General features: G+C 37.3%; 2 protein-coding genes across 3 annotated transcripts; one reads left to right on the top strand and one right to left on the bottom strand.

Moving 5' to 3' along the window:
- The first annotated feature begins 11,615 nt into the window (after nucleotides 1-11,615).
- On the top strand, nucleotides 11,616-54,475 carry LOC110446575 (fibronectin-like). 2 transcript variants are annotated; one of them, XM_021491783.1, is made up of 26 exons: nucleotides 11,616-11,867; nucleotides 25,230-25,532; nucleotides 26,373-26,567; nucleotides 27,098-27,447; nucleotides 32,517-32,661; nucleotides 33,751-33,915; nucleotides 34,307-34,459; nucleotides 35,620-35,781; nucleotides 36,026-36,189; nucleotides 36,783-36,936; nucleotides 37,992-38,311; nucleotides 39,181-39,322; nucleotides 39,794-39,904; nucleotides 40,261-40,458; nucleotides 40,740-40,826; nucleotides 41,825-41,945; nucleotides 42,294-42,543; nucleotides 44,134-44,278; nucleotides 45,772-45,876; nucleotides 46,117-46,314; nucleotides 46,754-46,837; nucleotides 47,283-47,345; nucleotides 49,157-49,264; nucleotides 50,236-50,427; nucleotides 50,816-51,019; nucleotides 52,436-54,475. In XM_021491783.1, exons 1-26 carry the CDS (start codon nucleotides 11,816-11,818, stop codon nucleotides 52,525-52,527), a joined length of 4,263 nt encoding a protein of 1,420 aa, XP_021347458.1. In that variant the 5' UTR covers nucleotides 11,616-11,815; the 3' UTR covers nucleotides 52,528-54,475. The 2 variants fall into 2 exon arrangements, with proteins under 2 accessions (XP_021347458.1, XP_021347459.1); XM_021491784.1 differs by having other exon boundaries at nucleotides 41,837-41,945.
- A 6,963-nt stretch (nucleotides 54,476-61,438) lies between these two features.
- On the bottom strand, nucleotides 61,439-68,524 carry LOC110446573 (signal recognition particle 19 kDa protein-like). The gene is made up of 5 exons (XM_021491781.1): nucleotides 68,412-68,524; nucleotides 65,011-65,086; nucleotides 64,396-64,467; nucleotides 63,402-63,513; nucleotides 61,439-62,364 (listed from the first exon to the last, which is right to left on the bottom strand). Exons 1-5 carry the CDS (start codon nucleotides 68,486-68,488, stop codon nucleotides 62,225-62,227), a joined length of 477 nt encoding a protein of 158 aa, XP_021347456.1. The 5' UTR covers nucleotides 68,489-68,524; the 3' UTR covers nucleotides 61,439-62,224.
- Nucleotides 68,525-72,089: the final 3,565 nt, after the last annotated feature.

The following is a 72,089-nucleotide window of genomic DNA, read 5'->3' on the forward strand; positions in this document are numbered from 1 at the left end:
TGGAAACCGCTAGTGGAATTAGAAGGTGTTATTATTGATATCTTAATCTACAGTAATGGCATGTTATTTCAACACAGCTTTATGTTGTCAGCGATCGGACTAATTGTAACTATAGAAACGTGTCAAACTAAGGATTTTTAACGGTTATAAGGATTTTATATCAAAACAAAACAATTAATTTTAGGAATGGTATGTTGTTCCCATGGTACTTTGCGACTGCATGTGGTCGCCATGGGAACAAAAAGGACTGAGTCAAATGTTTTTAAACAATTTAATGTATATTTCCGAGTAACCAAGACACCTATTTTAATGATATTACGCATTTAGCCTATAGATATGTAGATTGATAAAGACTGTTTTTTGTATTGATCTCATAAGCGTACTTTGTGATTTCGTTGTCACTACCTCGGTTTGATCTCGTTATGAGGACGTGATATCATTTTAATTTGACCTAGAATTATAGATTTGATACCTTTATTTCTATTTTGATTTATAAATGCTATACCTTAATTTCTATTTTTGTATCGTGGATGAAACAAAAAATATTCCTACTTCCGGAACACCTGGTCTTATTCGCTTTGTAATTTCTCAAGGACCTCTTTGAAAGTATTTCGCTTTGTTTATATTTCAGTCTAGTTGTATCATTTATGAGTTAAAATTACGGTTTTTCTTGACACTACTCCTCTATTTGTATTCGTCACGATCGATCTACCGAATGACGTTGTTCACACGTTCAATCATTTTTTCCTGTTCAGATGGCACAGCATGGCGACCTTTCACAAAAATGACGTGGATGTAATATCAGAATCGGAACGATAATTTAACGGAATACGGAATAGTATATCTAGCTTAACTAGTATCTTTTTTTATCAAAACGAAACGAGTAATTTTAGTAATGGTACGTTGTTCCCATGGTACTTTGCGACTGTATTTGGTCGCCATGGGAACAAAAAGGACTGAGTCAAATGTTTTTAAACAATTTAATGTATATTTCCAAGTAGCCAAGACACCTATGTTAATGATATTACGCATTTAGCCTATAGATATGTAGGTTGATAAAGCCTATAAACAAGTTTTATCGTCGCCATCATCGTCTCATTTAAAACGGAGGTAGCATTATATAAAACATAACAAGCATGCAAATCTATGACATTGTTTAAACACACACTTTGTTAAACATATAAAAGATAGGTAGCGTGGTCCCAAAATTAAAATTTCAGGAGAATAACCTTTGCCACTTACATTCGGGATTTTTTTTTCAGGGAAACAGTCAAAACAAGGTGGCTACAGTGACCCATCCATACAATTTACACAAAATAAAAGCAAAGCAACACAAATAGCCCATAAAAAGTATATACACATACACATTTACAAGCATAATGACTAACTAAAAGCATCATTGAAGCAAAATGGATAAAACAGCAGAGGCAGCAAAGGGAGGGAACTCATCTGCACATCGCACAGTGGCAACTTTCATTATTTTTTATTATTTTCCTAAAATCATTAAAAGAAGTAGATAGTCTGACATGCTCTGGCAGTGAGATCCATGTAGAGGCAGCTAAAAAACTAAAACTATGTGTTCTATACTTAACTGTTCGGCTTCTTTTACTGTATCTGAAATTAAGATGATGTTTTTACATGAATAAAATCCTGTAAATAACAAGGGTTGTGTCCATTTAAAATTTTAAAATTTTCTATAGCTACTTGTCTGAGTCTAGTTAATTCTTTTTCTATAAGATCTTCGTAGGTGGAATTAAAATCTTGATATACAAATTTAGGGTTTCTATAGTGTACCCTTTCAAGTTTCTGGGTGTTTGCTTTGGAGCAAATGAGTGGACAGAAATTAAAACTTAACAATATAAAAACATGATAAATGGCCATGCGACCCCCCCCCNTCAAAGTATTGTCATCTGCCCGAGTATTGAGCCTTGTGGTACACCTTTAACAATGTCTAGAACTGAACTTGTAGTACCACCAATTATTACACATTGCTTTCTGTGGGAGAGATCACTCCTGATAAGCTCCACAGCGACATATCTCAACCCATACCATACAATTCCAGCTTCTCCAATAGGTGTTTAGACGGTGCACAGTCAAATGCCTTGGACGTATCCATCAGAAAGGCAGCAACAAATTTGTTACTGTCCAAGGCCATTCGCCAGTCCTCAGTGAGTGCTATCAGCGCTGACTGACAGCTGTATCCGCGTCTGAAAGCTGAAAGGAAGGGATGGAAAATAACGCTGCAGTAGCCCCGAAGTTGTTAACCATAGACCTTTCAAAAAATTTGGAAATAGTCGGTAAAATGCTCACTGGTCTATAGTTTTTTTTTACTTAAAGGGTTCTCCTTTTAAAAAAATAGGGGTAACCCTAGCAAGCTTAAGTTGGTCTGGAAAATAGCCTTTAGATAAGACCATGTTAACCAAGTTTGTTATAGGTCTGGCCATAGCATTACTGGTGAGATGAAGAACCTTAGGTGATATAAAATCTAAACCTGTAGTGTTTTTCTGGTCCGATTTTCTTTATATATTTTAGTACTTTTTCTTCACTTACCTCTTTAAAGGTAAAACTCCTTCCGGACTGATCAGTGTTTTCTCTTATTGCTAAAACACTAGGGTGATCTACTCCTTCAGGACAATTTGTATTTGCACCTATATCGGTGGCAACATTTACGAAAAAATCGTTTAAAATATCACAGACATCTGGTGGATGTGTAACTAGTTTGTCGTTTTCCTATAATTGAACATTTTCATCTGTTACTCCACCTTTGCTCGATATAAATGGACAAATAGTGGGCCAAAAGCCAGTCGACTTTGTTCCCCCAACACACCGTTCAACAAAATATAATTTAATAGCCTGTCTTTTTTATTTTGTTACATAATTTCTTTGTTTCCTGAACAGGTTCTAGTTTTTGTCTGATTTACAAAAGTAAAATTTACGAAATAAGCGTTTCTTGTGATATATTGTTTTCCGGAGTTTTCCATTCATAAAAGGAGCTCGTATTTGAGCACTTCAGCAAAAAGTCTTTCATGAGCCCAGTAAACATCATTTGGGTCATCAAAAATGTTGGCAACATGAAATGGTAACTTTTCAAGCTCTACACTTTTATTAACATCAAGTTCTTTAAAAGATCTGTTTGTAATTATTTAGCGAGTAAACTTGGGCATTGTGCCCTTTATTACAGTAAGAAGCATATGATGACAATCACTTCGCCCAGTATCTACAACATTTGTACAGAAAAATAAATTGTGCCTGTTGTAAAGTATCACATCTACTAATGATGGTAAACAGTTTTTCATAAAACATGTATCATTTTATATCAAATTTTTAAAATCGAAGATGTCACAAAGGTCTATAAGAATCTTACTTTTCTCCATATTTTTCATATCAAAGTTTCAATCCCCACGAATCAATATATTGTCAAATGAGGTGTAAGCTTTATTCATTTGTTTGTGGAAAGCTTCACTAAAAAAAGTTTCCATTATTTCTGGGTGGTCTGTATATAGATTGTACAAGCCATTTGGATTTGTTTATCATCAGTTTTATCCTCAGCTGTATCTAAGCATAGGTCATCGCGCCTACGGGATGGTATGTCTGCGCGAACATAGGTCACTATTCCACCATCATTTGCGTTTTTGTCTGCTCTATACAGCTTAAAGCCCGGTACGTGAAATTGCGAGTCTGGAAAGGACTGATCTAGTTTAGTTTCCTGTACAGTAATTATGTCTACTAGACCGTCATATAGGATTTCTTGCAGAGCAATATACTTGTACCGGAAACTGTTTATGTTCACATGAGCTAATATCACGTTTCTCTTATGTTTCATTCTGATGTCTCTCCCAATCATAACACTTGTTATAAAAATAGCCAATCAAAAGTCTCGTTACAAAAGGAACAGTCTGATGATAGTATGAAGGATTCTATACAAAAACATAATAATAAATGACGCCGACGCGAATCGAACCCGCGACCACACACCCGGTACGCTAACGTTCTAACCTCTGCGACCTGATCAGTTAAGAGCGGATATCGATCGATGATAGTGGTGTCACGTTCGACGACCGTGAAGTCATCTAAAGCTTCCCGTACGACTCTGACAAGCTTAGATATTGACGACACACTCTTCATCACCGAATCACAAGACAAGCTAAACAGTCTATCCAACTTCCCCCACCAACACCAATACAACAGCAAGCAGACATGTACAGGAAGGAACGACAAAACATATAAAACAACAAGGTGCGCATTAGGAAACAACATCGCCAAAGAACGTATAGACAACGACGTGCACACTACCCTGTAAGTATATTGTCCAAATAGAATCACTTACCTTACTCTTTTATTATTTCGTTAGCTAATGTATTATTGTGAACTGTCTACGTGCTAACTATTATTTTTAGTTCAAACAAGGAGGCAAAACCACCTGCTACAATACCTTCCAAAGCACCGACACACTCACTTCCTGTACGAAAAAATGGTCATCTCAATTGAATACCACACTCGAAAACATTGTAAATATGTCGTGAATTTTATATTGTAAATAACGTATGTTGTAACTATTTGTTGTTTTTAAATATGTTTTATGCATAGGATTATTAAGGAAAATGAAAACACATGATTAAAAAAAGAGCAGAAAAAGGGAAGAAAAGAAAAGAAAAGAGAAAAAACAACAACAACGAAACAGCGGCGAGAGAGAGAGAATACCTGAAATCAGAAGGTAAAAAGGTAAGAAACAGGGGGGAACTAATTCCGTCAGTAAATGCCAAATTGATGACGTCACACGCAATACACAAACCTTTTGAAAACAGGGGGAGATAATTCCGTCGGTAACACGAAAATTGATGACGTCACACGTAACACACACACATGATGAAGTGAAAGAGGGGGCCCCGTAGGTTTATGTGGTTGCTAAGGCGCCACCTAATTTTTTCACAGATTTCCTTAGCAACTACATGCCCCATCCTCGTCACTTCATCAAATAATGAAATGTTATCACGGTGAAGTTGTCACTTCCTAGTCCCCTAACTCGTTAAATTACATTTCCTGCTTCGTCTTGTAATTCGTTATCCCTGCAAATAATTCTGAATAAATTGTTCTCAAATCGGGTTTCTATTACCATTGCAAGCGATAACTATGTAAGTACATAAAGTCGCATCGCCCACCGTTTCAAGGTACGCAACTCTTGTCGTCGCGATCCTTGTCCACGTAAGTGTCCGTTGTTAAATGGTGTAACCCGTAGCCGAGGGAGCAGATAACTTGCCAAAAAAGATGATGGGATTTGACTTATTGTTTACAAGCATTTCACGTGTAAAAAGACGGACTCAACCCAAGACTTATCATCAACAGTGTTCTGAATGTACGAATGTTACGGGGGCCAGATCAATATTCGAACCCAGGATCTTACATCGATATACTGTCAGTCTGACCGACTGAGCTACCTTGTCTACAAAAGTATCCTGACCCGGTTACGCTTCAGTTATATCCAAAACGAAATTTAGAGAAGGTTACTGTTTGAACGAAAACTTAATGGAACTCTTTAGTGATTTTTTTTCTGCAGTAGGGCAATGGTCCTTAACGCGGTTATTGACGAAGTATTGCAGCTGAGTCGGAAAGTGTACACGTATATTTCGAACTTCAATGAATAATATAGGACAGATGTTGTTTATTATCACAGTTCCATATTTTCATACATTTACTTAAAATAATACATTGGAAGGATTCTAAGCATGTCAGGTGGGTATGGGACAGGCGTGTATTGTTCCACCCTTCGGTTCTCTTGTCAATCTATTTATTGATGCAAATAACTTTACTGGTTATTACTAGATAACTTTATTATTATAAGATTAACCTTTTAAATGGGTATACAATTTCAGACGACCCGTATAAGTTTACGTAGATGTTGGTGATACAATTGGGAACCGTCGGCACTTTCCGTAAACGAGAAATTCACACAGAAACGTGATATCCACGTGTTTGCTCATAGAGGCAGCCATCTTTGTTTACAAAAGGTCGCCCTCGCAATGTAAGTCCGGATATGATAATGAGATGACAAATATGGCGGCAACCGAGTTACTCCCGAAATATTTTCTCGTTTACGGAGATGGTTCCCGACTTTGGTTGGTGATTGTGGCACCAGCGAGACTAGTAAAATAATAGGTTTTCGGATTCCAGTCGATTGGAAAACCTAATATGGCTTTAAATTCCCTTATATAATATGATTTGTGCTCTAAGAGATATATTTATTTGAGTTTGATAGTAGACTGCTTAATTTGAACTCATTGAAGTTTTATTTATTTGTCAGCAATAATCCCGTTTATCTCTCGTTCATTTTGTAAATATGATGTATATATATGTCATCTTGTAATCTCTCATTGTTAAATTATATTTGGAAAGGGCTTTATATAAGTTAGAAAAATTGTATCCAATCCCAATGTATATTTTTATACAAATAAAATATGTTTAAATCAAATAATCCCGAAGAGTTCCACTCAAACTTTTTTGACTTGGAGTGCTCTCCCCTCTATATAGAAGATGAAGAAACCAAAAGGAGATGTTCTGGCCTAGAGTAATCTCCCCTATCAAGTTTTTGTACGGGCTTTGCGGCCCATAAATTGGACACTTTTTAACCGATTGCAGTTTCAATTCATATGTGGGAAAATTGATACAGTAAAGGCTTCGTAATATAAATGTCCCGCGTAAGACTCCTGTTGTTTTTATAATATAATATAATATGATATAATATGATATGATATAATATAATAAAATATAATATAATATATTATAATATGCTTTTTTCTTAGATGAACTTGTATACAGACAATTTCCGGTTTGGATAAAACTTAGCCAGATCATTTCCGTTGATATTGAGCTAGGTCTGTTAGAGCGATAGTATAACAATCTGAAGTATATGGTTCGCCTACCGGACTCATCCGTCAGAATTTTTAAAATTGATTACATTTTGTTTTTTGCGTCTTTATTACTTTTTCATAAATATCCCGAAAAGTATGGCTGTTTTCGTTGTAAAAACGATTCATTAACGCTATAGTCGTGCCGGAAAAGAGTTTCTAGAGTGACGTTCCAGCTCTTTGTCAGTGGAACGGGGTTCCTTAAGAACAAGGCAGTTGTTTTAGAGTTAATTAAATGGCACACGATGTAATAGGAGTCCTTTGAAATATTTAAGGGGTTTTGGTATTATTTTTCAGGTTTATCAAATTTATGGGATTGGATGGAAAATAGATATTGAGTTCATCAAAGGTTTTGTAACAGTGTCATGTTGTAATTAACGAGCGTGGCAGAACATCGATACGCTATTACCTGTACGTACAGGACGTACATGCTAACTTCACGTGTACACGTATGTGGGTCAAGGTTATGTAAGGACTTAGAATTTCTGAGCTTTACGAAAATATGGACAGAAATGAATTCAGAAACGTATCATATAAATGTCCTTGTCTAAAAGCGATTGAGTGTCATAAATCAAAATAAGACATGAAACACAGTTTATTGTTATACTGTTACATGTACGAAGAGAGGGACCGAGAATAGCGTATATTTTGAGGTAAGGAGGGACCGAGAATAGCGTATATTGTGAGGTAAGGAGGGACCGAGAATAGCGTATATTGTGAGGTAGGGAGGGACAGGGAATAGCGTATATTGTGAGGTAGGGAGGGACAGGGAATAGCGTATATTGTGAGGTAGGGAGGGACAGGGAATAGCGTATATTGTAACGTAGGGAGGGACAGGGAATAGCGTATATTGTGAGGTAGGGAGGGACAGGGAATAGCGTATATTGTGAGGTAGGGAGGGACAGGGAATAGCGTATATTGTGAGGTAGGGAGGGACAGGGAATAGCGTATATTGTAACGTAGGATAGCGTTTATTGTAAAGTAGGAAGGGGCATAGAATAGCGTTTATTGTAACGTAGGGAGGGGCATAGAATAGCGTTTTTAGTAACGTTGGAAGGGGCATAGCATGGCGTTTATTGTAACATGTGAAGGGGCATAGAATAGCGTTTATTGTAACGTAGGGATGAGCATAGAATATCGTTTATTGTAACGTAGGGAGGGACATAGAATAGCGTTTTTTGTAACGTTGGAAGGGGCATAGCATGGCGTTTATTGTAACATGTGAAGGGGCATAGAATAGCGTTTATTGTAACGTAGGGATGAGCATAGAATATCGTTTATTGTAACGTAGGGAGGGACATAGAATAGCGTTTATTGTAACGAAGGAAGGGGCATAGAATATCGTTTATTGTAACGTAGTGAGCTGCATAGAATATCGTTTATTGTAACGAAGGAAGGGGCATAGAATAGCGTTTATTGTAACGTAGTGAAGGGCATAGAATAGCGTTTATTGTAACGTAGTGAGGGGCATAGAATAGCGTTTATTGTAACGTAGTGAGGGGCATAAAATAGCGTTGATTGTAAAGTAGGAAGGGGCATAGAATAGCGTTTGTTGTAACGTAGAAAAGGGCATAGCATAGCGTTTATTGTAACGTAGGGAGGGACATAAAATAGCGTTTATTGTAACGTAGGGAGGGGCATAGAATATCGTTTATGGTAACGAAGGAAGGGGCATAGAATAGCGTTTATTGTAACGTAGAAAAGGGCATATCATAGCGTTTATTGTAACGTAGGGAGGGACATAAAATAGCGTTTATTGTAAAGTAGGAAGGGGCATAGAATAGCGTTTGTTGTAAAGTAGGAAGGGGCATAGAATAGCGTTTGTTGTAATATAAAGAGGGACAGAATAGTGTTATTGTAACGTAGGGATGGGCATAGAATAGCGTTTATTGTAACGTAGGGAGGGACACAGAATAGCATTTAATATTACGTAGGGAGGGACATAGAAAAGTGTATATTGTAATGTAGGGAGGGACATACAGTAGAACAGCGTTTATTATAACGTAATGAGGGACATAAAATAACGTTTATTATAACGTAGGGAGGGACATATAATAGCGTTCAATGTTATGTAGGGAGAGACCTAGAATAGCGTGTCATGTTATGTAGGGAGGGACATAGAATAACGTGTTTTGATCCATAGGGAGAGTCATAGAATAGCGTTTATTGTAAAGTAGAGAGAGTCATAGAATAGTGTTTATTGTAATGTAGGGAGGGACATAGAATAGCGTATATTGTTACATAAGGAGGTACGTAGAATAGCGTTTATTGTAAAGAAGGGAGGGACATAAAATAGCGTCTGTTGTAAGATAGGGAGGGGCATAGAAAAGCGTGTATTGTAAGATAGAGAGGGGCATAGAAAAGCGTGTATTGTAAGAAAGAGAGGGGCATAGAATAGCGTTTAATGTTACGTAGGAAGGGACATAGAATAGCATCATTGTGTGGTAGGGAGGAACATAGAATAGCGTTTATTATTACGTAGGGAGGGGCATAGAATAGTGTGTCATATTATGTATGGTAGGACATATAATAACGTCTGTTGTAAGATAGGGAGGGGCATAGAATAGCGTTTATTGTAAGATAGAGAGGGGCATAGAATAGTGTTTCATATTATGTAGAGAGGGACACAGAATAGCATGTTTTGTTCCATAGGGAGGGACATATACTAGCGTGTTTTGTTCCAAAGGGAGGGACATAGAATAGCGCTTATTGTAAAGTAGGGAGAAACATATAATAATGTTTATTGTAATGTAGGGAGGGACATAGAATAGCGTGTATTGTTAGAAAGAGAGGGGCATAGAATAGCGTATATTGTCACGTAGGGAGGGACATATAATAGCGTGTCATGTTATGTAGGGAGGGACATATAATAGCGTATATTGTCACGTAGGGAGGGGCATAGAACAGCGTATATTGTGACGTAGGGAGGGACAACGCACAGCGTATATTGTTACGCAGGGAGGGGGATTGATGATAAAATATTTTATAATTGCCAATTCGTTTTACATCTCGCGAAATTATACGTAGGTGTTCAGAAAAAACGGGAACACAAGTGTTTAAGCAATACACCAATTAACGTGTTCCGAGAAAACAGAAAAACAGAACCAAAAAGAACCACATGTGAAACGGCAAATAGAGTAAGCGTGTTCAGCTAAAAAGTGACTGCTGTGTTCAGACCAAAGAAAAAGCTGTGTTCAGACCAAAGAAAAGCACAAACGTTCTGACAAAACAGAGAAAAAATGCAAGAAAATAAGATTTCATAAAAAACACGTGCGTTTAGACAGAGGTGACACACGTATTCGATCATAAAGGAAACATGTTTATACGAAATTAAAGCTAATGTGTCGAGATAAAAAATATAACTCACGTTTTGAACGTGAAATACACGTTTTCAGGTGAAATCACTACCATTGCTTCACAAACCAAACACATGTAACCAGACACATAACACATGTATCCAGATACAAAGATAAACACATGTATCCAGACACATAACACAGTTATCCAGACACATAACACATGTATCCAGACACATAACACAGGTATCCAGACACATAACACATGTATCCAGACACATAACACATGTATCCAGACACATAACACATGTATCCAGACACATAACACATGTGTCCAGACACATAACACATGTATCCAGACACATAACACATGTATCCAGACACATAACACATGTATCCAGACACATAACACATGTATCCAGACACATAACACATGTATCCAGACACATAACACATGTATCCAGACACATAACACATGTATCCAGACACATAACACATGTATCCAGACACATAACACATGTATCCAGACACATAACACATGTATCCAGACACATAACACATGTATCCAGACACATAACACATGTATCCAGACACATAACACATGTATCCAGACACATAACACATGTATCCAGACACATAACACATGTATCCAGACACATAACACATGTATCCAGACACATAACACATGTATCCAGACACATAACACATGTATCCAGACACATAACACATGTATCCAGACACATAACACATGTATCCAGACACATAACACATGTATCCAGACACATAACACATGTATCCAGACACATAACACATGTATCCAGACACATAACACATGTATCCAGACACATAACACATGTATCCAGACACATAACACATGTATCCAGACACATAACACATGTATCCAGATACAAAGATAAACACATGTATCCAGACACATAACACATGTATCCAGACGCATAACACATGTATCCAGACACATAACACATGTATCCAGACACAAAGATAAAAACATGTAGCCAGACACATAACACATGTATCCAGACACATAACACATGTATCCAGACACATAACACATGTATCCAGATACATAACACATGTATCGAGACACAAAGATAAACACATGTATCCAGACACATAACACATGTATCCAGACACATAACAAATGTGTCCAGACACATAACACATGTATCCAGACACATAACAAATGTAACCAGACACATAACACATGTATCCAGACACAAAGATAAACTGATGAGTCAGTAAATCAAGCAGAAACACAAGTGATCAGACCAGAGACAAACGAACCGTTCAAACAAAAAGGAATTACGCATGTTGTATCAAAAAAGAAATTCATGTGTGAAACAGAGACGCTTAACCTAGCGTACACACGCAGGCCGTACTGTGCCCCGGAAGAGACAGCGGGCGTACTTGGGGCGCTATGATACTCTAGTGGGGATTATATTCTGTGGCGCTATACGTGGGGAGGTAGGATGTGATGTAACAATGTCGGTACGAGAGTATTACGGGGCCTGTCAATATTGTGTTTTTGTTGTCTACCTGTGAGGAACAGCTTGTGAGGGATACGTGAAAAAAATCCGGGATAACAACACTACCGTTATGGACTTACGTTTAACGTTTGTCTTTATCATCTCCTGGAAGTTCACACGGGGTAAGTATCATACAGTATTAAGCATTACTTTTGCCTTCTTGGCGATCTCTAATAGCCAATCAGATCAAGTCTCTCGATTGTGACGTCCTTTATAATCTATATGACCCAGGTGGGTCAAACCTACTAACCTGAATTACTTATTCAGACAATTTTTTTCTACCACATTATTTAGCCAATTTTAAAATATTTGATTAATAACCTATCATGATAGCATGGATGGTCGGGTGGCGCAGTGGATAGCGCAGTTTAATTTCCTGAACGGACGTGAAAATATAAATAAAGTTTACATTATTATTAATGGTCAAGCGGACTCGCGCAAATTTTACGTTCTAATGACTTAAGGCCTTTAACTGAGTATGATTTACTAACCAATCTGACCATTAGTTTAACTGTTTCGGCACAAGAAAAAGAAAAATGACAATGCTTATAGTATGGCAACCTTAAAATCGTCAAATCGCCAATTCGTTGTCCGAGGTTGCAAATACTGATTACCTTTCACGATCCCTATTTTAATTCAGAACATCTCATGCTTTATCAATTTAATTTGTCCTATAATCTAGAGAGCAGTTACACATTACTTACAAATATAAAATCATCCACTTCCGGTCTGGAAAAGACTGCATAGGACGTCGATTAGCGAATCCCGGGAAAATTTATGAGAAGCGGTGATAAAAAATATTACAAAATATAGCAAACGATGCACTGACACTAGCTAAACCCAAATAAAATCGATAACAGACATACGCTTGAAATGAACTAATTAACAAGATAACGAATCGTATTGTAAGATTCATGATACAGCTGTTCGTTATCGTCATGGCAACCAGCAGATTAGGATTACTGACCCGGCACCAAGGTCAAAGTTCAACTAAGATACGACTAGGGCTACCGATCCGGCATTCGGGGCAAAGGTCAATTTAGATACGATCAGGACTACCAACCCGGCTCTCGGGTTGAAGGTCCCGTTCAAACAGATACTAAATGTTTTAACGCAAGACATCTTTATGTCAATCTGGTAAATTACTTAACACTTAAGTTCCTACCGACTCTATCACATATGAGCGCCCCCTATCGGAGGTAGTGAAAACTAATTACACCTGTTTCACGTCAATCTACAGCACCAACACGCGAATGTTTTAGTTTAAACATATTGTATTGCCAAGCAAATGGATTGGGCACAATCTATTAAACTTATATTAAGCCCTTTCCCAGCAAATTACAAGCATATATTTACAATAGTACAATATGGCAGACTTAAGTAATATACATATATACACTATTTCATTTGTAAATGCTTTTAATTTAGTTAAATTCCTTAAACATATTCTGTTGACATCATAATCCATCACAATATCAATTTTTTTTCAAAACATGCTTGAACTTTGTGAAAATTTGTTAAGTAGAACGTGCCGTATGGAGATATGACCGCCACGATAAGTATAGTATCATAGCTGGCATTAATAAACACATAATAAACTTTATCGGATGAGGTCAAGCTTGGTTTGAAAAAGTTATGTTTAATATCATAATGTCATAATTTATACTAGAAAGTCCTATTTCATAATATGACAATGATTATCATAATGTCATATTTGATATTGTAATGACACTATTACAATGTTTTACTTAATATCATAATATGACTGATTATTACAATGTCATAAATATTGTTATAACATGACACTGATTATCATAATGTCATACAATAGAATGTAATACCCTAATTTTTACTACAAATTGCATTATGATTCCTTTTGTATACGTTACATTATAATACAATGCTTTACATAACAATACAATGAACTAATAGACACGTGTTTATAGGGTATATTAGTGATGTACACGTCCATGTGTTTTGCATTAAATGCTCTGCTGCATGAATTGAATTTAACGCACTGAGATAACTGTCTCAACTACACACAGGGAGACGACATTTTCCGTAAACATAGATTTAAAATATTATTGTAAACAAACGTATGGACCATCTTATAAAGGTGAGTTATTGAGGACGTTGATACGTTGAATTACACAGACTGTTGCCCTGCACAAGTAAATGTTTAATTCACATTTTAATTCAGTAACATCGTCCAGCTCTTCCGTTAACACAGTTCGTATAAGTTCAGCCTAATATCAATTACAAGTTAATTCCGCACAGTTCCAATTTTTTTTTTCGAAATAATTTGTTCACACCTGCGAGGCGTTACGAACACATAATTAGATTAGAGAGACGTGACAATCTGGTAGAGGAATATTTGAGTTCGTTACGGACACATAATTAGATTAGAGAGACGTGGCAATCTGGTAGAGGAATATTAGAGGCGTTACGAACACATAATTAGATTAGTGAGACGTGGCAATCTAACAGAGGAATATAGAGGCGTTACGAACACATAATTAGATTAGAGAGACGTGGCAATCTAACAGAGGAATATAGAGGCGTTACGAACACATAATTAGATTAGAGAGACGTGACAATCCGGTAGAGGAATATTAGAGGCGTTACGAACACATAATAATATTAGAGAGACGTGACAATCTGGTAGAGGAATATAGAGGCGTTACGAACACATAATTAGAGAGACGTGACAATCTACCATTTCGAACACAAGTGGAAAATAAGGAATTAGGGATTTGCATCTGTCCACACACAAAAAATCGAAATAATTTGTCTGCTCCTTTTGCAACAATAGATATCTTTATATTTTCTCTCTACTTCCGAACACATTTTTCTTTCCTGATGCCTTCCTTGGCAATGCCTCACTTTTGGCCACAGTGTTGAACGTTCGCCCAAGTGAAGAAGGTACCGGGTTCTGTTTCCAGGCTGGGACAATAAAAAGAGTTTTTATTTCCCGTTAAACGTGTAGTAATTAAAGGTTTTAAACAACAGCTTGTTTATCGGTTGTCAGGATACAATGTGATATTCAGTGCGTGTTGCCTTCGGCATAGTATTTCAGTCAGGTAGTACGATAAAGTCGGCATCAGATCCGCGCTATCACAAGGAGGCAAATACATCAACATACCCTGCCACCAACACACATGCACGCATACGTGACACAAAAATGGAGGCACGTCCTTAAATGACCTTATATTTACATTTGCATGGCATTGTCACTATATAGCCTCTTTGAAAGCTGTGTCGTTGATGGGACTTTAATTACCATGCATCACGAGACACAATTCTTAGCGTATTAATACAACACTGACCGGAACTACAATATTCAATATAATTAAACATGACGGCTGCTGAAATATCGCTGGGCATTGTGAGATTTGACAATGTCATTGTAAATTTATGTGCAAAATAAAAAATAAAATAAAAAACACTTTTATTACAACGAAAACAAGACCAAGGTCTGCAATATCGTACAAAATGCACATCGGTTGAAATCACCAATGCCGGCAATGGAAACAATTTTAACGCTCATGCAATTTATCAGAAATATCGTCTGTTACACTGCACTGATCAACAGGGGTTCGTTACAAATGTCTGAAATACACATATTCTATAGACCTACTGACACATATGTTACAGACCTACTGATATGAGTCACAGCACACATAAACATTTCAGACATTTGTAACGAACCTGTGCTCCGTCGCAAGATCACTCACTTCAAACGCTATCAGTTTCACGCGTCTCGCATCCACGGTTCCTCAGTTTCTGACGACATGTCAAATAACGAGGCTGTTATAGAATCTACCGACTGTTGTCAGGTTCCCATACAATCAACAAATAAATTCACGCCTGGATTCTTCACAAAATGAGCAAAGAGAAAAGTTCGAATTAACTTCCAAAAATAACTCCCTCGTGGAGGGCAAGGTCGGATTTACGGTGTTCACTGTATTTGTCCATGCGCGAAATTTGTTCCGGGGAAAAATCGAAACAATTTCAAATCTAACTTTCAGCTCAGAGTTCTATTGATAAACTTAAATCACCCTATAGACATATCATACGCAATTGTATTGATACTGAATTGTGGAATAAAATTGAATTGTTTGTTAAAATTTCAAAGTACTACTTTGTTTGCCAATCAGCACGCGACAATACGCTGTTCAAACTATTGAACGAAATTGTGTGGACTGTCGATAAGGCGGGCATTTTTAATTTTAAATATAAATTATAAATGAAAAAAGAACATGTATGGTATTTATGATCTATTTGAATGACACAGCTTTGCAAGCAAACAACATAATGCGCGCTAAATGCTTAAATAAATTAACTTAATTTTTTTCTAAACAGAATCATGTCTGCCTTTCTGCTATGATAGTGTGAAATGCCAGGGACGTATAGTGAAATATACTGTCCCTGGAAATGCCAAACAAAATTATTTCTAAATTTAACCAGGGACAGTACTATACGTCCCTGATTTAACGCAACATTCAAATTATTAAAATTTTGAACCAGAATACGTCTTTCGTTTGTAAAAAAAGGTGACATTCCAAAAATTAGTGAAAGACATTCTCACCACTCTGCTCCTTGATTTATCCAGGATATGATACACACAACATAACCAAAAACCAAACCAGAGCCTCCTTGTACTATAAACGGAAGCGAGCTTATATTGATTATCGATTTTGTTTATAAATAATTTCGTTTTGAATCTCTGATTATCTGTTATCTTCACCGGAGACAATAGGACACCTCAACTTAGAGGGCTTTTCTCGTTGATCAATATTTCTGCTCGATATGTAGCCAGAATCAGAAACATTTTCAAATATTGTTTGTCAAAGGTTATTTTTATTTTTAACTACATACCAATCCATTACCCCCTTCCCTATTCCCGGTGGGGGTGGGGTGGGGGTGGGGGAAGAAACCCCCCACCCTATGAATTTCGTTTAAAAATAATCCTAGGGTGGGGGGTTTCTTTAAGCCCCAAACAAACCCCTGGATCCGCCACTGTTAACGTATAGCCAAATATATGAATAAAACAAGGGTTAAACCAATATTTACATGTACAATAACATCGCCCTTTTACTTTTTAAAAATATAATCCAAGTTACTGTTTCTCTGTAGATAGTCGAATACATAGACCTCTCCAGCATCACTTTGTAGGGAGCATGTTCGCTCGGTGGTCGACTTGACTTTCGACCCCACTCGGCCGCTAATTAGATACAACCGGAAGTGGAATGTCGGTTGACGTCCTTTGAAGTTCAGAGCTAGTGCTCTCATGAACTTGACCCGTACTAGAACACATCGTATTAATACCTCGATAGTCTAATTATAGTAAACAAACCAGATTTGGACCTAACATATTAAACTTTTTATACCATGGTAAAACCTTCTCATATATATATATATATAGTCTCACATTGAATATATACAAATTCAACGTTGATTATTGTTTATTCAGGATATATATATGTATTTGTATTGTTTGAACTTCAAAAAACTATCACGGATTAATTCTGCCTTAAGGATATATGATATCTAACATATTTTATCTCATTTTTATCCATAACATATCTCCTAGCTGAAAGAAAACCTCTTCAATGCATAACAACTACTCATTTTTTAGAATTGGAAACTCTACAACACTATTTACAAAAAGATAAAAAACGTGATTTTCTGGGACTGAGGGGCAGGGTCAAATAAAAATGACAAACAGACGTTGATCATTAATGATAAAAAACCACTGACTTAAAATGGATGGACACATTTTAATTTGATTAGTTATGAGTAATGTCTGAGGCAAGGTCATTCATTTTGTAAGCATGAAAGTAAACTTAAAGAATTGAAGTACAAATTGCAGAAGCATCAGTAAAAATTTACAGTCACTAAAATTAATAAGTAGTTAGCAGAAACCCCCAATATTTCTGACACCGTCATTGGGTGGACTACAGTTATGTGGAGGTCAGTGAAATTGACTCGATGCACCTTATTTTAGATATAGATCAATATTATATCAAATGACGCACTTTTTACCTCCATTCTCCATTATACAATTATGGACTTTTGTGCTGGTGAATATGATGTGATATGAACCTGAAAGAGTGATATTAACTGGGGCGAAGCCGAGGTCAATATCACTCTTTTAGGTTAATATCACATCATATTTACCAGCACAAAAGCCCATAACTGTTTTATTATATGCTTCAACAATAAAATAAAACAAAAAAACTAAAGGTTCTGATTTTTGTACGCGAGCATTCCTGTACAATTTAGCCAGGTTTGAATACAAAAGTTCATCATTGTAGCTTTCGAAGGCATCGTCTAGATTATTTTTCTTAAGGTAGGCATGGAGGCTATGCACTGCTTGTTCAATGGCCTTTTTTACGTTAAAAGCATCTTTATCCTCGAATAGTTTTGGTAATTTTCCTAACGGAGGAGAAACGTTCGCCAGCAGCCATCTTCTAATGTCGTCTGACAGATCGCGCTCCAGTCTAATTGCGCATGCGCTACGACAGTTTCCGGGGAATTTCCATAAGGCTATATTAAGAAATCGATATTCACCGGATAACCAGTCTACATGAGTTTTTGAGGACTGATCAAGTGTATAGGATCCGACGAATGTGATTGCGAGAAATGTTCATGCATATAATAAATCATTGTCACGTGGATTTCGGTTATTTGTGATATTAACTTGATGTTACTATTTTTAGAATCAGAAGGTCATTGTTCACTTCATGTCATCATTACAATTGTAACGTCACAATGCGTTCTGCCAAATGCAGCAGTTTCCTCAAAATAAATTTCATACGTTCCATCGTGTTTAATTATTAAACAATATTCAACATTTTAGATGTTAATTAAGGAATTTTATTTCGTCTCGGTTAATATTTCTTTCTCATCTTCGTATAACCACATACGCACCTCAACAAATCAATAATTAATAAATGACGTCACTTCAATTATAACGTCACATTGCTCTCAGGCAAGTCCGGTAGATTTCTCCTGACGGTTTTCTTTCATTTACCGCCATTCTCATTGGTTGTATAATAATCACGTGGGGGTTGGTTATTCGTGATACTGACTCGATGTTACTATTTTTAGAATCAGAAGGTCATTATTTACTTTATGTCGTCATTTCCATTGATACGTCACAATACGTTCCGCCAAATGTAGTACTTCCCTCAGTACAAATTTCATCCGTTGCATCTTGTTTAATGATACAAATTATTCATTTTTTTTCATAATAATTAAGGAATTTTATTTCCTCTGAGTCAGTGTTTCTTTTTTATGCTCATATTATACAATCATGGACTTTTGTGCTGGTGAATATGATGTGATATGAACCTGAAAGAGTTATATTAACTGAGGCGAAGCCGAGGTCAATATCACTCTTTTAGGTTCATATCACATCATATTTACCAGCACAAAAGCCCATAACTGTTTTATTATATGCTTCAACAATAAAATAAAACAAAAAAAACCTAAAGGTTCTGATTTTTGTACGCGAGCATTCCTGTACAATTTAGCCAGGTTTGAATACAAAAGTTCATCATTGTAGCTTTCGAAGGCATCGTCTAGATTCTTTTTCTTAAGGTAAGCATGGAGGATATGCACTGTGTGTTCAATGCCTTTTTTTACGTTAAAAGCATCTTTATCCTCGAATAGTTTTGGTAATTTTCCTAACGGAGGAGAAACGTTCGCCAGCAGCCATCTTCTAATGTCGTCTGACAGATCGCGCTCCAGTCTAACTGCGCATGCGCTACGACAGTTTCCGGGGAATTTCCATAAGGCTATATTTAGAAATCGATATTCACCGGATAACCAGTCTACATGAGTTTTTGAGGACTGATCAAGTGTATAGGATCCGACGAATGTGATTGCGAGAAATGTTCATGCATATAATAAATCATTATCACGTGGATTTCGGTTATTTGTGATATTAACTTGATGTTACTATTTTTAGAATCAGAAGGTCATTATTCACTTCATGTCATCATTACAATTGTAACGTCACAATGCGTTCTGCCAAATGCAGCAGTTTCCTCAAAATAAATTTCATACGTTCCATCGTGTTTAATTATTAAACAATATTCAACATTTTAGATGTTAATTAAGGAATTTTATTTCGTCTCGGTTAATATTTCTTTCTCATCTTCGTATAACCACATACGCACCTCAACAAATCAATAATTAATAAATGACGTCACTTCAATTATAACGTCACATTGCTCTTAGGCAAATCCGGTAGATTTCTCCTGACGGTTTTCTTTCATTTACCGCCATTCTCATTGGTTGTATAATAATCACGTGGGGGTTGGTTATTCGTGATACTGACTCGATGTTACGATTTTTAGAATCAGAAGGTCATTATTTACTTTATGTCGTCATTTCCATTGATACGTCACAATACGTTCCGCCAAATGTAGTACTTCCCTCAGTACAAATTTCATCCGTTGCATCTTGTTTAATGATACAAATTATTCATTTTTTTTCATAATAATTAAGGAATTTTATTTCCTCTGAGTCAGTGTTTCTTTTTCATGCTCATATTATACAATTATGGACTTTTGTGCTGGTGAATATGATGTGATATGAACCTGAAAGAGTGATATTGACTGAGGCGAAGCCGAGGTCAATATTACTCTTTCAGGTTCATATCACATCATATTTACCAGCATAAAAGCCCATAACTGTTTTATTATATGCTTCAACAATAAAATAAAACTAAACAAAAGGTTCTGATTTTTGTGCGCAAGCCTCCGTGTAAAATTTAGCCAGGTTTGAATACAACAGTTCATCATTGTAGCTTTCGAAGGCATCGTCTAGGTTCTTTTTCTTAAGGTAAGCATGGAGGATATGCACTGTGTGTTCAATGTCTTTTTTACGCTAACAGCACCTTTATCCTCGAATAGTTTTGGTAATTTTCCTAACGGAGGAGAAACGTTCGCCAGCAGCCATCTTCTAATGCCGTCAAAATACTTAGTAGAAAATACTAATTACCGCGGACGTACATTTTTTAAAAGTGATGCGCCCAAATGCGGGAAATAGATAGTGCTACCATGTCGTCTAGCGATAGTGACTAGCCTAGGCCCGGTGGAAGTTGAATGTGCAGTTATTGAAATTGCTGTTTGTAAGCAAACCAGAGGTTTGTACGGATGACATGTACACTGTATGATGTGTATAAATCGTTTGTCGAGCGAGTGACTGTTGATGTAACATTTGGGAGACGAGAAATTTGACCTACATTTCTAGGAACGATAGCCATCGTTTCTGTGCTGACACTCATAGATGAGAGAGTGGAGCTGGTGGAGCGTTTTTGTATCGACGAACAATCACGGCTATAGCTTCTGACACTAGCTTCATTTTTATGACCGGTCATGAACATGATCTGTCTTGTCTCGAACCCGACATCATTTGGTGTTCGATCTGCAAATGTATCAACTGCTTATAAAGAGGGTCAAAAATTTCATCCAGAAAACTACAGACCCATATCTCTGACCTGTATCTGTAGCAAAATTATGGAACACATTGTGGTCTCAACTATCATGACCCATGCCGATACCCATAACATATTGTATCCGTTTCAACATGGTTTTTACGCAAATCGCGATCATGCGAAACCCAACTTCTTGAATTTGTGGATGACATCTCAAAGAATCTTGATGAGGGACGCCAAACAGATATCCTCATAATGGACTTTGCTAAGGCTTTCGACAAAGTCAGTCATTCTCTCCTAAACCATAAACTAAAACGTTATGGTATACGTGGAAATGTCGCAAACTGGATCGAGAGTTTCCTGACCGGTTGAACTCAGACAGTAGTAGTTGAAGGGGAGAAGTCTGATTTTGTCGATGTCCATTCCGGGGCACCCCAGGGGTCAGTTTTGGGACCCAGTTTATTTCTTTACTTTTTAAACGATATCCATGTGGGTCTAAATGCTCCAATCCGTTTATTTGCAGAGAACGCTATTACATATCTTGCTATCAAGTCAAACAGTGATGCTGAAACACTTCAAACAGATCATGACAAACTAGCGCTCTGGGAAAATACATGGAAAATGATATTCCACCCAAACAAATGCAAAGTGTTGTCGGTGACTAAAAACAAAACTCCAATAGTCCATAATTATACTTTACATGGACACATACTGGAACATCTTAGTCAGGCCAAGTATCTGGGTGTAACACTATCATCTGACCTTAAATGGGATTCACATATAAATACTATCTGCCCAAAAGCAAATTCTACGCTAGGCTTTTTAAGACGAAATCTTAAAATTGGCTCAACATCAGCCAAAGTACAGGCATACAAATCATTAGTTCGACCATCACTTGAGTATGCCTGTACAGTATGGGACCCTCACACCCAAACAAAAATTGACAAATTGGAAATGGTCCAGCGAAGGGCAGCACGCTATGTGCTCAATAAACACAGGAACAACTATCGTACCTCCAGTGTGTCAGAAATGTTGGACCACCTAAAGCTGCACCCTCTAGTAGATAGACGTAGAGATGCTCGTCTGACCATGCTTTATAACATTGTAAACCAGAAAGTCGCTATCGTAAAATCAGACAGATTAATCCCTACAGTTAGAAAATCCTGAACAAACCACCAGTTTTCGTATCAAATTCCCCACTCAAAAACCCAGACCAGAAAGGCATCATTCTTCCCTCGAACTATACCCGAGTGGAATAAACTCCCACCTGACATTATTTCAAGCCCCACAACGGAATTATTCAAATCAGCCCTCTACCGTCACTTTTCAAACGCAAATTAGACCATCTCGTATCTTTTAAAAACAATCTCTTTCCATGTTTCACTCCTCGTCTGACATTTTATCTTCAAATTGTTGAAGTTGGTCAGTACCATTTAGAAGTAGAAGTCTAAATACTAGCGTTTGCTTGTAAACCTTGACATGGAGTTTGCAGAAAGAAGTCTGCCAATATTTACATATATTCATACGCGGTGAGAACTGGATCACGTTCTATACTCAAGTTATTGAGAAATAAACAGATTTGCCTACTCTTACGTTATCGATTCAGAAACAGTGGCAATTATAAATATTACGTATTAACCCATGTAATATGACCTATCAGCCCTGAGATTGGTTGTAAGTGTCAATTGTTTCAATTCTGACGTCACGCCTAGGACATTAACATGACGTCACAGACTTGCGCACTGGAGTCAAAATGGCGTCTTTTTACATTTCAAGGTTGCATGAAAATTGTCGTTTTACAAGAATAAATGCTGCGGCCTCGGGAAACAGTTCATCTGGTGGGTCCCAATTGCAACTCCTCGGGAAAATAGTTTTGACTGTTGACTGATAAGGCATGCAACAACTGTAAATTGTAATTTGTACCCTTTGTTGGTGAACATAGCCACAGAGTGTAACAGTACAGGTCGACGTACTGTTACAGAGCAACTGATACCAAGACACAGGTTTTACCGATACTTCAGGGTTTACCGAAACTTCAGGGTTAACCGAGACTTCAGGGTTTACCGAGACTTCAGGGTTTACCGAGACTTCAGGGTTAACCGAGACTTCAGGGTTTACCGATACTTCAGGGTTAACCGAGACTTCAGGGTTTACCGAAACTTCAGGGTTAACCGAGACTTCAGGGTTAACCGAGACTTCAGGGTTAACCGAGACTTCAGGGTTAACCGAGACTTCAGGGTTTACCGATACTTCAGGGTTAACCGAGACTTCAGGGTTTACCGAAACTTCAGGGTTAACCGAGACTTCAGGGTTAACCGAGACTTCAGGGTTAACCGAGACTTCAGGGTTAACCGAGACTTCAGGGTTAACCGAGACTTCAGGGTTAACCGAGACTTCAGGGTTAACCGAGACTTCAGGGTTTACCGAGACTTCAGGGTTTACCGAGACTTCAGGGTTTACCGAGACTTCAGGGTTAACCGATACTTCAGGGTTAACCGAGACTTCAGAGTTAACCGATACTTCAGGGTTAACCGATACTTCAGGGTTTACCGATACTTCAGGGTTAACTGATACTTCAGGGTTAACCGAGACTTCAGGGTTAACCGAGACTTCAGGGCTTACCGATACTTCAGGGTTTACCGAGACTTCAGGGTTTACCGAGACTTCAGAGTTAACCGATACTTCAGGGTTAACCGAGACTTCAGGGTTTACCGATACTTCAGGGTTAACCGATACTTCAGGGTTTACCGATACTTCAGGGTTAACCGAGACTTCAGGGTTAACCGAGACTTCAGGGTTAACCGAGACTTCAGGGTTTACTGAGACTTCAGGGTTTACCGAGACTTCAGGGTTTACCGAGACTTCAGGGTTAACCGAGACTTCAGGGTTAACCGAGACTTCAGGGTTTACCGAGACTTCAGGGTTTACCGAGACTTCAGGGTTTACCGAGACTTCAGGGTTAACCGAGACTTCAGGGTTAACCGAGACTTCAGGGTTAACCGAGACTTCAGGGTTTACCGAGACTTCAGGGTTTACCGAGACTTCAGGGTTTACCGAGACTTCAGGGTTAACCGATACTTCAGGGTTAACCGAGACTTCAGAGTTAACCGATACTTCAGGGTTAACCGATACTTCAGGGTTTACCGATACTTCAGGGTTAACTGATACTTCAGGGTTAACCGAGACTTCAGGGTTAACCGAGACTTCAGGGCTTACCGATACTTCAGGGTTTACCGAGACTTCAGGGTTTACCGAGACTTCAGAGTTAACCGAGACTTCAGGGTTAACCGAGACTTCAGGGTTTACCGATACTTCAGGGTTAACCGATACTTCAGGGTTTACCGAGACTTCAGGGTTTACCGAGACTTCAGGGTTAACCGAGACTTCAGGGTTAACCGAGACTTCAGGGTTTACCGATACTTCAGGGTTAACCGATACTTCAGGGTTTACCGAGACTTCAGGGTTTACCGAGACTTCAGGGTTAACCGAGACTTCAGGGTTAACCGAGACTTCAGGGTTTACCGATACTTCAGGGTTAACCGATACTTCAGGGTTTACCGATACTTCAGGGTTAACCGAGACTTCAGGGTTAACCGAGACTTCAGGGTTAACCGAGACTTCAGGGTTTACCGAGACTTCAGGGTTTACCGAGACTTCAGGGTTTACCCAGACATAGGTTCCATAGTATCTGGGGTGACCCGGTGAAAAGGTGTGTCGCGGTAAAGGGTGATTTACTGCTGGCTCATGACGACGGGTATATTGTGATCTGTTGTTTAGGTTGGTATCTTTTCTTTATTAGTGTTATTGTAATAAATAAAAATGGTCTACCGAGACTAGTTTAAGTATAAGTTATTTGAGTAAGACGACTAGTGTTATTGTCGGCATCATTTCTTATTTCAGTAACTGGTAATAAAGTGTAGACACGCATCCGTTATAATTTTTGATATATTGGGGTCTTAATATTGGGTTGTTCCCTAATGATGTCACTATTTTGTGTCGCTCTGTTACTGATTTTCAACCTTCATTCTAATTTCAGATGTCAATGCATTCAAAGCACCATCTAGTTTACAGGCAAACGTAATCTCGTCGCACGAGATCTTCGTCACGTGGGATGAACACAAGCGCCAACGTGATAAAAACGATACATTCTACACTCTACGACACCGGCCCAGGAATGGCGGACAGACACCGTATGAATACGCACGCGTGGTCAAGCCGGAATATCTATTTACCAGCGCCGAGCCAAACACTACATACGCCTTCGCCGTGAAGTTTACTAAAGGCAAGAAGCGGAGTCGATGGTCATTTACTGTCAAAAACACTACCTCACTTTACGATGGTAAGTTACCGTCAAAAACACTACCCATCTTACCGATGGTAAGTTATTATAAAAAACACTACCCCACTTACCGGTAAGTGACGACCATTGGCAGATTTACACGTTACACATTGGACTTGTGCTAATCTAACTTCTCTCATTAAAACTTTCTTAACCCCTGAAGACTCGAGAAAAGAATTGGCCTGCTGTATCCAACTGCCTGATAGCATAAAACGCGACTAATGCGGGGCCTTCATGCAGAATCGGGGGTTTCATCTGTGTCTTCTGCTTAGGGAACATTGGAGGAACCAGAATTAAGCTGCTGTCCCCATTTGAACACTTGGGATCTATGTCATTTTGTCACTTTGCTACACTTATTTTCGGTGGTGTCACTCACCTTCAATGATCTCAGCAGTTTCTCTCATATTCCCATAGCCTGTTATTTGGGACAATTTAGGGTAGACTTCATTGTCGAAAACCGGTTATGACGTCAAATCGAGCTTTATGTTCTATTTTTAAATAGATATTGATTATAAAAAAAAATCTTCTCGAAAATGTACCTCAATGGATAGTCTTTGTCAAAAAAACAAGAAACATTCATATCTGTGATGTAGAATTATAACTATCAGAGGAAAAAACCCTGTGAAAGTCGTACTAAGTTCGGTTGCATCTCAAATATGCACCGTAATAAACTTATTATATGTTTAAATGATTTTACTCAAAACCGATGCAAGTAGGATTTGTTGAATAATTCCATGTAGATCTGAAAGTGTACAAGATCATCACTAAAATGTGAATCTATTGTGGACATTCACAAAAACAATATACAGAAAAGAAATTAGTTATTGTGTAATATTTCAGACTCTTTGGTCCCGAGCAGTCAGGGTGATGATGCTGTGTTCCCGGGGCCCTGGGGAGAGTGGAGCACGTGGTCGGAGTGCTCCGTCTCATGTGGGTCTGGGACAACGGTGCGGACGCGGTCCCGACTTTACGAAAATGGCACGACTTTCAACACCACTTCCTCATCAGACGTATGTCTCGCCGACTCGTGTCCATGTGAGTTGTCTCCCCCTCTCTACAAGAAATTAGAAAATGAAAAACTTAACAATAAAAAAGAGTTTAAATTCATGATTTATCTTTTTCGGGACATGATTGGGTGGATGGTGAGGGGCCGTAAGATAGGTGGGGTAGTTCTCATACATATTGTATGTGAAAGGGTTGTCAATCAAGTCAAAAGTTCAAAAAAATATGGATTAGTGCTGGTTGGACTTTGCAATCGTCACGCATCACGAAAAATCAATGAAATAAAACAAAATTGTTCATATGCCCATTGATATTTCACTATATCTTAACAATTGCTCTCCAATGTCACTATGTTAAAGAAGGAAATGGCATCTCGGAACATAAATCTGTAACTAGTTTGAATTTAAAAATGCAGTTTGAAATGCTATTAATTCTTATTACAACAATGAATGACGTTTTTAATTTTGATTGCATAAGGTAATAGCACGTCAATAATCAACGATAGTTTAAATAATCAAATGTCGTTACATTGCTTTGATACAGAACAAAATTATGTGTTACAGTAATACCAGACGAGAGCAATATACCCAAACCAAGGACGTTACAAGTAAAATCGCTGACGTCATCAATAGTCAAGGTAAAATGGCGTCGTCCTAAAATTAAGAAATCGGACATTAGTGTTTACCGCGTTTTATGGACGAACGTACGCCAAGGTCAAGAACGGACAGTAAACATCAGTAAGCGGTTTTACATCATAGACGCTCTCCGTCCGAACTCTACGTACACCGTCCGTGTACAGACGATCGGCACGAACGGACGGACGTCCGAATTTTCCAAAGTGAATTTCACGACTGAGTCCGAACTTGTGAACCATTCTCCCAGCAACATCACGGCCAAGGCTATCGGAACCACGGTACGTATCTCCTTATATCACATTTAGAGTTGGAATGAGGACACGCGGCAGTGACGTCATATTCAATGGTGGAGCAACAGAACATGCTGGAATTTTCCACGCACTGTTAACCTGAATGCTTATGCCACGATATACCGTCTGTAAATTTCTTATCTGCATATGAAACACGGATGGCGATTTTTAATGATGTTAATAACACTGAGTGACCCGGTCACGTCATAAAATTATTAATTAATGACGTCACGAACAATTGCATGATCCGAAATGTCAGTGAAATTTTACCTCCCTTTGAATATTCCTGACGTCACCAGCCCGGAAACGCTGAAAATATCTAAGAATTGTAGTTTATTTCGGTTATTTTAGCTGTTATGCATACGAATTGGGATAATCCTACTGTATTTCGAGACTTGCTGCGGTATATCACGATTATATTGTCGTAAACATCCGTTTTACTACCGCCAGTTAAACTCAATTTGCGACAGTATAATCACGATACACCGCCGCAGGCACACCAACATACCAACATACCCTGTCTCCTGCATACACACAGCACGTATACACTACACACATGGAGGCACGTCCTTCAATGACCTTAGCTGTTAATAGGACGTTAAACAAAATCAAACCAAACCAAAAATCTCAAAATTCATTAGCATTATTCCCTTAATAATTGTTTATTGTAGCCAAAGGTTGTAAATTTTACTTTATAAAGTGTCTCAAAGACACATTTCCTATTTCCAACACATGTTTAGAACCGCTTGGGTTTGCGTTCTTGGACCTTTAGTACAATTGAGTCATGGGTGTAGTAAATTGTTGGCTTTGTTTGACTTTCTGTATTAATTCACTGTTGTTATCTAACATCTCTAGATAACGGTACATCGGCTACACATCATTACCTGCAGGCTTGAGGGAACTAAAATACCCTACGGAGCTATTGTGTGGAAGTAAAACAGACTGCTAATCGGATGGCTTTATCTTCCATATCACGCCAACTGTAGTGACAAACGGTCATAACAGTCTGCTCTCCAGCTTACATCAGACACTTACCACAATGCCTACCAACAAAACATCCTAATTACGCGAATGGTTTTGATAGAAATCACATCAGTTAAATCAGACATAGGATAATCACATGCAATATAAAGTAATGGAAACTATATATACAGATTTACTTGTCGATGTAGAAAGCCAAGCAAAGTTAAAACTTTATTGCATCAAATGATCTGTTTGTCCATTTTGGATTTAGCATTTGTACTTAATGTCAATTAAATGTCCATGTCTGAAGTATTCGGAACATGTGTAGTAATGCAGTGTAGATGCTTATCGAAGTCTTATGAAAAATCACAAGTCTTGGCTACCACAGATATTTTACTTTTAAACAAGTACTGCCAAATACAAGGTCAAGGTCAAGGTCGATCTCGTGGACTGGAATTATTGGAAACTTGAGATAAACATCTTTCTAGCAATTATTTATAGGAAACCAAAGCAAACCCTGTTTTCCTCAATAGACAATTAACACTCCTAATGTGGAACTATGATTAACAAACATTTTCCCCCAAGATGTATTTATTTGTAGAGTACAAACCGCAGGGTTCTTCTTTTACCATAATGCATACTGATAGATCCAGATATGGGAGGAAGGTCGAAGCCGCTTGTATTGTTGCTGACACAGAATTTCACCTTGTCGGCCTGTTGGTGGCGAATCTATTGGTTACTGTGTAATATCAGCAATAAGACTGACCGCTTGTGATGTTGAAAAATAAATAACCAGACTAGAAAAGAAATTATCATGTTAGAAAATCAAGAATCAGATTACCTGTAATCAAAGAACAGAAATCTCGCAAGGTCGTGACAGTAAATATCAACCTTACGATAAGATATAGTTAAAGACCCTAATCAAACCATCGCCACTTGTACTTTTTAAGTTTCCGTTTGTCTTTTACCTTTCCGTTTGTTTAGTGTCTTTTCCTTTAACATGTTCAATTTACATTGTATTAGCCCTAATACCCTCTTTCGTGTCCATGGGCTGTTAGGATTCCAATAACTAACTTACTCTCATGAAACATCAGTATTAAGAACTGTTGATGATTGCGTTCCGTTAGATTATCATTCCTAGTATTACATGTACCGACTGTTTGTGAAACCTCGTTTTGAGAAATACAGCTATGATGGCAGTCCTCAGTGTAGACCATGCTTGCTATTGTCTGTAAGAACCCGAACCTATCTGTAAGAACTCAAATGTATCAACAAGAACTATAATGTAGAGATATTAAACTTTAACTTAACAGTCTCAAGTGATTCACGGCGAATTTAACATGGTCTATAATAAGAATTTAACATATATATTATAATAATGCATTAAAGGCTGACCCTTCGTAAAAATTCTTGAAATATATAAACATTGCAATCTCCTTTGTAATCAAACTGAACGCTACGAAGTTAATCCCATCTACAGTCCTTTGAAATACTGTGATTATGCACAACTTAATTTCTCTATTATTGGCATTTGAGAGGCTTATCGTCCATATATCAAAATGTCTATTCGAACCACAAACATCACAATTAAATGCTCTGGTTCCGTATTTTTACAGTTTATAAAGGTGAAACCGAGGGCTTTGTGACCTAGATACATAAATATTTATTATGTAAGATTTTCTTTCTTAAATTAACATTCAGTGTTGTGATAAACAAGTTTGACAAGTTATTAACACTATGGTATTTTTATTTGAATTGCTCATGCCAAGCTCATTTATATCAATTATGAATGTGATGAAATGACTCATTATCTAAAACATGTTTTTTAATCTAGGTTACATGACTCTTGGAATTAAGATTAACATACTGTTAAATATGTTACCGGGACTTTTATAATGGATTTAACATGCATCAGCCATCTTTATTCGATGCTGTTATACCTTCATATTGTATAGCAAGCAAATCTGCAACAAGATCTGCATAAACGAAATATAGTGGCATTTTGTAGGATTCAGTTTAGTTAGAAGGGCTCACACAACTAAATCTACTAATATATATATATTTTTCTAAAGTTCAATATCTGTAGATTTCATTCAATGTAAAATATGTCAACAATTACTTATTTAAAATACTCGTATGAACCCGGACTGTATTTAGATAGGGGTTACAATCGTAGGAAACACTTGCTGATTGGCTGATTTAGTTGTGCGAGTCCTCGAGACTGATTGGCATGTTAAAATGTCAATTTACTATTTGTATAAAGACATCAACAGTAACGCTTATTTTAGACTAAACTAAAATTGCTATGTATTATTTTAATAAGTTTCGTATCTCGTGCAATTACATACCTCAATACTGATGTTTAGGTAGGGCTTACAATCTAACTAATCAATCGATTGATACTTACAGTGGCTCACGAACTCCGCGGTAGGGAAGCGGATGTAAAACCGCCACTCATTGTCATCTCTATGATAATCATGTTTCAGACACAGATCGTTGCAGATGTGGGCAGGTGGAAACTCCCCATTATTCGATGCAATGTACGGTCTTCAACCAAGCTAGAATGAAAACTATAGGAACTTAAAATATTAATTTTTGGTGACCCAAATCTGTGTCTAGATGATAGCATACTTGTTAGATAAGGTATAGAGGTACATGTTAGAGTCGGGTAGATTATAGGTGCCAGTTTGGATCTGTTCATGCTCTCTCCGTTACTGTTTCCTTTCTTTTATCATACGTACCTTTGATTTTGTTAGTCTATCACATACAATGGTCAGTGTTATCACACACTGTTAACTCAAACAATTGATGTGTATTAACTAACTGTATGTTGAAGTGCTTCTCTCACGTAATTACATTTCGAGGGAGATGGCTTTATATAAGATGTAAAGTTTTGTTGCCAGATCCTATTCCCCTATCAAAATATTTATATATGTATATATATCTCTACTTGAAGCAGTATATGTATATACATATTTATGAAAAAATGGCTGGGGGAATAAAATATTTGTTAAAAAAAAATAAAAAAAATCCTATTCCTATTTATTTGTGTAATTGTTATGTATGACGAATTAAATAAAATTATTATTTAAACCAAACCACCACTCAAACAAACAAACTTCTGGTCAAGTAATAACGGTTATGTTGTCAGTATATGTGGTCCGTGTATCATCCTAGATATCCAGGGGTTACGCTCTCTGTACCCCTGGAATATCTCATAGCAAAATTGAAGGCTCGGTGTGCGCCACCTTGAGATGAGACAAGAAGACTAGTTCGATCCTTTGGTGAACATCAAAATAATCTCGCAGTCACGTAACGGTAAACATTGACAGGCTTTGAAGTCGGGCGTCTCTCCTTTGTAATCTTCAAAGGACATGTATCAGCCTAGCGATTGGTCAGGTTTTTTTTGCCTGAGACCAATTAAACAGCTATCTTCTTGCCTTCAATTTTGCTATGACATATTCCAGGGGTGTAGAGAGCGAAGATGAGCGTAACCCCTGGCTATCGAGGATGTCCGTGTATTTACTCTCGAATTATTATACATTTACTTGTATTAAAGAGTTATATGTAGTTCACGATCCTAATTCCCTTGGTTCCTTACCTCCCAAGTTTCCGTTTTATACTTTGTATTTATTTGAGTTTTTCCTTGTGTATTGACGAGGTATTCAATGCATTTTTGTGAAAGCTAATGTTTCAAATTGTTACACCTCAAGTGAATTTCTAGCTATTTGATTGGTTGGGAGAAAATTAAACAAAAGTCTCTGTCACCCTCCGAAAATACATTGGTTTTAAGGCGCCGGTGCGATAGCGATTGTAAACAGCAGACTATCAACAAACAAGATGTCATTATCGAGGTTTGCTGCCGTTTCTGAGCTACATTGGCTTTTGGTGTAACAAAATAGATATTACATTCATTAGCAGGGGACAGGGAATATTGTCAACCCTCAAAAACCCATTGTCACCCTCGGCTTCGCCTCGGGTGACAATGGTTTTCTCGGGTTGACAATATTCTCTGTCACCTGCTAATGAATGTAATATTTATATACTGTTGTTGGTTTTGGAAATTTCACAGATTAGTTTCCTTTTCTTTGCAGAAGATTCTTGTTAAATGGCTGCCGCCGGTAGATGGCCGAGATCACGTGACTGGGTACAAGCTTCAATATCGACGAAAGGGGCTCCGGAGGGGGGATATGTGTTCTGTGTTCACGGAGGGAGACCGGCTCAGATACGTCATAACGGGTAAGTCTTCGTTTCACAATTTCTTGCATAATCACTAGACATACAGATGATCATAATAGCACCTTTGAAATTTGCTAACATGTACAGTATGCCAAAAATAACTTCTGGTGGTGTGTAAACAGTAACGTCATTTTGGAAATCACGTTGAATTACACTGCAACATACAGCTGTTTCATCCTTCTAGGACCCATCAGTGATAGGTTATACTGTATAACATGAAATGTTCGTGGGTACTTTCCTTCGTGGTCTGAAGCCATTTAGATAGTTTCGTGGTACAAACTTTCGTGGATATCCTATATTTACAAACAGTAGACAAATTCGTTTTATTTTTTACGTGGTTCAATAGCAACCACGAAAACCACGAATGTTTATACACAACGAACATTTCATGTTATACGGTACTAGTTGTCACAATGATCTGAAATGCTGTTGAAACTGAGGGACAGGGGAAATAAACCCGTTAATTTATCAATTCAAAATTTAGAGAAGTATTGGTTTACTGTAGATTAAAACATGATTAAAGTTTGTATATTATGGACCGTGCCAAGGCGTCTGCCGTCTGGATCACTAGCCCTCCACCAAATGGTCGCGGGAAGGTACTGGCCGCAGGTCGGTGGTTTTTCTCCGGGACATCCGGCTTTCCTCCACCGTCAACACTAGGCTAAGTGACCAAAGCTATAAAAGAACGTAAATCACAAATAAACAAAATCATTCGTCTGATTATGTTAAAAAAAGAGAACTTTATAACCAAAGTGGTTTGAAGAATATGTAGAAAAAGAGCAAAACGGGAAGTACACATGTAGGTGTTAGGTCATTTAGGTAAAATAAGTATCGGCAGTAGCTCTGATTTCTCCTTCAAACATTACAAAGAGCTAAAGGAGAAGGTATGTAAGGCTCAGTGATGTAGAACGCACATATTTAACCCGTACCAACAAGTACAGATTTATTACAAAACGTGCCGTAAATGTACATTTGTTCCGGGTTGTATTGCGGATTGCATTTCCAGTTTTTATGCTTGTTATTGTATATCTGTGAAAGGGTTATGTTGTGAGTTACATTTCTAGCTCCTGTGTTACGTTTTGTTAACAGACCTTTTCAAAGATGAGACGTATAAGATAAGGGTTGGGGCTCGGATCAATGAGAAGACTGGCCCGTACACATCATGGATTATAGTAGACCTCAACAATTACAAACGCAACCAGAAGGGAACTGCAGACCCAGCGGCAAGTGCAAACACATCACTCCCGGAACCTGGTAAATATTTCATCGATTATATATAGCAGTCTCAAAGAAGAGAATATCAGTCGTTTTACCACATGGAATGAGTTCTATTTAAAGTATTTTACTGCTGACAGCATGCACTAACATATAGGTCTTCAAATAATTCATTTGATACTCTCAAATCTTTAGTTGGTGCATCTGTATCAGGACATGTCGCTTCTCTCCCACCTTCTTCTTCCTGGTTCCCAAACGCTCATCAAACTCGACTTGTTTTTAAAATTGTTTTACCTATAACACAGTGATGTTTGTTAAAATGTCGTATTTATTACAAAGTCATGTTTTTACACATTCCTGACTATCAATCGATCTGCCGAGTGCAAACATTACTAGCATTCGATTTTGAGAATACATTTTTCGTTAACAGATGAAGATGTTGGGTTTGACTTTGAGGACTTCGTACCCCTGGTAGACTTCGCGTCGTTCATGCCCAGAATCACGCCGTTGGTCAATGCGGTCAACCTATCCTGGCCTGCACCAAACAATACCAGGGTTACCTACGAGTTCGTGGTCACACTCGGTACGTATCTTTAGATTCTCTACACATGCGTGTCATCTTTTGACTTTAAACATATTTTATTAACCAGAATTGGAAAATAGGATTTGGCACAAGTTATTACAACTTATGAAGCCATCTCCTTACAACAATAATTCAAAACAACAGATGGTGATATAGACTGTCAATTACAATTTATAGTAGTATGAAGCGATTTTTAAAGTAACACATACACATACAAACAAACAAAAACAAAAACATATTTTGAAGTCAGGTTCATAATCGAAACATGTTAAAATCTTCCACTGGATCTAATAAAAGTTTGCACTTGTCTGAATACATCACAATTTGTATCCAAAGCCAGATTTTCATTTCCAAACAGTGATAATCTCAACGTTAAATGTACATTTAAATGATTTATATGATCAAAAAGTACAGTACGAGCATTTTTGTAAGGTTGACATTCAAAGAAGTGTCATCTCCTTCGTCGGTACATAAAAACGGAAGTTAAGTATATGTAAAAAGAATCGGTTACTGTGCAATATCGTTAATAATGGTATTCGAGCGACTGATAGGTCATCATCTGTTGGTAGGGGGACATTGAAATTATGGATCACTCAATTACAATTTAGATTTGTTCATTTCCCCAACTTGTTTCGCCTGAATTGTCTCTCGTTTTTACCTGTTCGAGATGTATTTGTCACCCCCATAGGGTATTGCACGAAGAAAGACAATGCTATGACGTCACGGGGAAATTAGATATAATGCCATAATCATCTCTTGACGGGAGAGGTGCTCTGCAAATCAGGATAGCAAAAACCTTACAAATGCTAAAACATTTCTTGTTAAAAAGCATTAAATGATGGGAAAACATAATCATCCACTGCCTTGGGGATGTAACAGAGAAATCTCCAATCCTCTAAATAAAAATGTTGTATTTGGGTGTCTTATCCAATGAAGGGGAAGATCCTACTGGTTATTTACTGATTCTTAAAACTCAGAAAAAACAAAAAATGCTATTACATGTCTATTCAAAATAATTTCAAATATTTTCTTCGAATAGAAAATATCATATTCGATACTTTTCATAAAAAATATATATTTAAAACTTAACATTGTATTAAAGATGACGTGTATGAGGAAATTGTATTAAAGATGACGTGTATGAGGAAATTGTATTAAAGATGACGTGTATGAGGAAGTTCTGGAGGTGACGGACGAGGCCCAGGATTATCACGTGATCAGGGGTCTGGAGCCAAACACAGAGTATAACGTCACATTTCAGATAACTGTCATGGCGGCACAGAGAGTCGTGCTGCAGCAACTGAAACAGTTTACCACGCTCGGTAAGAAGATGTTCACAACTATCAGTAAATGTAGATTTTGTATTTATAGATCGACAGTATAGGGCCTCATTATTTATGTTGTTTCATATAAAAATTGATATTTCACACTCAGTATTTTATTCGCACATGTATTGTGTAAGGTATGCTATACACCTAGATGCTTGCTAACGTTACTAACAGGCCGTCACCTGGTCAGTTACATCGATCTTTGCTAGGTAACAGTTTTTATGGCCATTGGTTGCAGTGCCACTCAATGTCCGACTGGTGGATATATCCGGGGAAGATGGTTCAAGCCTCCAACTGGAATGCGAGGCGACTGGCATCACATTACCCACAATTCAGTGGAAGAAAGGAGGTCGCGTTCTTTACCGGAACTCGAGTGACGTCAGCAATAGTACTCCAGTTAAAGTATGTTTGAAAGTTCTGTTGTGAATAACACTATCTTTTTGTTTGTTGGGTATTGAATAACAGTTTATTCTGTTGTTTCCTCCGAATATTTTAGTAGGAAACTAATATTCTTATTTTGACTTGCATCTCAAAACAAAGAAGAGTACATACAAATTGTACTAAGGAACGTGGAAATTGTGATATAAACGTCATTATGTATCAAGCCGATCTAAGGATCCACATGATATTCACGTTGTATCGAGCATGTATATTTTCTCTGAACTAAATTTATATAATTCCTATCTTATCTTTCCTCTCTACTCAATCATTTCGGAGGTGTTTCTGTAAACATCCATCTGTATATGGCCCGGGCGTTAGCGAAGACGTGAAACGCCGAGAAAAAATATAATATAGGAGTATGGATATTACATGTGGATAAACGCATTAATAAAACGTCAAACTCCTTTACATTAGCGCTTGACCTCACCTGTTTTATAATAAGTGTATGCCATACGCTTCGAGGCTGGTTTGTTTCAAACTGACAGTTCTTGAGAAGAAGTATTGCCGAAAGTAACAATGATGTGTGCATTATCCATTATTTTTACGCATCACAGAGTGACCAGTACGTGTTCACGTTCGAAAGATATCCACCCAATCGAATCGTGTCTGTAATGACTGTTGTGAATGTCAGCGCGACCGACCAGGGTCGCTACAGGTGTATTGCCGCGGACGGTCTGGACAGACAGTCAGATTCTCATCAGTTCATAGGTAAGTACGACAGGACAGACACACATTGTTTCTACACCCTCATTGGTTGGATCTTAACCACGGTGATTGATAATATTGATGCGCTTTTAATAGCTTAAGAAAGAGCGGGTCAATGTTCACTTATGAAGTCAGTTTAATAGTAACGTCGCAATGTGCCCTGCCAAATGTAGTACATACCTCCGTACAATTTTTATAAGCTATTTTCTTGTTTAATGGTTGATTTAGCATATAATATGATAATAAAGGACTTTTTTATGAATATGTGATTTTAGGAACCTACGAAAGTGATGTTAACCGAGACGAAGTCGATGTTAAGATCATTTTGTCAGGTCTATATAATCACATATTCACCTCAACAAAAGTTCGTAATCAATAGATATCACATGACTCGGACGGTCAGGAATGGCTGACACAATCTCACCTGTGCACCTGTAGGTTAATAATACCAATCGGGTGGTTATTAAGGATCGTATATGATAAATGGCTGGAAGGGTCATAAATGGTAGATTCAATCTCGCCAGATCACTTATTTTTTAAATACTACTACTCGTAGATACAGAACACACAGAAAGCCACAATCGCAGTTTACGCGTACTTTGTAGGTAAAAATACTGTACTCGGAAGGTCAGGACTGATAGGCACAAACACATATACACTAAGGCCAAAGAAAAAAATATGTATGTTTCAGGTACCAAAACCGACTGTAGTTTTTACCTCCGACCCTTATAATTTTATCTCACTCGAACTTGTTCACCGGATGCAAACAGTTTGATAAACATACAAACAAATTGCAACTATATTTATAATCTCTACTTCATAGGCAGGTACCAAAACCAAATTTCAATCCCATATTTTAACTTAAAATACCTAAAAAAACATGTTTGGTAATTTTTCAATGTCATAATTTAGCCCCCACCTCTCGAAAAACCCCAATGATCTACCTTTTTCCGGTCATGTTTCCTGAAACGTATACATAATTATTTTTGGACTTATATCTACAATACGTTCGCAAAGTATTTGATGTAATGAACGACGATCTTTATTATTTGTTGCAGACCTTGTTGATCCAATCAAAAAAGTGGGCGTGTCCTCCATCACAGAGTTTGGCGCCATAGTCAGCATAACTCCCATCAGACGTTTCCGCCGCATGTCTATGACGTACATCCTGTATAAAGACCTTGACCCGCCTCGTTATCATATGGACCAAGGAAGAACACATTATGACCTTGACAACTTAGATCCGGGGACGTCATACACAGTACATGTTCAGGCTGAAGAGTTTCCGGGTGCCAGCAATCATTCGGAAATCTTCACCACTTTGGCGGTTTCCCTGCTGGACAAAGAGAAAGTATCTGTCCATGCAGTCAATTCTACGGTAAGTATACGGTTTATTTTTTTAGAATTATTCAAACATGATAGATCCGTAATGACGTAAAATGATGATAAAAATCCAACAAATGAACCTTAACTTCCTAGCTACATAAATTTGCAAAATCAATCCACTCAATACATTCAAATTTTGGTACAAGCTTCCAACGTAAAAAATCATTTACCAACTCTTCACGTGCATACATTAATAGCCAGTTATAATCCTCACAGAAATGTACCAACTCTTCACCTGCAAAAACAACCCAGTCCCCAACCTCACAGAAATGAACCAATCCTTCAAAAAACAACCCAGTCCCCAAACTCACAGAAATGTATAAATCCTTCAAAAAACAACCCAGTCCCCGAACTCACAGAAATGTATAAATCCTTGAAAAAACAACCCAGTCCCAAAACTCACAGAAATGTATAAATCCTTCAAAAAACAACCCAGTCCCCAAACTCACAGAAATGTATAAATCCTTCAAAAAACAACCCAGTCCCCAAACTCACAGAAATGTACCAACTCTTCACCTGCAAAAACAACCCAGTCCCCAACCTCACAGAAATGTATAAATCCTTCAAAAAACAACCCAGTCCCCAAACTCACAGAAACAACCCAGTTCCCAACCTCACAGAAATGTACAAATCCTTCACCTGCAAAAACAACCCATCCCCAACCTCACAGAAATGTTCTAGCTCTTTAACTGCAAAACATATCCAGTCCCTTACCTCACATAAATGTACCAAATTTGATTTGCACCTACATAGCAACATACACTTTCACACGAACAGTACTAAGACAAATGCACTGACCTACCAGCTTCAAATAATTGTACAATTCTGTACGACGATTTAATTTCTTATCCTTCATTACAGACATTGGTGATCACTTGGAAGTGCCCAACGCAGTACCGCAGTCACGTCACCTACCGGATAGTATATACAGTCAAGGGCAACAACTCTTCCAATGGTCACGTGATGGACGTAACAGATCACGAAGAAACTGCTACCATCACAGGTTAGTCGTTATCGATAGATATAAAGTAGATAAAAACAATGAATGTATCAGAGTGTTCCACATTTATATATTGTTATATTTAAAGGAAACAAAATGGACTATAAATAAGCTTTTCCTGACATAGATGCTTTGTACGTTTGACAGGACCATCCCACGCGATTTCAAATGTAAATGTTTTCTTTCATGTTCGATCTGTAGTGTATCTAATTGCTTACAGGTGATCATTCAAACGTAGCTTTAATCGTTCAAAGTCCATATTATTTGAAGCCCTAGACGGGACACTTTTATATCTCTCGAATGTCAAAATATCATATTTATTTAGATCTGAAAAATAAATAAAAATTAAATGTAACTGCGCGCGACCGAGTATTTTTTTTTTTTTATTTGGGCGATACGATTCTGTACCATTATTCCACCATAGACGCATTCCAACATACGAATATATCATTATAAGTGACCTCTCCTTCTCAGGTCTCCTTGCCAACCAGCGGTACAATATTTGTGTTGAAATGCGCAGAAAAGAAAGCACGGTCAGTAAAGTGTTTGTAGAGGGCTCGACCTACCCAGAGGCTTATCTCAACGGTAAGGGCAAAACACCTTCACAAACTGTTATATACATATCGTCAGGATAACTGTCGAGCTGACCATTTGATCGACGGGAAAAATTGAAAATAAGTAGATGCTCATATTTAGGTGCAGGTGAAATCTGAAAAGTTATATTTGGAAGTCTATCTTAAAACCCGCGTTGAAGTGTATGCTTCATATAAGATTTCTATATAAAATTCCCCCTTTGCAACCTGTTGAAATACATACATATTGACTGAAAATCTCTCTTTATAAATTTTAATTTGGAGCCTTTGTAAAATCACGTTTGAGTCCAAGAAAACGTGCCCGATGACCTGTATTGGCCTATGTATACCCTCATCCCTTCGTTACAGCTGACATCCCTCCCACTCCTCCGGCTGACGTGTTCATCGATAACCGGGACAATACGCTGGTCATATCATGGTTAGAGCCACATTCAGAATACCACACACTAGTAGAGTGGTACGAAGTAGAGGTGTTCCGAGAGGCGGAGGTCCTGGAGCGGCGACGGGTCACCGCTGACGTCACATCTATCACAATCACTCCAGCACGTACGTGAAATATTTTAGGCCTTTACTGTCCAATGAAAAAAGACATATGTGATGTTTAATTCATTTTGATTGAATGAATTAACAAATGACTCACTCTGTGCTATCTATTATCAAAAAAGATCAAAAACACTTAATGGCAAAACTACGATCATTACAAGGAATTATTTTCTTATATTCATGAATACAAAATATGATACATGATTGCTTTTCCAAGCTACCAATAACAATCGACTTTTTCACTTAATTTCAAAATTCATCAATATAGCATTTTGTTATTCTAGATAGATCTACAGAGTATACGGCCATCGTTCGGGCCTCCAATAGAGCAGGGATAAGTGACGAGGTGTCCCGGGTGTATAGACATGTCGGTGAGTACTTTCGATTACCTACTGTTGATTAGTTGCTTACTTATGACTTGTCAATCTCTTCCAAGAGTTGTCGGTTCTTACATTCACTTTGACCTCTATAAGAGGCTAAACCCACAAAAACTTAATTTCGTTGCCAAAGGTGACAAACCTATCTGCACCTTATCAAACCGCATCAACAATAAAAGCAGGACAGGAAAATCAGACACGAATATTGAATTAACGCTCCGTCAGAGTGATACATTCGAAGAAAATATCTTTATTTTATTTGAAGGTTCTGGTAAAATTACACTTTCAGCATGAACATGTTGGAAGGAAAACCCATTCTATCTAAATCATTATGATATTTGCCATACACTGTCCTAAAAATATTTACCACAATTTGCAAACTTACCAAAGGATAGAACATCTGTTAAAAGTAGCTTCAGCGGATAACCTACCAATGCTAAACGTAGTGACCTTTTTGGATATTTATTAAGATGTATAAGGATTTGTTAGGAATCATGATCTGACTAAGGCTTTAAATGATAATGTTAACATTGGTTCATGTAAATATAGGAAGCACGGTAGTCAAGTGGTAGGACGCCGTGCTCTTGACCGAAGGGTTGCGGGTTCGAGTCACGTCACAGCGCTGTGTTGTCTCTTTGAGCGAGATACTTGACTCCGCTTGTTCCAGTCTACTCAGCTGTAAATGAATACCTGGTTGGACAGTGCTAGAATGCTAGCTGCGAGCGCCGAAATGGCAGCACCGGCTGTATGCTCCACAGGGAGTATAGAAAGATATTAGCTGGTTGCAAAGGCCCTATAACCACGGATAATAATGTGTGAACCGTTTTAAGACCTACGAACTACATATAGATTGTGATAATATTATTATTTTCCCTATTAGAACGTTACAACATTTGTTCTTAATTTTAAAGGCAATTAGTGCAAACTTAAGGGTGTGCAGAAGTACACAGTGCAGCTAAACAAAAGACCAATACATTAAATGGAATTATCAGTTATTCTTCCAGATTCTCATGAGCTGTCCGATTATTCAGTGACGTCATTAAAAGCGAGTGCTATCGGTTCGACCCGGATTCTGGTGGAGTGGTCTCCTCCTAACACCGGAGAACTTACCAGGTAGTAATTTTGCGTTCTTCGCTATTGCGTATTGGCATATTGGAGCTCAAAAATGTACATCAAGTATTCTGTGGGAGTCACTGACGCACTTCCTGTTTGGTTGGCAACTCAGTAATATTTTTATATAGAGTTTGAGTTCGAAAAAACCCTAACTTGATAACGCTGTGCTAGAAACTGTTCTACTTTGCTTTACATGATTATCACTAAAAAATTGGAATATTAGCATGACACTGGGACCAGTGAGTCTTGAAATGTAGCGACACTACTAATACTTCATTGTATGTGTATAAAGCAAAACTTTGATATTATAAACAGGAAGCTTTTACTGTTGTTGTGTGTGTCTCACAGATATTTGGTCCGTTACCGTCCAAATGTCAAGGTCGGCCTAAACTCTTCTGATATTATCGACCAGTGGGTGACACGTGCAGATCACCGTTACATCATAGCCAACCTAACACCTAACGAGGAGTATGCAATATCTGTCATCCCCTACCTCAATGACGTCAACGGAAACACATCTACTGTCTATGTCAGCACATTCGGCGACATACCTGGCGAGCCACCTGTAAATGTGACGTCGACACTCGTCAACATGACGGTAGGTAGTAATGGAAATTAAAATATGGGTAGCAATCTCTATTTACTGTTAATGACAGGGATTCATCTTTAACTATGATGAAATCCTACTATGTCCGCGATATTACGACACTTTCATTTTTTAATAATAAGCAGATGTTGTTTGGCAAGAACCCATGAGCATGTAACATTTCCTTTTTGCAAATATAACCAATTAAGCATCTGCTAGGAATCTTATTACAAATTTGTCGTGCTGAAAAAGCCTAACTTTTAAAAAATGGGATAAAGTCATGTTGTCTTAAAAGCTCTGAATGAGATGCGTACCTACGATTAGTATTATTTGTAAAAGTACTAGAATATACATAATATACAAATATTTGTATATTTTAATGAAGCCTCAAAATTTGAAAAAAATGGAAACATGTTGAAAAAAGTTCTGGTGAAAAGATAATTGCTTAAACCGGGTGTTCAATCTCAATTATTTATGCCACACCACACATGTTGATTTTTTGTGTCGCCTGCGAAAAGCTGGTGACACATAGGTATTGCTTTGTCGGCGGCGTCGTCCGAACAGAGGTTTTCGTGCAATAACTTAAATTTCCTTTGGCCGATCAAACTCAAACATCATGCAGTGCTTCCTTACCAAAAGTGCTTGCTTTGGATTGCTTTTCAGGTCCGAAGGTCAAATGTCAAGGTCACTGTATCTATAAATAGAAACTTCACTAAAACTGTATACTTGACGGCTTCGATCTACCACTTGACCCACCGTGTATACCTCTGAAATGCCGTCTTACTCCAAATGTTATTGACAACACTAGCTGTTTAACATCATAACCCACAAGTTTATTCATTTATTTATGGGAAACCATCCGACAAATCATACAAATTAAACTTGGAATTGAGACAATGAGTATCCATAGCAAGTTCCTAAAAACAAAATGATGCCATCCAAAAACATAATCTATGATTATTGCTTACTTTTAACATTATTTCTTGAAATGAAAAGTGTATCTATTTCTTCGTAATCTCCCAGCTTCCTGCGCAGGCGACACATCCACTTCCGTGGAATTCTTGGTTTAAGCAAATGGTTACATATTTTGTTATTTAGCCGGAAATTAGTGGATATTTTCAAGTTACATTTGACTGTTGGTTTGTTTGCGAAAAGTTCCCCGAAATATATCAGTAATTAAGCGAAATGATGCACATCCCTTTTCGTAAAGTAGCTGTTCTATGGCTTTCTCACCCGGTATCATATAACAATTTTCTAGAGAAACATCAACTGGACTGAACAAAATGTCGTCAACATTTATTTTTTTCTGATATAAAATCCGAAAAGTATGAAATGTTTCCACTTGCATTTGTTTTCCCCTTTCCTTCGGTTCTCCATCAATAAATTACATTTTTACCTTGTTGTCCTTTATTGATATAAAAGCCGACCTTGTGTATTTGTTTTCTTCTGTATTGCTAAGCAATTAGTAAGGTTAAATAGGGCAAACGTTCTAATACACATATCATGTCAAAATATAAATAAATAAAAATGTTGCACGAAAACAATTGTGCAAAACAAATGTTAACCTAATTAAGTTGATAACATGAGCATATTTTTAATCAGTCGATCGAGGTCATGTGGCAAGCCCCGCCCGCTGTCACTTGGCATGGCGCTCTGACAGGTTACATGGTATTATACAGACAGGTCGGACACAAGATCACTAACAAAAACGTCACAGCCAGCACCCAAAGGTCCTACGTCATCAACGGTAAAGTATAAAGGAATGTCTTTATTGTATGTTGATGTGTGTTACGTCATCAAAGATGTTATACTATAAAATAAAGAAGAGTGTCTGTTTATCGTGTACTACGTCATCTTAGGTAGATAAATGTAGCTTTGACACCATAGTATTTGTATCTCTATTTCTACACGATTAAACTTTAGGTAATGTTAGGCTGTTCTAGGAATGTAGCTTTGACACCATAGTATTTGTATCTCTATGTCTACACGATTAAACTGTAGGTAATGTTAGGCTGTTCTAGGAATGTCGCTTGCACTGACGATACCGACACTTCAATATACATTCGTACAAAGACATTCTTGTTAAGAAATTGTATGTTTTTATGAACACAAATCGGCTACATCCATATTAGGCAAGAAATCCTTGCGGTTCAGGTTGGGTGCATGTTATGTAGATGTGCCGATTTACTTTTTTAATGATAAAAACCTTCCGTTCAGTTCAGCAAACACACGATCACTGCGTAGTATGTCCAAAGAAAATAGATTTTAAATCTGCAAATAATATTTAAGCCACAATTTATCCTTGTTTCGCAGCAAAACCAAAAGCTCAGCATACAATCAATGGCGAAATATGAAACAGCCATGATGTGCAAAATCAAGCACAGGGCAAAACTAATGTAGAGCTAGCATGTGAACAGCAATACGAAACTAAGAGACATAGCAAATTGAAACTAATAAAATTATATTTATAGGTAATTTACGCTATAAATGTCGGTAGTGTATTTTACCGTTGATATTTTACACACATCTTTGACAATTGTTCCCGTTGAGGCACTAAAAAGGAGTAAAGGGAGATAGCAAATCATGAAATAATCATAACAAATACGAACAAAGAAAGTACCCATTCAACGCTTTCAACACCGTAGACCATAATGGACTCATCCATATCAATGCATGGTAGAGTCTACTAAAGTTGCATAGGGGTGAAAAGGCTAATATTATTGTTCGAAGATGCCGAAAGTCAAACAAAGTACTCATCTTACTGCACCATATGGCCTTTTTCGTCCAATGGGACACATCATTGGTACATGAACTATTGTTCATACTTTGTAGATTGGATACAGTAATACTATGTTCTTACTTAAGACTATAAGACCATATAGATATGTGCATTAATGACCTTTTAAATTTTAAATACAAAAATGAAAATGAAAAAAAATAAAATAAAAAAAAACTTCTGGCTTTAATCGAATATTTTTGAGTAAGCGATAATTTTTACGATCTTTACATCTAAATAAAATGTAAATCTCGTTGTATTTGGAGACACCAATATTCTTGTAAATCAACATGAGCAAAAGTGTGTAAGATCTAGACCGTTATCAACCTGTAGACCTGATTCAGTAAACCATGGGAATTTATCTATTGGTATAATTTACCGACATCACTCGATATCAAATTGGAGTCATTGTATATCTGAGTTAGTACAAATATCGTTTATCTGAGTCAGTTAAACTCTTGTAGGTCTACATCAGGGTACCTTGTATGAGGTTGCCATGGCAGCCATAAATCTGAACGGAACAGGACGTGCCTCGGATTGGATAGAAGTTTTGACGGAAATAGACCCCGGTAAGTAACGTGCAACTTAGTATAGCAACTAAGTAACCAAATTGATCAGCCGGGAAAACAATTAAATTCATCAACTTGTATTATATAAAACTTCACCCATTAATATACAATATATGTAATTTTATTCAATATTTTATAATATATCGATTTTATCTTAGATAGTCATGTATACAATTTAAGTCATGAAGTTACCAGTGACGTTATTGAATCGTTAATCTAATAGTTTTTATTTTACATCAGCGACTCTAATAGTACCGTACCCTCCCGTTAATGTGTCTGTGGCGTCGCATAGTATGGGACTACATATCACCTGGTCCCGACCACTTGACGTCAATGTTCCGGTGACCGGATATGTTGTGGGATATGGGCGTTTTATACCGGAAGTGTACCGACATAGTCTGGACAATACGCAGACGGAATATACCATCACAGGATTACGTATGTAAATTGGTTTTGTCATAAAAGTGTGAGCTTTTTTGTATTTATTTATGATATGATGAGGTTATGACGTACGATTTGAATATATATGTATAAACATATTTCGATTTGTTTTTCTTCATTATTTCTGTAGTTTAAAAATAAGTAAATTATCAAAACATATAGAGACGGGTCTACATAGACATTTGTTTTGAAAATACTTAATTAATTCAAGCTTCTTTTTGTTTCCTGTTGATTATTTGACTTTAAACTATTAAATCTGTTAAAGGCACCAGATGAAACAAAACGCAGGAAAAAGACAACAATAAAACAAAGCAAAAACAAAACTTCGAGCAGGTAACTGTGGCCTTACACAGCCAGAGCGATAATATAATTGCCGAACAAGTACATACTGTGACCATGTTGCACCACGTTAATATAATCCCGACACTGTTTACAGGACAAAACACGCAGTACATCGTCAGCGTACGGGCGTTCAACAAGATCGGAGAAAGCCGTCCAGTTTTTAAAATGGGCAGAGCGGGTAGGTTGTTGTCTTAATTTGTTGTATGTATCTGTACAATCACAATTGAATAAAAACAAACAGAAGCGTAATATAAGACAAAAATATAAAAAATGAGGGGGAAATTTGAAAATAAAAAAGGGTTCCTTCCCTTGTTAAATGCTGTCACTCTTGCAGCCCTCCTGACCGCTTGACCGGATTAAGGATTCCCAATATCGCTAAGGAAGTACATATAAAGCTTTATATGATTATAAAGAAAGACACACCTGTGCATTGATAAATAACGATATTTTTAGGATGGCCATTGCAATCAAGTAAGATATAGGCCATTTGTCTTTTTGTCCAATCGTCATGCGTAATTGTTATTGTAATGTTGTGTGTATACAACGAGCTTAAACACAAACCTACGTACAATAAGAAGGTACAACATTACTCACGATATCACGTGTAAATCTGGTTGGTTTAGGTAGGCAGTCCTCCATCATCACGAGAACCACGGTCGGTCCTGCTGAAGTCACAGAAGTTATTGGTAAGTCTTTAAAATGCCAAGCCCCCTAGTACATTTTGTACTGTAGTGATATTTCACCCCTCTCTCCTCCTACCGACTTCAATGCCAAACCCGCTAGTACACTTTGTACTGTAGTGATATTTCACCCCTTTCTCGTCCTGCCGAGTTCAATGCCAAGCCCCCTAGTACATTTTGTACTGTAGTGATATTTCACCCCTTTCTCGTCCAGCCGAGTTCAATGCCAAGCCCCCTAGTACATTTTTTACTGTAGTGATATTTCACCCCTCTCTCGTCCTGCCGACTTCAATTTGTCCCTCGACTGTTGCAGTTTTAAATGAATATTGCTTATAATATGAAATTCATGTTCATAAATAGGTAATCTTCGAATGTTCAGTTGAATGTTTATGAAGCATTTTATTAGAATGTGCGTCCATAGCTTATTCGCTGATCACAATAACCCGATATACTAGTAATTTAGTATTCACAACTAAATGCTCAATTTTTTTACCAGACGTACAAAAAGACAGAATTGTTACAAATGAAGATTAGCTTGCCCATGCTATTGTAACTCGACACATGCTAGTTCACATTGATTGCTGGCTTTACTCCTTCAAAGTTAATTCAATTATTTAAATGTTACATAATATCACGAGATTACAGAATGTATTTAAATATCAAGAAAATTATTGATCACGAAGATCGTATAAACCCCTTCAAACACTGCAGACTTTTCTGCATCAGCATCAATTGCATCATAGACAACAGGAAGCATACGAGGGCGCATTTCAGTTTTCCTATACTGAAACATTTCTCTTTATATCAAAGTATCTGCTTCGCCACTAACGGGCTTGATATGATTTGGTATTCATGGGTTTGCTATAAATATCACCATTTCCGTGCAAGTAATCGAATGTGAACGGACAAACTTACAAAACAGTGTTTCAAACAACGTATGTTTATTAATTCTATATAATATTAATTGATAAGCTTTACAGTTGCCTTCATGATCTCATTTAGAAACGCTTGATTTCTTCTTGCAACATGAATACGACATTTTGATCACGCTTCGAGACGTGTCTGGCAGTTTCATTGTCACGTCCTGAATGATCAGTTTGAAAGCGTGATTTGTTAGTCAGCTGTCAGTTACATGGTAAGCGTCGCCAATAAAGCGAACGACATACTATTATTAACCGACTACTTATCCCTATAACTTGTTAATATTCCAGCGTTATTAATATCTACGATTTGATAACAGGCACTATCATTGCTGCGATAACAGAAATCGTATTTCTACTGAAACCGTGAAAATTCTGAATGCTAATTATCCGCTAACGTTACAGTTTTTAATAGTCACAAGAAGAAATAGTTAGCTTATGTATTAGCGTAAAGACTAACTTGTCATGTAAAACTGAAGTATAATATTATCGGTAAAAAGTGGATTGCTTATCTTAATGACAAGTTTATTCGAACAAGGCATGTCAAGCACAGCGTCAAAAGCGACGCCATGTGGTAGAAGTAAATATGTAGCTTTATTTTGGACAAAAACGAATTATTGTTTCATCGGTAATTTGGTAATTTGGAGTAGATGAAGGAACCATGCCAATTTACATGAAGGTATTTCTGAATTATTAAGAAATATGTTTCAAAGTAGTTGTTTCGCCGTTTATGGTTCGACGAACTATTATTATTATTTTCTGACGAACCTGGTGCCCCCTCTAATTAAAAATATTTAATATTTTTAAACGAACCTGGTGCCCCTTCTAATACAAAAGAATTACATTTTTTCAGATGAACCTGGTGTCCCCTCTAATAAATAATAATAACTATTTCAGACGAACCTGGTGCCCCCTCTAATCTGAAAGTGAGAGAAATCAATGAGGAAGTAGTCACCCTTCGAGTCACGTGGGAGCAGCCTAGCGTCCTCAACGGAGAACTTACAGGTAGGGTAGATATATACAGGTAAGAAAGGAGAAATATAGGTAATGGTCAAATTTAGTCCGAGACACTGATGATATCAATCCTACGGCAATTCCTTCATAACTGTATTTCGTTCAGTGACACCTTTCACACACGTAAAGGCGAGACACAGAACAAACCGGTCGGTGAATGTTTTCCTCTTTTAACTGATGTTCTACCATTGTGATTGTTTTGTTTTTTTTTAGTTTGAGAATATGTTATTGTACATATCTCAAGTACAAACGAAACTAGGCAACAGGCCAATCCAATACTGCAAGCTCTCTCCCGTTATTTTACGTAAAAATAGTAAATTATCACATTGATACGATTGGTAATCTTTATGCGATTTTAAATCATATGGTTTATTGGTATGTGTCAATTTGAAAAAGAATAGATAATAAAAATACACAAATCCCAACTTGAAAGTAATTATGAAAATTCATATCTTTCAAGATTAAACGTTAATAAGAATACATGTGTGTCTTCTAAAATAATAATTGACGGGACAATAATACCCAACTTCCGCAATAAAATTTAACTCGATAATGCATATCTCCTGAAATGAAATTTATAGGAAAAAACACATCTCTCGAAATAAATATTAGTTCCAGAAAGGCATTAAAAGTATTTATTAAATTTATACAAAGGTCAAACGGATTCGCAGAGACATAACAGAATCACACTTATCGATCTATGTGAGTTGAAAGACAGTCACGAATTAATGTTTCCTCGTGGCTTTACAGTAAGGAAGCCAGCGACACGTGTATTTTGCTTTGGTTCGCAATATGAAACATGTAAAATATATCTACTAGTTATTTTTTAGAATTGGTTAATCATGGGGTTTTAGTATAAATCCTGTAAATTAAGTATATTTGTGACATTAATTAAAATGTTTCATTGTAGGATAAACACATTGTAAACTTTAATCCCACTTTGTTTCTTAAAACTGTTGTAGGGTATTTGATTTACTACACGACCGACCCGACGTTTGCACCGGAAAACGAAGCTTTTGTGTACGAAGAGAGGGAGGCTACTACCCTGAAAAACCTTGAATTCAATACGACTTATTACTTCCGGGTAGAGAGTCAGTATAGAGGTGTCAGCGGACTCTCCTCCAGGGTGGTAGCTTATAAAACAAAACCACCAGGTAGAGTAATGCTTAATATACTTCATTTTATTTCAATATATATTGGAGTACGGCATACATTTCGATAGAACAAGAGATATAATTAAAATATGTTATTCTGGTTATTTACCAGACACCAGGCTACATATCCGTTCAATCAAAAGTTGTAACGTCATTATGTATATTTAATATATCTGTCCATGTTGTTACGTCATCAGTATCTTACCGTTCCCCAGACAACAGGCTACATGTACAAAATCTGTCCCATGTGTTTACGTGATCAGTATTTTCCGTTCCTCAGATATGTCCATCTTGATACGTCATCAGTATCTTTCCGTTCCCCAGACAACAAGCTACATGTACATATCTGTCTATGTTATAACGTCATTATTATCTTTCCGTTCCCCAGACAATAGCCTACATATCCTGCCAGCACCGACCATTACAAGTTTGTCGTCCGGTGCGGACTATCTCCAGGTCAAATGGCTTCCGCCACCCCCACAGTACTCGCATGTGGTCCGTGGATACATCTTGGGATACGGCTTGGACGAGGCCAATGAGAAACAAGATATTATACCCGTCAGCATCAACTCGTATACACTGAACAATCTCAGTAAGTATGTCCCTATGTTGTATACAGGGGACACGGTAGTCAGGGGCGTTTCTAGGATATTTGAAAGAGGGGGCGTAGAATCAAATCTTTCGCCGAGCGGAGCGATGCGAAAAACATAAAATAATTGTGAAATGCACTAATGTAACGGTTCCTGACTTGGAGCATGTATATTTTATTGTTAAAGTGTCAGGGTTTGACATTTTTTATGCCGAATTCTCTCCATTAATTGTCTATGGTATATTAAAATGATTGGATGGATCTTAACAGCAGTAGACCAATAACGAGAAATTCCAAATTCTAGGGTATAAAGCGTTAATTAACATTTCAATAGTCCTAGGCCAGGATTTTATGAACGGGAGGCGTAATTACGGTTGCCCTGGTAGAGGGTCCATGTTTTTTTTGTGTGTGTGTGTGTTTTTTTTTTNCCCCTGGTATTTTCGCGGGGTGTAATGTTTTGCGATTTCGCGGATCAATAACTTCAATAACGTCATAACGGTAATATTGTCATGAAAAAGCGAGTATATGTTGGTATCGGGTTTTTTTCATCAAGAGTAGTACAAGATGTTTGAAAATAGATTATATCACAGAGGTACTAGTTTTGTTGACTGCTTAACATAATACACTTACTTGTTTTTGCTCAATATGCTGTAATAAAGCGTATTTATTTGACTCTGTGACAATTAATATGTCTTGTGTCACGTCTTTGTGCTAAAACACCGCGAAAATGTAGTTCCTTTCTCTTAGTATCTCCTGTCTAGATAACGGAATATAATCCATGGAAGTCTAATTTTCTAATTTTCGGTCAAAAGCGCGAAACTTTAAAGCCCGCGTAAATAACCCATTTACCCTATGATAACCATTTTCAGTATCAACCCTCCCTACACCCTGAATGAACTCAATTACAATACCCTATATGCTGAAATATGAGTAACACGTCATGGTATGATATGTAAATAACAGAAATTAGAAAAAGAATAGAACAGATTAGATATTTAGAAATGCTGGCGCCTCCCTTTTATAGTTGGATAATTTAGATACTTAGAGATTCCCAAACGAGTGCTGGTTCTTATCATGTTTGTCTTACTCGAGTTTTCCTCCCTTGGAAATTCATTTTTCTGTTTCTGATCGGGGAATCGCAGATGTCAAAGTTATGTCACAGATGACGTCAGAATGCGTTGTAACGTGATGTCATTATTAAAAGACTGACCAATGAATTCACGTACAGTGTGTTACTAAGCTTTTGTGTACGAAGAGAGGGAGGCTACTACCCTGAAAAACCTTGAATTCAATACGACTTATTACTTCCGGGTAGAGAGTCAGTATAGAGGTGTCAGCGGACTCTCCTCCAGGGTGGTAGCTTATAAAACAAAACCACCAGGTAGAGTAATGCTTAATATACCTCCTCATCTTTTGCAGGTCCCTCGACTATGTACCATATTTCACTGCGGATGTTTAATGAACTTGGAGACAGTGCTCAGACATTTGTAAACGGGTCGACGCTTGGTTAGAAAAGTATGAACAGCTCAAAGCTGGGTTAGAACACTGTGAACGGCTCAACGCCAAGTAGGACAACTATAAACGGGTCATTGTGTTAAAAAACCATGAATGGGATCAACGCTGTGATGGAACTCTTTGAACAGCAAAACGCAGGGTTTTAAAAGTATTGAATTGAATATGCGTTGTTATTTAGCAGTTTTCAATAGGCCACGTGATATTATGTGACAAATAAAAGGACTGCCTGTTGGTATGTGACAATTTAAAATTGTGGTTTTGTGAAAGACTAAAATGCAGTTTTTCAGCTTTAGTCATGTATTCGTCTGGTGAAAGCTGGACATGTTATGTTTTTTTAAAACGGGACAAGAATGATAACATTACCTTTCATATTCATATTCAGCAGCCACTACACACTATAGTAAGGGTAATATTTCTGTTTATTGAACTTTATCCAAGTATAAATAAATAAGCTATACTTTGTATGTTTTATCAAACTCGAGACATGTATTAAAATACATTCAGATTCATATTTATCCAACCGTATATACGTATTGATACGTTACTAGTAATATGTATTTTCATCAAACTTGATATAATTACAGAAAGATTAGAAAGCATGAAGTTATCAAATTTTAGACACCCATGGACACGTTAGCAGAAATATGTATCTTTATGAGGCTTGCAATAGGAATAGGTGAGTATTGACAGTAATGTTTTCGACATGTATTATTACGTTTCTATTTTTGTGTTGTACATATAGACGTCAATATTATGATAGTGTGACAAAAACCTTAACAGAAATGCGGCATATGGCTTATTGATAATATCAACCCGAATATCAAATTTATCAAGATATAACATTTTCGTCATATATCCACTACTGTCTGGGTAAAATAGATACATCACAGCGTATATACATAAGAAATAAATATATCACGACGTCAATTCGTAAATGCAAAAACAATCAACAGTGTTAACACATAGGGAACAATATTCCACAGTGTAAATTCATAAAGGCTAAGTATACAAAAGCGTCATCGCAGAAGGAAGAATACCACTACTGCGGCGCTAATTCATACCACAGCGTAATCACATATTTCATCTAGCTCAGGTGTATCTATGTAATAATGTCCACGTACAACAGGATTATGTCCAGTGGGAGGAGGTGGAGCAAGGGGAAAAGAGGTAAATAATAGATAATGGAGCATAAAAATAGGAAATAATAGATAATGGAGCGTAAAAAGAGGTAAATTATACCCTTTGGAGCATAAAAATAGGTAAATAATAGATAATGGAGCATTCAAGGGGTTAATAATAGATAATGGAGCATAAAAAGAGGTAATAATAGATAATGGAGCATAAAAATAGGTAAATAATAGATAATGGAGCATAAAAATAGGTAAATAATAGATAATGGAGCATAAAAATAGGTAAATGATAGAAATAGATAACGGAGCATAAAAAGAGGTAAATAATAGATAATGGAGCATAAAAATAGGTAAATAATAGATAATGGAGCATAAAAATAGGTAAATAATAGATAATGGAGCATAAAAAGAGGTAAACAATAGATAATGGAGCAAAAAAATACGTAAATGATACATAATGAAGCATAAAAATAGGTAAATAATAGATAATGGAGCATAAAAAGAGGTAAACAATAGATAATGGAGCATAAAAAGAGGTAAATAATAGATAATGGAGCATAAAAATAGGTAAATCATAGATAATGGAGCATAGAAATAAGTAAATAATCGATAATGGAGCATAACATAAATAGGTAAATAATAGATAATGGAGCAAAAAAATAGGTAAATAATAGATAATGGAGCATAAAAATAGGTAAATCATAGATAATGGAGCATAGAAATAAGTAAATAATCGATAATGGAGCATAACATAAATAGGTAAATAATAGATAATGGAGCATAAAAAGAGGTAAATAATAGATAATGGAGCATAGAACGAAGTAAATAATAGATAATGGAGCATAAAAAGAGGTAAATAATAGACAATGGAGCATAACATAAATAGGCAAACAATAGATAATGGAGCATAACCTAAATAGATAAACAATAGATAATGGAGCATAATAAGAGGTAAATAATAGATAATGGAGCATAAAAAGAGGTAAATAATAGATAATGGAGCATAGAAAGAAGTAAATAATAGATAATGGAGCATAACATAAATAGGTAAACAATAGATAATGGAGCATAAAAATAGGCAAATAATAGATAATGGAGCATAAAAATAGGAAAATAATAGATAATGGAGCATAAAAATAGGTAAACAATAGATAATGGAGCATAGAAAGAGGTAAATCATAGATAATGGAGCATAAAAAGAGGTAAATAATAGATAAAGGAGCATAGAAAGAGGTAAATAATAGATAATGGAGCATAAAAATAGGCAAATAACAGATAACGGAGCATAAAAATAGGTAAACAATAGATAATGGAGCATAGAAAGAGGTAAATCATAGATAATGGAGCATAAAAAGAGGTAAATAATAGATAATGGAGCATAGAAATAAGTAAATAATAGATAATGGAGCATAACATAAATAGGTAAACAATAGATAATGGAGCATAAAAAGAGGTAAATAATAGAGAATGGAGCATAGAAAGAAGTAAATAATAGATAATGGAGCATAACAAAAATAGGTAAACAATAGATAATGGAGCATAGAAAGAGGTAAATCATAGATAATGGAGCATAAAAAGAGGTAAATAATAGATAATGGAGCATAAAAAGAGGTAAATAATAACCTTTGGAGCATAAAAATAGAAGTCAAGAATAATGTAAAAGGAGAGCTGATTTGGAAGGAGTCAGATGAGCTAACAATAGGAAGAATAAAATGTCTGCCTGTCCGATTTCTGCTTGAGAATATCTTAGTATGTCTTCTGGATAGCATGCTTTCTAATATATCTGTCATTTATTATATTGAGGCGAGACTCTGGTCCTTACAGCTTTTTTATAATAGGCTCTATTTAATGTATTGCATCACAATACAAACACTAGAGGTGGCAGTTCTTTGAAACATTTCTGCGTATTTCTAAACATTTTCTTTGGGTTGGTAAGTATGGATTATGAAAAGTTCTTTGTACACAACCAGATCTTCGAGATTGGCGTAGCCGAAATTGACATCGATTTTCTGGACAACTCGTACACATTTTACACCTTTGTGTGCATACGCTTCACTGGTCAATTGCCTGATGAAGGTGACAGTACACATATCGTATTAGTCATCGAAACGTCACATAGACAATTGTATTGGTTGTGTAAAATGAACTTGTCATAATTTCTGCGTATTATCATCACAGTTGGTAACGGCGTCCCCTATGAAATACTATTAGATACTAACGTTGAGACAACATTTAACTAGGGATGTCATTAATTTGGTATCCCTTTGATGGTCTGTCTGCAAAGTGAAAACCAGATAATTATGATTTTACTTGGTAACATATAAAATAGATGTGTAATTTTGTTCTTGTTTGTTGTTTACTTTACCTTAAGGAGATTCCACCCTTTCGCAATTAACCAGTGGAATTCGTTGAAGCTTTCACATAATGGTTATGTATGTAGAGATGATTTTATGAAAATCTAAGCAATCGGATAGGCTAGGGATTTTTTGGGGGAAAATACCAAAAAATAAAATGAGTTGTCAATTTCAATATTTTCCTTTTTTGGTGTGTGGCATTGTTCGGACCAATAAAAACGATAAAATTAATTAACCCTACACATATTTTGTTTATCAAAAATACGTGAAACATTTTACACAAAGTGCGTTTTATTGAAATTGTATAGATAAAAGTGGTTATCTACAAGCTAAAAGCAAACAGGACACAAAGTTTCATACAAAAATAATGGGAAATTGAACAAAATATACACAATGGTTTTATAATTAATTAATATTACATTTTACTTTGATCACGGATAGAGTTGTCTTCTACTGAGAGCGTATATAATTATGGCGGAAACTATAAGAGTGGTGAGGATGTCTTACCGACAGCAGAATCCGCAAAGTTTCTTCGTTATTGCATGCACATTCTAATAAAATAAACCTGTTAAAGAGTGATCAAATCTTCGAAATTCGTTGGAGTTTGGGGTAAAACATCCTTGGTTAGGTTTTGGTTATCGTGTTTTGTGATATATTTTCCTAAACAGACGGGGTAAAACTGATTTAAATTAGTTCATATCTCTGTTAGTCGAGTAGTTTAGGGCACTGGATAGAGCTGTTGATAATTTAACACTCATTGCTTCGTACGTATCATGTATTATCGAACCCACGACCCAGTGGCGGAGGGCTAGTGGTAGCAAAATGTCAGACGCCTTAACCACTTGACCACATTTTAAAAGCATATTTGTAATTATAAGATCAGGAACATTGTCACTTTTCGTTGAATGTTTTATATTTTTAGAGAATATTGCGTCTTCAATCAGCATGCCAAAGCGAAGCACTGAGGGATTTGCTCTGTTGTATGATCTTGTTCGCCCGGTCCAAGTCGAATATTTATGTATGTTTCCAAACTCGAAAAATTTGGAGGCCATCGGAATTCTTGGTTGAAGTAAAACGTAACAAGAATGCCACTTATGATGACGTGTGCTTATATTCTAATCCACAGAAAATCTTAATCAATTATAAACTTGTTTAGATTATTCGTCAGCGACATAGGTTGGATCATGCTTCATCTAGACATTATGATCCAAGTGTGAATATCTCGCTCATATGTACCAGATGTCAATAACATTTAACCTTGGGCAATGCTAAACGTTGACCGCTGACCTAAAAACCAATAACTTAGAAAAAAAGTATTCTAAGTGCCGGTCTACATAACATACCCAACATGTATCATGGCTCTTGACATGTTGGTTCTACAAAAAAATATTGTTTGAAATGTTTAACATATTTGAACCTTAATACTTTTGAAAGTAATTCAATGTCATTTATGAGGACAATTCATAGCGATCCATCCCAGGTACCCACTGGCCAAATATTCAAAATGTTCTTCTAAGAAATTAAAAAATATCACCTGTAAGGCATGAATACCCTTTTGCCCTTTAAAGTTAGTTTCATTGTTTGACGACTTTGCTACGAATGGTAAAACGGACTCAGATCTGGTTGACCTATAAATAACAACAGTGAGATTTGCTTTAGCATTGGGATCCTAAAATGTTACCTCATCCAAAGAATTATCATACTTAACATTTTAACCCAACATCATCTGATGGTGGGCTATTCAAATCGCCCTTCGTCCCTCCATTGTCCGTCCTTCAACAATTCTTGTTATCGCTATTTCTCCGAAAGGACAGGAGGGATCTTTCCCAAATTTGATATGAAAGTTCCCCTTTGTGCCTAGTTGTGCATGTTCACTTAGAGACTAAACGGATAAACAATGTGGCCGACTGGCGGTCCCTTGGATTTTGACAGTGAATGTTTGTTATAGCCATTTCTCAGAAAGGACTAGGGGGATCTTTCTCAAATTTGATATGAAGGTTCCCCTTGGTCCCTAGTTGTGCATGTTTACTTTTGAGATTGATCAAATAAACAATAAGGCCGATAGGCGGCCATCTTGATATTTTACATTGAATGTTTGTTATGGCTATTTTTCATGAAGTACAGGAGAGGTCTTTCTTAAATTTGATATGAAGGTTCCCCTTTGTCCCTAGTTGTGCATGTTCACTTAGAGACTGATCGGCTAAACAAAATGGCTGACTGGCGGTAATCTTGAGTTTTGAAATTGAAAGATTTTTATTGCTTTTTCTCAGAAAGGACTGGAGGGATCTTTCTCCAAAATGTTGTCAATGTGCATTTACTGTTAACATGACTCTATCAAATAGACAAGAGAACAGATCTTACTGATATAGAATTAATGAAAATTGGACAATGGTGGAGGCCAAGGTCCCTCTGGGATCTCTTGTTATAAAATTTAATGGAAAAGCTGATGGGATGCAATGGCAAATTGATGCAAACGCAAAGAAAACGTTTATCATGAACCTCCTTAGCCAGGTGATACCTGAAACAATGTGCCAATTCATTATCCCTCCTTAGCCAGGTGATACCTGAAACAATGTGCGAATTCATTATCCATCCTTACCCAGGTGATACATGAAACAATGTGCCAATTCATTATCCCCCCTTAGCCAGGCGATACCTGAAACAATGTGCCAATTCATTATCTCTCCTTAGCCAGGTGATACCTGAAACAATTTGCCAATTCATTATCCCTCCTTAGCCAGGTGATACCTGAAACAATGTGACAATTCATTATCTCTCCTTATCCAGGTGATGACTGAAACAATGTGCCAATTCATTATCTCTCCTTAGCCAGGTGATACCTGAAACAATTTGCCAATTCATTATCCCTCCTTAGCCAGGTGATACCTGAAACAATGTGTGAATTCATTATCCCTCCTAACCCAGGTGATACATGAAACAATGTGCCAATTCATTATCCCTCCTTAGCCAGGCGATACCTCAAACAATGTGCCAATTCATTATCCCTCCTTAGCCAGGTGATACCTGAAACAATGTGCCAATTCATTATCCCTCCTTAGCCAGGTGATACCTGAAACAATGTGCCAATTCATTATCCCTCCTTAGCCAGGTGATACCTGAAACAATGTGCCAATTCATTATCCCTCCTTAGCCAGGTGATACCTGAAACAATGTGCCAATTCATTATCCCTCCTTAGCCAGGTGATACCTGAAACAATGTGCCAATTCATTATCCCTCCTTAGCCAGGTGATACCTGAAACAATGTGCCAATTCATTATCCCTCCTTAGCCAGGTGATACCTGAAACAATGTGCCAATTCATTATCCCTCCTTAGCCAGGTGATACCTGAAACAATGTGCCAATTCATTATCCCTCCTTAGCCAGGTGATACCTGAAACAATGTGCCAATTCATTATCCCTCCTTAGCCAGGTGATACCTGAAACAATGTGCCAATTCATTATCCCTCCTTAGCCAGGTGATACCTGAAACAATGTGCCAATTCATTATCCCTCCTTAGCCAGGTGATACCTGAAACAATGTGCCAATTCATTATCCCTCCTTAGCCAGGTGATACCTGAAACAATGTGCCAATTCATTATCCCTCCTTAGCCAGGTGATACCTGAAACAATGTGCCAATTCATTATCCCTCCTTAGCCAGGTGATACCTGAAACAATGTGCCAATTCATTATCCCTCCTTAGCCAGGTGATACCTAAAACAATGTGCAAATTCATTATCCCTCCTTAGCCAGGTGATACCTGAAACAATGTGCCAATTCATTAACCCTTCTTAGGACCATCCTTGATACTCCAGGGGTTACGCTCACTCACGTTCTCTGCACCCCTGGAATATGTCATAGCATAGCAAAATAGAAGGCACCCGGCTAGCTATTTGATATGCCTGAGGTGAAAAACAAAAATCTGACAAATCGCTAAACCAATATCTATCCTTTCAAGATTGTAGAGGAGCAACACCCGACTTCAAAGCCAATCAATTACACTGTTATGTGGCCGTGAGATTCTTTTAATGTACAACAAAGGTCAAACTAGTATTCCTGACTCACCCACAAGGTTGTGTAACATGTCATGAGGTGTTCCAGGGGTGCAAGGAGCGTTTTAGGGTGCAACCCCTGGAGTATGGAGGATGCCTTTGGACATACTTTTTCATACATAATTCAGGGGTTTAACGCATAAGCTCCTCTGGTTCAACAGTAGTTCCAAGACATTTTGGATTTCCAACATTTTGGCCCCTAATGAGTACTAGAAGGACAAAAGAGCTGTATGATGCAGTGTAATTCATTTATGGCATACTCTGTCTATTATAAAAATTTAAGGTGCAATAACCTGTGTGTATAACGTTATTATTGAAAATGAATAAACTATCATAACTGTTTATAGTGGGACACAAGACCCTATTTCAGCATGGGGAGTATGTAACAAACACAATTTGGTAATTGTAGGTGATGGATATCGAGATATGCCTCAAAAGAAGCTACACAAAAAGGAACAAAGGGACATAACTCTATATTGTTGGACGTTATACCAGAAAATCCACAGTTCAAAAGGTACTACTATACAAAGCTAGGCAATAATAGATGAGCACGTTTATGAGATATGCTCCAGACAAGGTGACACACTAAGTGAGACAGACTGTCTTATAGACAGAGAGCAAACCACTCGTTCCCTCAGGTACTACTGTTTGGTGGCTGATAAAGGTGTCTGCACCTATTGAGGTATACACTATTATTAATCGTGATAAAAGGAACAAGAAGACGCTGTCATCGATATCCCCTGCTCTCGGTACAAAAGACATAAAAAACATGAAGCGTAAAATATGTCAAAATCAACATCAGCAATATGCATTCAGTAGAGCAACCCTAGATACACAACTGATGCAAGTATAATCAACATAACACTTGTAGTAGGCAAGATATAGATGAGAGCAATTCTTCTAAACCTTGCATGAAGATAAGAGCAATTCTTTTTGACCAAGTCAATGAAGCATAAAATATAGGTCGAAATCAGTATTCGCAATATGCTAACAGTAGAGCACCAATTTATGCTATATAATCAACATAGCATGTGTAGTAGGTAAGATATAGATGAGAGCAATTCTTCTTAACCAAGTCAATGAAGTGTAAAATATAGGTCAAAATCAGCATCCGCAACATGCTTTAAGTAGAACAACCCTAGATACACAATTGTTGCAAGTATAGTCAACATAGCACTTGTAGTAGTCTAGTAGACATGATATAGATGAGAGCAATTCTTCTTTACCAGGTGCATGGACGGACCTCATTTCTATATCCCCGCTAACTTGTTGAAAAGTAAAATAAATTTGATATTTTGGATTGGAGAACATTTCAGATTTAGAAACATTGGAATTGTTTAACCATAAAACAAAATAGAAACAACTTTTGAGTGTTAAACATTTATTTAATTTTCATTACTTATATATTATATGAGGATATGAAATTTTAACGGTCAGGATTTTACTTATTTCCTTAACATAATACACACAATTTGAAGCCTATTTTTAATATCAAAATTCATCAAGTCTTTCTGGTTTTTTTCCTACTTAATACTTAATAAGCTATAATTAAGGATAAGTCATTCAGAAAGAAAAACACAGTTTACAAGTACATAACTATGTACATGGGCAGTTCCTCTTATACTGCACATTAACTCTTAGTACAAATTTCCTCTCTTCTTCATCAATCATTCTCTTCATACATCCCACTTGTATTTACCAACCAAACTCATATACCATTCATGTTGCAGTATAATTCCATATGTCAATGATTACCATACATTAAGGAACATTCCAAACAACAATTAATGTTCCTCCATCCATACCACAAACATTGTTTCCTATCCATTCATCAAAGACCATTAACTGTGCAATATGACAATGTTCCTACCTCCATACCACAAACATGGTTTCCCATCCATACAATTGATGTCCCTTTGTCCATACAACAAAAACCATTCACATTGCTATATGACAGTGGTTCTCCTCCACTAGACAACATATAGTCACTCCTCCTCAGACAATGAACATTCCCCATACACAGGACAATGCACCTCCATTACCATATATGGTCATAATAAACTTTCAATTAACCCTGATCTGTCACAAGTCTTTGATATTATCAGGTTCAATGTTTGTCTTTATTTCTTTGTCACTTCCTTTCACTTTGTTCCTTCCTCACTTGCCCTTTCTCCCTTTCTTCTTCTGGCTCTTGCTGCTTTGTGTGGGCTGGGCCTGCGACTGGGTGGAGGCACCCGACGACTGTCGCGTCTTGAGTTTGGGGATCATTTCACACACATACTTCAGCACAGCTTTACCTGCAGCAAAGCAATAGTAAACAGGTTCAAAAGTAGGAAAACATTTCGTAAAACATACATATATACTTATACTGTTAATATATTAGACCTATACACAAAGCCGTATTAAAGAAATGGAGCTAAATGCAAAATCTAACCAAATTCAGTGGAACATAAACTATAGATCAATCAATCAATAAAATATAGTGTCACATGCCAATACATACATAAAACAGATACATTTCACAAATCCAGGTAAAACCATATTAACACCCAGCTATTACTGACTTATGAGACACTTAACCCTTTCACCGCTGTAGACCATAATGGACTCATCCATATCAATGCATGGTAGAGTCTACTGAAGTTACCTAGGGGTGAAAGGGTTAAAAACAATTTAACAATAGTCATCACACTTAATTTACAATACAATGCAGTGAAAATTTACAAGTAAAATACCGGCATTCAATCAAAATTACACAGTTATTCTAACTTTAAGAGATTCAGTTTTATTTGTTTAAAATACCTATATTCAGAGGATGCAATCATTAATATTTGGAAAAAAAATCGTAATTATATTCTCCACCTGCGGAACATTAAAAAATACATTTCTAAAATATGGTGAATATCAGAATTAACCATCAAGAGGTTAAATTTGCCAACACAATCACAATCTTTGAAATATAGATATTGTAATCTCACTAAGTTTTGAAACAGGTGGTTGACTTAGAATATCCGATTGAATGTTCACTAGCTCTAATGTTGACCTACTAAAAATAGCCAGTCCTAAGTTGAGAAACAGTTTGCCACTTTTTGCAGGTAACTGGGTTTTAATGAGAACACTGTATATGATAATGATAGTGTGGTAATCCTCAAAATGTATCAATATTAACTTGTATACCGTCTAACTTACAATCCAGAGGTACAAACCAGCTCCTTTTCTGGACGTAGCTCCACCTATATTTTAAGTTATATCAACGCAAAAAGGTTAAGGATGCCAGTTAAGGATGTGATATAAAACTAGGACAGGTTTTAGGATTTGTGAGGTGCAGACTTACGATCAGGGAATTTCTCCATCATGGGTTCCCCGTTCTCTCCCTTTATCTGTACTCTCACACGACCCCGGGTCTTAAGGTCACGATGATCAAGTTCCCGTGGATACACCTTGTTCTAAAAACAGATTTACAGAATTTACAAATCAAGTAATACACAGGTCTGATAGTGCGTCATTCACTTTAGTGTTTTTCAAGGAAATAATTAAAAAAAGTATTACTCAATATGACTCAATGTATAACATCACAGAAAATGTTCTGTCAAACATCATGCAGTGTCCATTTACACTTATAACACCATGGAGATTTTATAGACAAATTCTGGACAAAGATGTGAACTTTAATGCGTAAAATTTGTATTGTCAAAGCAACTTTGATAAATGTAGGTGAAAGAAGAAGGAGTTCTTCAGAAAATTTTAGGCATCAAAAATGAACACAAAGGGACATAACTCCTTATATTGCGGCACGAGACCTGTCTCAAGATGTATATATTTACTTGTGAAATTGAAAGAATATTGCACTCGAGACAAACATTAAGGATGTTGCACTCTAGACAAACATTAAGGATGTTGCACTCTAGACAAACATTAAGGATGTTGCACTCTAAGACAAACATCAGTATTAACTTTATATAGTCAGGCTAAGGCCTGATTCAAATACAAGTAACTCCAACTTTCCAATAAAAACAATTTCAGTGAATATAAATGAAATAGCAAGAAAGTTACATGACATAACCAATATATTGCTTATGCAATTGTTCTGTATTAAATTAGATGGATGTATAAAAAAGCCTTTCAAAACGTTTTTGTATTGGAGTTCTGTGCACATTAACAATAAGAATTTTAATCTAACTTTACAAAATTGTATCTTTCTGCCTAAACATATTTATAGGACAAGGAAATCGGGTTACGAATGCATGTAGCAACAGTAAAATAAACCTATTTTCCAGATGTCAGTATTAATAATAAATATATAAAGTTTAGACACAGAATCTACAAACCTCAATACCAATCAGCAATCCACAGGGCCCTAGCACGTCTCTGATCTCCAGAGTTTGAGGGTTATCTACACACTGAAAATACAATGTAAATCAGAATAAACAGCAAAACAAATCTTAACATAAGATACAGACTTCTGTCAACCGTTCATCAAGTTCTATAGTGACCTATGTCAATGATATCTTTTTATTCAATGTGTCAAATAACATTTACTCTTAAATTTGTTGCAAATAGACATGTTCTTTCATACCCAAGTTTTCTGCTGAAAGCCCTGGTTAGGTGGTCAAAAAACTTTTCAGTAAAACTTTGTTATTCTGCCACTTTCTGTCCCGATATTTGGCATTATAAAGTGGTTTGGCAATAAATTGAGGGAAATGTATAAAGGGATTCTTAAAAAAATAACGAGAAAAAGGGACATCAAAATATGCTGGCGGTAAACAAGGTGGTAAATGAAATTAGGGGCAATATATCGGGGTTTCACTGTACTTGAGAAGATATATTTTTACAAGGGAGGTTGGGAAAATAAAGAAACATTTTTATGTTAACTTCAGAAAGTTTTCATGCTCACAATAAAGAAAGGACTTAAAAGTTACTTGCTAATTTTCTGTGTTGCCTACCATGTCTTTAGGAAGCTTCCTGCCTTCATTCACTGTTTTCCTGCTGTTGATATAGGCTGGGTACAAACATATCCACCTGTTGTAAAATAACAAATCAAGTGTTCGGAATAAGTTAATCAGTTTGGTAAGTATAATAAAGGCTAAGTTAGTTTTGAATTCAAACAGGAATTGAAAACTTGTTTTGCGAGCTTTCAAAACCATCTGTTTCCTTTTTCATGCAAAGATTGCAAATGACCGGTGTCTCGACTCTAAACCACTGAAAACAACTCACTACGCCACAGTGGGCCGAATCAGTAAAGTCAGCTGTCAAAAAAATCTTTAAATATTCCAGGCAGTCAGGGGGATGGGTTTAATAACATGTCAAACAAACTTTGCCTTTAACAAATTAGGTGATTTTCATTATTTTACAGCCATGACCAGATTGTCTCTGAACTCGGTCTAGAACCTCCTATACATAAGAAATTCATAAGTCATTCAACTGCAAGATACATATATATTAGATATATAAATAGTTTTGAGTACTAAACCAATTGAATCCTGGATATTTTGTTACTGATTAGTTTTATTTTGTAAAGACAAAAATGCTGATCATGAAGAATCCTTAAAGATGAAATCTGTGACACAGTACACAAAAAAAAACAAAAAATCAATTCATTATTCCAAGTGCCAATAAATTTGATTAATATTAAAATGACCTTTGGGAAGTACAACTAATCATGAAGCTAACAAGACCGAACTACAAATCTTATTATTCAATATGGAAATACACATTATCGTTCTGGACATTTGAAGCAATTTCTTTTACGTTTTCACCAAAAAAAATGAGTAAAAATTAGAAAAGCATAGGTACAACTACAACTGTTTCTTTTATTATTTGTACCACCTCCAAAGTGGTGTGTGAACACTATAATTCTTAGCTGCGATAATATAGCTTTCTGACAACAAGATTTTTTCTTTAAATATTGCGTGGCTGGGTGTTAATATTAGTACTAAATAATTCTGTGTTCAGAATTTCAAAGATCACATTTCAGACAATATCAACGATATTTGAACAAAATGTTTTCAACAACGGACATAATTTACAATGTACACTTCATAACCAAACTGTTTGTATAGTTTTTTTTATGTTGAGGGAAAAAGATGTCAGAGCACACAACAAATTTTCCAAACTGAATTGAGGGGTCCTCCTTAAAAGCGTCTTCAACCGACTTCAAGCGTCGCCAGACAAAATCTACCGAATAAAGTAAGCGACATCAGAAGATATGTTGTTAATATGACTTTAATACACCTTTCGGAATTTCAATTTGAAATTTGATAAAATGACAGAGTTATATTGAATTGAATTTTTACGATCGCAGCGCCGTGATTCATCGATTCGCAATTGTTGTTTTCCCAACCTTTTGGAATTGCAGCATTGCACAATCTCGATTCAATCACCCTGCGCTTAATCATTGGTAAAATCTTTACTGACTTATATCTTCCTAAGCGTGTTCCATACGACTCGTCAATCGTTTGTGCAATGGTATTGAATTCTTTTATTGAATCACAATTCAATAAACCATCTTCACCAAAGATTGATGACATGATCGGGGCCTTGTCGTCATCAGTCATGCCAATTTTAACTGACAAATGTCTTGAAACGGCCACAGATTATAACAACCTAGTGGAAGCCCTGAATGCAGCCCTTGCGAGGAAATACAGGCAGCACCCCAAGGTCCACTTCTGGTCTTTGCGGGGGCTGAGGTGCCTCAAAAGGTTTGACTTCGTTGATGGGGTTCACCTGAACCTAACTATCACTAGGCGGTTTGCCAGACAGGTTCGACTAGCGTTGTTCTGTCAAAGACTGCGCTAGTCGCCTTCTTAAACGGCCCTTTTCAGGCCCACAATCTTTCTCAAAAAGTCCTGAGAAACTCAAAATTTACGCATCCCCCTCCCACTGAATTAGTTATAATAAAAAATAATTAAACACATAAATGTATTCTTAATGGGTTACAGTTAAAATCTAAATTGTTCAATAAATACAATAATGTTATTCTTGACCCAGCTGATTGAAGGGGTATCAATATTTATATACCAATATAATCTAACTGTGTTCACCTATGCGAAGCCCTACCCTACGTACACATATATGTGGCACGTCGTATAGCTTAATACCTGTACATCGTATGAATTAAATTCATGATAACTCATTTTTCAACAAATCAAATTAAAACTTGGTATATATGTAGTTGTATCATAGTCATATGAATAACATATCTCATGATGTCGCTTAATTTATCAATTATTTTAAGAGGTAAAGTCTGAAGACGCTTCTCGATCTTTACAGTTTTATAAACACACGTGTGCCAAGCCGCTGTTAGTAAAAAATAATCACGATAACTCAGTCATATTTTCATATATCTAAGTGAAATTTGATCAAGAGGTGTATTATATTCACATTAACATATCTTCTGATGTCGCTTACTTAATCGATGAATTTTAGAGATATGGTCTGAAGACGCTTCTTCATATGCTGAGTTCTATTCACACACGTATGCCACGCTGCCGATCGTAATAATTATATATTCCTCATAACTCGATCATTTTTTCAAATATCGAGCTGAAATTTGGAATATAATATATATCAATAAAAGTCTAACTAATAACATATCTTCTGTACTCGCTTACTTTAGTGAGTAATTGTAACGATATTATCTGGCAACGCCTTCTTCACTTTACATGCGAATACACACATGTGCCATCATTACTCGGTCATTTTATTGAATATCAAATTGAAATTTGGTACAGAGGTGTATTATAGTCATATTTACAACATATCTTCTGATGTCGCTTACATTATTCAGTATTTTTAAAGATTTTGTCTGGCGACGCTTGTTGTCGGTTGAAGACACAAATGAAATGTTTGAAACAACAAACGTAGATGTTAGTGTACCCCGTCAAATTTGGGTCTTCTCTCCATATTTATACAGCGTTACATCCCTGAGCTCCACATACATTGTAAAGAATGTCTTCATCTTCATCTACAAACCGTCCTCCGTCAATATTGACGATTACGTTGTTTTGTACAGTGATTTTTTTTATTTATCATGTCCAGAGACGTATAATACGTCTCTGCCATGTCAGATTGACATACATGTCTGGTGTATTTCTAAAAAGTCTGGTGCTGGGGCCAGATCAATATGCGGACTATATGGCATTTCCCATAGGGTTAAGGACGACTTGACATGTATGATCTTAAAACGATAATTCCCAAAATAGAAAGTCATATATTTAGACTTGTGCCATATGTTGATCAATATGAAATGGCAACCGTGTTCTACATTTTTGTACTGCGATAGTAGTATAAGCTTAACGTTATTCACAGTCGAGAAACTGGAATGTGGAACTCGTCTGCTACCCACCTCTCCCTGTCGGTATGTTTGAAATTCGGGTCCCACGGCCTAGCTTGTGCCGGTTGTGCCGGTTGTGCATTCGCCATGTTGGCAGTCAGTGCTCGTCTGGGTCATATGTGTGTTTAAAGGTAGCTATTTTATAAGCGTCTAATCGACGTTGATATTAGTTGAAAAGCGTCTGAGCGATATCGACTCCAATAGTAAGCGTCTTGGCGATAATGTTACAACGTTGAACTAAATGCAACATAGCTGGTACAATACAACCAACAACAAATTCAGTAAAATACTTGAATTACCGTCTCCGCTTGTCCAATTTGCAGTCTTCATTACTTCGATTTAAACTTAATGCAATATAAAGTAGTTTTGTTTAAGTTTAATTTCATTTGTTTCCTCAGATACATTACAGTTAATTATAATTGAACATAATTTCCCTTGTTACCCTTCAGTATCAAAAATAAATCCTACACAAGACGTAGATCTATATACAGTCCAGATATGTATTCTGTGTTTAATGATTTCCTTCTCTTTAATTAACTTAAGATCTCAGACACGACAGATTATTTAGAGTTGTTCATTGTTTCGTTTCTTTCAATTAATTTATAGAAAGTTAAAAGCAGACGAATGTCGAGCTTCAGATATATTACAGTTGTCGTGAATTTGGTATGTGTTATCACACACCGTCACAACATGTAGTTGGGAACTGTTCTCAGGTCCCAAAATCTATAAAAATAGGCGGAGTAAAATTACTCATGTGTGTTCAGTATGAAATCGGGATGTTAAGTGACCACGCCAATATGTAACAGCGAGGTTGTCGGTGCGGTTAGCGGTCTAAGGGAGATAACTCCACCCAAAATTCACCACACTCTTCCCCGTTTTATGAAAGCCCCCTCTTGAGATTGGAAGCTGCTGATCAGGAATCATGGATGATGTGGTCTTTCATGAAGTAGCAGATCCTCTGGCGTTGTTAAAGATGCTGGAGATGATTGTTCTCTGGTGGATTTGGACAGATCGGGTCACCCGTTAAGCATAGGGGACCCTTAGCAGGAACACAGTTTCACCGTGCCCAGTAGTGGAAGTTCGGGCCCTTACTTCATAGATCTAATTCTGTTGATGGGCTTAACTTAACTGTGCCCTCCTCCGAGGTATAGGATCATTACAAATATAAACTTAATGGTTGGGCATAGGCATACCGTGCCCTTGCCAGGTACTCAGACATGTATAGTATTTGGATATGGCTGTGATGCCCTCCACTTGTATGCTGACTGTGACAGGGAGCGATAACACAATCCCATCCCTGAGCAGATAACCGCTCAAGGGGCCAACGGTTGAGCAGAAAACCACTCTGTCTCTAAAGGCCCGGAGGCTGCCTGGGAGGCAGAGAACCGTCTCTTTCTGAACTTCCGTAATGATAGGTGACTTAAATAGAGCTTCTGATTAAAAGCTGTCTCCCAGCTGTACGATGTGATCACATTTACTTGGGTCACAAAAATACACAGGGATTTTTACTGTCCTTGCTCTTATTACTAAACCTAAGAACACAGCAGTGCCGTGTAATTTATCTACTATGAAACTATTGCCTAATCACCCACAACACCTGTCTAGTCAACTTTTGGGGTGCTATAGTCTGCCTAGCTGTGCCAGTGAGTACCCCACCCGAGTGGGTTACAGCGCTATCTGATTGCTCCGCGACAGTGGCCAGGCTTCTGTAATGAGAGCCCCCCCNGAAGATAAAACGACTTCGACATGTATTTTAAGTCTCTTTTTCCAGTTTGGTTCTGGTAGACGGGATAAGGAACGGTCATAATCACAGATTACACAATCATTGACGAAATTGTCCTCTTTGGCTAACCCAAATACCCCGTGCAACTTCTGGTCATCCATTTCTTTTTTTGTCGTTATCTGATGACGTCACATTTGGTTTGAAAAAAATGACGATGGAGGGAACACAAGTTTCCGATACCTCTTCCCCGTCAAATGGAAATGAGGCAGATTTTGGTGTTACCACCTCATCGTCTTCAACTTTGAGCTCCACTGTTTGTGATACATATATATGCTTATTTTGTTGAGGACCAGGAGTATGGCCTTGTATGTCAGTGGTACCATACTGTCCCCATTCTTCTCAAACCGTTTACAGTTAGCTCCCGCCGGGTGACTGTCCAGTGGCTCTTCCGAGACCCTCACTGGCCTCTGTCCCTCCCTGGGAACTGCTCCGCAACCCGCGGTGTATGGTATTACCAATAAACAGGACGGATATGGTAATAATACTGCCATCTGAGACCGCCAGCTTCACCTCAATCAAAGGTTGAACCTCTTTTCTAGGCATGATGGATGGATACCTTGATCTCTCTGCCGTGCCTCTAAATTGTTCCGGGGACGCAGATGGAGACCTCGAATGGTACGCCTGGGTATTCTGTCCTCTGTCGTAACCCCAACTGGCGGCACTGGTGTTGCCTATCCCCGGTTCCCAGGGCCCGGGGCCGGCTATGTTGACCTTGACATCGGCCTGGTGACCTATCTCGGCGTCGACCGTCATACCTATTTCGCCCGTTGTTCTGGGCCGGACGAGGGTCCTAGCCCTAGCACGATAATCTAGAGGTCGGTTCCCTTCATAGTTTTGAGGGGAACCTCGGTCGCGTTCCGGTGAACGGTAGTCACCCCGAGGTGGAGGCGAGTACGGACGGGCAGACACACTGTCCGCACTAAGTCGGGCCAGTGATTTCTCCAGCTCATGTAGTTCATTTTTTAAGAACTTTACAGGGTCCTCCTCTATTTTGTCATCTCCCGACTTAGTGCCCTCAGCTAATTTCACCTGCCTACTAGGGTAATGTGGCGCGCGAGAACCAAGTACCGAGTACGCTGATTGGCTACGGAGGCCTTTATGTATTTCAGAGCTTTGTGAACCGTCTTAGGTTTCATCTCCATGGCTCTCTGCGCCGCCATCTTCTCGCGACAGCCTTTGAGGAACGCCTCTGTAGCGATCTGATTCCTCGTTGTATCGGCATGCGCGAAGCAATCTCCAGTTATGGTTTGAATCCGCTGGGCAAATTCTGCTAAGCTCTCATTCTCCTCTTGTTTAGTGAAGTGAAGTTCTCTGCGGGCCACCACCGGGACGTCCTTGTCGCTGAACCGTTCTTTCATCTTCTTCCTGAGCTTAGTGAACCCAAGAGTTCGCGGAAGTTTATCGGCGTACTCCAACGCATCACCAACCGGACAGTCAAAAAACCGCTGTATAGTCTTACGGTCAGACCATCTGTTATCGTTTATAATTCTCTCGAATTTAAGTGCGAAGGGCTCCCACCGCTTCTTACCTGATTAAGTGGGCATCTTGTTTCGCTGAGGTCTTTTACTCCTTCGGCGATGCCTCTGCTCGTCATCGGAGGAGTCCTCAGAATACGTATCGCTGTCCCCCTCCTCCTCACTTGAGAAGTCGGGGTCAGATTTGTCGCTCCCTGACGAATCATCACGTCTACGCCTTGCAGGGGTAGGGCGCGTTCCCTGTGATTGGCGCGTATGTCGTTCACCGGGGGTGCGATGCGTGTGCCGTGTAGGACGTTCGTTGTCTGACCTGTTGCGAGTCCGTCTTTTACTTCCTTAATCGCGGGTAGCACGCGCTGTTGTAACCTCACCACGATTTACTGCGCTTGTTACGGGCTCTTTTGCGCGAGCACCGGGAACGGCCGAAGGCAG

The sequence above is a fragment of the Mizuhopecten yessoensis genome, unplaced genomic scaffold, assembly GCF_002113885.1.
Source record: "Mizuhopecten yessoensis strain PY_sf001 unplaced genomic scaffold, ASM211388v2 scaffold2805, whole genome shotgun sequence".
Taxonomy (NCBI): Eukaryota; Metazoa; Mollusca; class Bivalvia; order Pectinida; family Pectinidae; genus Mizuhopecten; species Mizuhopecten yessoensis.

Coding starts and splice junctions, on each gene's coding strand:
- LOC110446575 (XM_021491783.1), top strand. CDS start 11,816: ATGGACTTACGTTTAACGTTTGTCTTTATCATCTCCTGGAAGTTCACA. Junction 25,533..26,372: donor CACTACCTCACTTTACGATG/GTAAGTTACCGT, acceptor GTAATATTTCAG/ACTCTTTGGTCCCGAGCAGT. Junction 50,428..50,815: donor TTATAAAACAAAACCACCAG/GTAGAGTAATGC, acceptor TCCGTTCCCCAG/ACAATAGCCTACATATCCTG.
- LOC110446573 (XM_021491781.1), bottom strand. CDS start 68,488: ATGGCGAATGCACAACCGGCACAACCGGCACAAGCTAGGCCGTGGGAC. Junction 65,087..68,411: donor AAACATACCGACAGGGAGAG/GTGGGTAGCAGA, acceptor ATTTTACAACAG/GTGGATATGTTTGTACCCAG. Junction 62,365..63,401: donor GATGGAGAAATTCCCTGATC/GTAAGTCTGCAC, acceptor GCTTTGCTGCAG/GTAAAGCTGTGCTGAAGTAT.